Raw genomic sequence first — 72,089 nt, forward strand, 5'->3', positions numbered from 1 at the left:
CCTTCTCATGTCTTTGTTGGGCTACCTCATCTGTCTGAGGGTGAATGGTAGCTGGGATCTTGATTTTCTTTCTCATGGCAGCCATGTCAGCATCCCTTAGCTTCAAGATTTCTTGTATCCCTGAAATATCTTTGGGATCATGCCCAATTTCAATGATTATGTCTTCAAGGGATCTTATTCTATTGTCCTTTGCCTGGGATGATGCCCTCTCCAATTCCAGTTGAGAGGCTGTGGCATTGAGGCTGCTCTTTAGCTTATAATTTTCCAATGTTTCATCTGCTAAAGAGGCATACACCATTTCACCAGTTTGTTTATGCAGTTCAATTTTGTCCATTGGGTGTATGTCTTTGGCCATGACCTCCAGGTTGGTCCTGAGGTAATCTGAGGCAGATTGGGGCTGCAGTGCTGTAGGCATGAAATGACTCATGATCATCTTGCCTTCACCTACATCAAAGGCAGACATAAGTCTTTGATGATTAGAAGGAGCCATGTTCAGCAGATGATTGTATAGTTGTACTTTGATAGGGTCATTCCTCCTTTTGATGTCTATAAATTGCTGTTTGATGCTCACTTGTCCTTCTTTTTGTTGTCTGGAGGAGCTGACCTCCCCTCCCATGGTCCTGTCCTGTTCCTGCTGGAAGGAACTTGCTGAAGCTTCTCTGCTGGGTGGGCCCATGCCCAATGCTTGTCTTATTGCTGCATCATCCTCAGAACAGTCATTTAATCTCTGTCTCTTTTCTCCTTGGTTGATAGATGAAGTGAGAGGAGTTTCTCTATCCCTTTTCCTAAAAACAAATGTATCCTCCTTTTGAGGAGTTTGGAGGACCGAGGCATCAGTGGTGACTTCTGGCCTAGGAGGTACTATGTTCTGAGCCTGTTGCTCAGTGGAATTTGGAGTATTAATTACTCTCTCCTGCTGTAAGGGCTGCTGACTGTCATGTTTCCCTTCTTCTCTCTGCAGATCTTGTTGCTGTTGTTGCTCTGCCTGCTGCTGCCCTCCTTTATCTGTTTGCTCTTGGGTCACTGGAGGTGACTGCTCCTTCTCCTGATGTGTCTGCTCTGTTTCCATTTGCTTTTCTTTGCCTCTGCTCGATATATTCTCAGTAGCCTTGGTAGTTTGCTGCTTGGCGGTTGTGGAGGATTCAGCTGCTCCCGTTTGTGTGCTTGGAAGTGTGAATACCTGTGAACAAAGCTCAAGGTCAGCCATCTTCTTTAGATTCCTTAATGCCCTGTTGTTCAGCTCTTCTTGTGACAAGGGCTCTTCTAAGGTCCCTCTTCTCCATTTGTCTTGATTTGCATACTTTTCAATGTGAGGGAGGCTATGGTGATCATAGGCAGAGAACTTATATTTGAGCCTCCTTGTAGTTATGAAATGGTTAGGGTCATAGGGTACCCATATAAAACTGGTTTGCAGGCCAAGAGCCTCAAGCATTCTCTCCGCTTCTCTCCATCCTTGCTCCCTCTCATTATAGATAAAATGGCCAAGTTGGCTTTTGACCTTCAACTGTGCTTTTTTACCTTTTCCTGAAAAGTGAAGCACATCAACTCTGCCAAATTGCCTAAAGTATTCTAGGGCAAATAGCCTCATAGGCACATACTTGGGTAGTTTGAAAGGAGGTAGATCACACCCATATATCCTGATGACAGTGTGGTTTTGGTAGAAGTACCAATCCCCAATGCTATAAGCTTTTGACATATGAAGAATCCTTTGCATATCATCAGTGAGTCTTGGAGGAGGTGAGCTCATCAGCATTGCCATAGCTGGATGGATGAACAGATCCATGAATTCATAGTAGGTGTATGGAGACTCAGGTCTAATGTGGAAGACAGAAGACCAATAGACCACTGATCTAGGATTGCCTTGGGCATCCATTCTTTTGATTGAAAAGTGAAACTTCTCATGTTGATGGTACAAGATCAAATGGTAAATGTAGGAGGTGTATCTGAACATCCTATCTCTCCTTAAATTCATCAATTGCTCATGGATCTTGTCTGATATGTAGGTGGCATAGTCATAGCAGATTGGTGACTTGCCAGGAGCAAACATAAGCATCATTACCAGCACAGTTGCATCAATATGCTCAATTGAACTATATCCCAGGATGGGAGAAATCATATCTGCCAGGTCTCTGCCCAGTTCATTGAGATATACATGAAGAATTGGAGGGCCCATCACAATCTTAGTTTTGATGTATAATTGATTGAATTTGACAATTTGAGCATCTGTGAGTTTATCCCCTTGTTTTATCAGATTTACCAGTGATAAAGGAACCAACTTCTTCTGAGGGTTGAAGCAAAGCATGTCTCTGATAGCTTGAGGGGTGACATAGAAAAGTACTGCACCAGATGGGTCAATAACGGCTCGCTGAGAAACATCATATTGTTCAGCACAAAGGTGGATTAGTTCAGGGAACTGGTTGACCTGAGGGAGCTTAAAAATAGGGAGGAAAGAGTCCCATAAACCCAGTATATCTATCCCATTTTCATGCTTGGCTTTTAATTCATTCAACAGATGAAGGTGGAATTTGCTTCTCATAAGCTTCTCTTCTGCAATTTGGTAATCCATATCTGCCAAGGCTTGCCATTTCAAATTCTTTTGAGGGGCATTCAAGGGTTGAACATTTAGTACTACAGGAGGTACCGATGGGTCCATGGTTTTTCTAGGATTGTGGGTAGAGTTGCTATGCAGAGCAACACAATCAGGTTTTCTTTAATGAAAGATTTGAATTGTAGAGGACAGAGAGTGAATGGGAAGGTTGCAGCAGTTGCAATACTGCTTTTGAACAAAATAGAGCAGTAGCAGAACTGAGCAGAGTTTGCTTTGTGGTGAATTTGTCTCTTGCAGGTAGCTGGTTCACGATTGCGCGGACCAACGAGGAATTTCCACTAAATTTGCCTAATGTGGCCTCCTAAACGTGTAATGGTAGCACTGGTTTGGTATGAATGCTGGTACAGTGGAGTTTTAATGGTGAAATTGGCATTTTAAGGTCTTCTCACGGGCTATACCCGGAATTCACGGAAAAATGGACTTGCAGAGTGAAAATGGAGAATACCTGGTGATTTTCGTCGGCTCAATCTTGCTAATGCGCGAGTGATGGACGCTCTGGCGGTCTCGAAATTTCCTCAGCAGGCTGGTGCAAGTTTTATACGTAAATTGCATGCAGAACAAACAGGTGAAGCTTTTGCCAAAAATAGCAAAAAACGCGAAATTTTCGGTCTAAATATGGATTTTGGCGATTTTGGCGCGTTTTTGTGCTGACGTCAGCATCACGTCATAGGTGGGGTCAGGGTCGGATGACGTCAGCATGACGTCATCAGGCCAGGTGGCGGGCTCTGATTGGTCCACGGGGATGGTGAGGTGGCAGGATAGGTCAGCCAATGGTTGAGCGGGAGGGTGACGTGGCGGCATAAGTGGTAGTGACGTGGGGTGACTGGGAAATGACGTGGTGATGACGTAATGCAAATGGAATGGGGGAAAACCGGAAACCGGAGGCGGTTTCATATCGCACCGCTTACGGTACGGTGGCGGTAAGTGTCAGTTGTACCTCCGATGAGCCGTGGAGGGGACGCGTGGCTGCCGCATGACGTAGGCAATAATACGGCCGTCGGAAGATATCGCCCGGACAGAGGATCTGCTCCGATGCAACGATGGCCGTCAGATCTGGGGGGCATGATCGGACGGCTATCGGAGGGTTGATGTGATAGGGGGATAAGGCGGGTAACCAACGGTCGTCGGAAAGGGTCCGATGCCTTGAGAGCCATTGGATCTTCAATTTTTTTAATCGGACGGTCGTCGGGGGAACGAAGGGATCGACAGGTAAGGGGAGGGGCGGGGATTATTTTAATAATTATTCTGGGGATCTGTGCATGGGCGGAAAACTTTGGTATAGTGGGTTTCCGTGAATTTTCTGTGGAAATGCGCCCACCCTTTGGACTTTAGGTAAAAGGGAAAAAGTGGGTCTTCCATGTTTTTTAGCCATTTGAAGCGGGTAAGGGTATAAACAAGGCTTTTTAGGAGGTTTTATGTGTAAATGGGGTTAAAAGTGAGAAAATGGATTTGCAAAGGGGAAAGGGGGTTTGGCTTAGGCTTATCACAATGACCAGATGTCATTTGATCCCTTTAGAGAACATATGTCTATAATGCCAAGGGGAGGGATATTTATACAGAATTTGGGGTTTATACACCATGGTGTTTAATATTAGTAGGGGAAAGGTGATATAGGGATTTACATAGTAAAGTTAGAGTTAATATGGATGGGGGGTGATCAAAGGGGGAAAACATTGAATTTGTTTGCAAAACACTTGGTTTAAAGAGTAGATCAAAATGAAAAGATTTTTACACAAGAAATGTGGCTTTTGAATGAACAAGAACCACCATGAAACCATGATCTTCCTCCATGAATCTCAGCTGATAAGGGGATGTTAGCAATAAACAGAAAGGGGGGAGGAGGGAGGTTAGTCATGCTCCTTGCTGTAACTTGATGAAGATGAACACCTTGTCACTTGATAGACTTTGCCTTGGTTGGCACAGTTAACACATCTGCACTGGTAAAGATAACCTTTCTGCAACCCCAACTACTTACCCAACTACTTGCCTAGCATTTTTTATTTCTTCTTAGAGGGTGCACTTGGACTTGTAGACCCTTACTTGCCTTTTCTTTTCTTTGGCTTTTTCTTTGTAATTGCTATCTACTTCTACCCTTATCTCTTCCAAGGTCCCAGATTGAGTTGTTGGGAGCCTTTTCTTCTCTACCTGAACTACTTGTCTGCCAAGTTTAAACAGTTTGGACAGACTCCTTTCTCTATTCTACAACTGCAAATTTAAACCATGGAATGATCCAGTTTAAGCTGTTGAATCATCCATCAAAATTAGAAGCTCATACCAAGTTATAAGCATAAATTGAGTTCTCTTGGAAATATGTGATCTTTGAGTCATCAAAGCAGAACAAATTTGGACCTTCCATAGCCAATCATGAAATATGAAACCTATTGGTATAGGTATCTAACAGTGGCTCCACATGGGGATGGTTTTTCTTTTGAAAGACCAAGAACAGCAGGTCAGATTTCCTTGGTCCATGGCTGCTTTTATGAATCTTGAAGTCTTGCTGCTCTGAATTGCCCAAATCGTGTGCTTTTCTTCCTGGTAGACCTCTGATTCTATTTACCTTTTGTTGGTCAGTTAATAACTTGGAAAACTACATTTTTACAATCTAAACAGAAAATAATATGTACATCTGCATATATACAAGGGAACCTCAGGTTGCACTTATGGGAGATAGTCAAAATAGCGCTTCAGCATCCTGCCATTGACAGCACCTTCATCCAGGTCAGCTTCAGTTAGACTTTTGAGAAAATATGTATTATTACCTTGTACTGCTTAGACAACAAATGGTCCTCTCCAAAGGGAGTCAAATTTTCCATGTTTTCCTTTCTCTTCTCTTCTTGCATCCCACTTGAGGACTTTATCACCAATATTAAAATCTTCTGCTTTGGTTCTTCTGTCAAAGGCTTTCTTTAGTTTTTCCTGTAATACCTGAACTCTGCTGAACACTTGATCTCTGGTTTGATGCAGACAAATTATCTGATTGATCCTTCTTTGCATATTATTTGGTTCAGCTTGGCTTTCTTGAAGAAGCTTCATAACAGGCACTCCTAGTGAAGAGGGGAATTTGGCCTCTAGTCCATAAACCAACTCATATGGGCTGGTCCCAATTGATCTCTTGGTTGTTAGTCTATCCGCCCATAAGGCATTGACTAGTTTCTTGTGCCAGTTCTTTTTGTTCTCTTCAAGTACCTTCTTTATAATGTTCACAAGGCTTTTGTTTGATGATTCAGCAAGGCCATTTCCTTGGGGATAGTATGCAGTAGAATGGCCCAAAGTAATATGAAATTTGTGACAGAAATTCACCATTTTCTTGGATCTGAAGGCAGCAACATTGTCTGTAATAATTTTATCAGGGCAGCCAAATCTAGCCAGTATGTTGCTCTCCAAGAACTGAATGATTACTGAATCATTTGCTTGTCTGCATGGGGCAGCTTCAATCCATTTAGTGAAGTAGTCTGTGGCTGTTAAGATCCATCTATGTTGGCCTGAGGATGAGGGATGAATTTCCCCAATGAAATCCAATCCCCATTGTTGAAAAGGTCTCTCTGTTGCAATAGGCCTTAAAGGAAGGGGCAACAGTTGTCTCTTTCCCTCAAACACTTGGCATTTATGACATGACGTGATAAATTTCTTGACATCAGAGAACATGGTGGGCCAGTAGTATCCAGCCCTTAGTATCTTATCCACAGTGGATTTCCAGTACAAGTGTCCACCACAGTCTCCTGCATGAAACTCTTGCATGATATTGTTAGTTTCATTTTCAATTAAACAGTGCAGCAATATACCTTCATGGTTCTTCCAAAGCAGATTGCCATCCATCACACAAAATCTTGATGTTTTCATTTTCAAAAACCTACACTTAGTTTTGGACAGTCCTAGGGGAGCACACAGGTTTTGTAATACATAACAGATATCAGAGTACCAGGGGGATTGTTCAAAGGCTACATTGATCTTTGGAGTCGCCAGCTCGGTTTCACTGTCCAGCTGATTGATGTCTAAGGCTTGAAAATTTGTTTCTGTCATTAATTTGGCCAAGCCTTGCCCTTTTATTAGTTTTGTAGGTTTTATCTCAATGTCAAATTCTAAGATGCTGGCAATCCATTTTCCTCTTCTGCCTTCTAAATTCTCTTGGGTGAGAATGTCTTTGACAATAGGACTTGGTACATATGCTTTGACATGGGAATAAAGGATATAAATCCTAAAGTCTTTAATTGCTTTGACTAAAGCGTAAGCTTGTTTTTCCATGATTTGATACTTCAAAGGTGCATCCCTAAGAGCTTTGCTAAAGAAAGCAATTGGCTTCTCATTTCCTTGGTCATCTTTTTGTAATAAAACAACAGCAATAGTATGCTGGGAAGCAAAAGAGAAAATAATAAATTCTCTGTCAAACTGAGGGTTGGTTAAGACTGGGGTTTGGGTGAGGGCCAATTTTATACCTTCAAATGCTTGATTGGCTTCCACAGTCCACTTCACTTTTGAATCCTTTTTCAGCATGTTGTTTAATAATCTGGTTAGCTCTGCTAGGTTTGGGATAAATCTTCTCAAGAAATTGATTTTTCCCAAAAATCCTTGTAATTCTTTGACATTCCTTGGGTGAGGCATTTGCAGGATAGCTTGTATCCTATCTGGGTCAATTCTGATGCCATCCTTTGAGATGATGTGTCCTAAGAGCTTGCCTTCTTCTAAACCAAAGAGGGATTTCTTTGGGTTCAAATAGATTCCATATTTTCTGCATTTTAGGAAGATCTGTCTTAGATGTTTTATATGTTCTTGGTATGATTTTGAAAAAGGTGTTAGGTCATCTAAATAAATGACTAAAAAGTCATGAATTTCCTTTGCAAAGGCAATATCCATTGCTCTTTGAAATTTTGCCCCTGCATTCTTCAATCCAAAAGGCATTTTTACATATTTGAAAGTTCCCCATGGGGTTGTAAATGCTGTTTTGTCCTGATCATCAGGGTGAACTAAGATCTGGTTGAAACCTGAAAATCCATCCAGTAATGAGATCCTTGAGGCCCCTACCACCCTTTGAAGAATGTGATCCATTTTGGGTAAGGGGTAGTTATCTTTTAAGGATACTTGGTTTAGATTCCTTAAGTCCACACACAGCCTGATCTCACCTATCTTTTTTCTTGTAGGGACTAAGTTGGAAATCCATTCAGAGAATCTGATTGGTGCTATGATGCCGGCTTTGAACATCTTATGCACCTCTTGTTCCATCGCTGGTAAAAGCATAGGATTGATTCTCCTCAGTTTTTGTTTAAAGGGCTTTTGATCAGGTTTGAGAGGAATGGTGTGTTGGATTACAGAGGTGTCATAGGAATTTAGGTCCTCATAGCTCCATGCAAAAACATCCTGGAACTCTTTGAAGAGGTCAATGTATTTTGGCTTTTGGTCAGGAGGCAAGGAAGCAGATAATTTAATTATCTTGGGTCTGTCAATTGTACCTATGTTGCACTCTTCGATGGCTGCATTCAGGGGCTGCATTTTTGGTTTTATGGGAATCTCATTTGAATCAAAAATGTCTTCTAGTGGGGTTAGGCCTGTTGGTAAAAAATTGTCTTTTAGCTCAATGATTTCAGTTTCAGCATTGGATACTCCCTCTTCCCAGTCAACTTGTTGAATTTGCTGGATGTTTTCTATATTGAAAATAGTTGGATTCAGCATTTTCTTTGCAGTCCTAGGTGATATTGGCTGAGCAGACTGTTTAAACTGTATTTGTGATGGACTTGCTCCATTAAGTATTTTTGATTGACTTGCTGTCTCAAGTATTTGTGATTGACTTGCTGTCTCATTGTCAATATTTAATCCTGCAAATTCTTGCTGTAGAGTTAAAAACTGGTTTATTTGCTTGTCATCCTCAAATACTTGCCAATCATTGATGTTGTTTGGTATGGAGGGTCTGTGTTTTACTTCAGCTGTGAAGCAATGGTGGGACTCAAAGGGCATCTTACAGGTACTTGCAAAGGTGGCTAAACTATGAGCATGTAGATTTTGGGTTCTGGGAATTTTAGTAATTTGGAATTCAGAGAAGAAGTTTAGTACCTCGGCAACAACAGACCTATAAGTCCTTAGTCTTTTGTCATTGGTGACAAAGTTTCCTTTCACTTGTTGGATAACTAAATCTGAATCTCCCATGATTGAAACCCTGGCAGCTTGTAAGAATTTTGCCAACTTGAGTCCTAGTAAAAGGGCTTCATATTCTGCCATGTTATTGGTACATCTGAAATTCAATCTATAGGCTCTGCCTTCTGCATGACTATTTTCTTTATTGTGTACCCAAACTCCAGCTCCTGCTCCTAACTTGTTGACTGAGCCATCAAACTCAAGGAACCATAAAATATTTTGTTGTGAAGGATTTTTTATGATCTATTCATGGGCTGGCAATGTAAGCAGAAGTTTTGGTGCTTGTTCTGGCTTGTCTTGTAGGGCAGTTACATCATTTACTTTGGTATGCTTGAAGTCTAGATCATCAGCAGTGTCTAGTATTTGATCAACTTTCGTTTTGTGAATGATGATTTTTTCATCCGAGTCTTCTTCTTGTATGAGTATATCAGTTTCAACATTGTTTTTTGTGAGAGCAGTACTGCTGTTAAAGAGAATGTATGAGTCTATGTCCGAATGGACAACATATATGGGAAAGTTTTGAGGCTTTTCTTCACTGCTAACCATGTATTTCATGAGTGTTTCTCTGTACAGTCTTTTTGGTTGCCCAAAAACAGAGATGGTAGCATATGACATGTCTAATTGTAAGGAGCCTTGGAGTTTAGCTCCCCATGATCTTGATAACAGCATTCCATACTTAGGTGGGATATCAGCAACTACCACATCCATTAGGATTGTCTTGTTTGGGTATTGAACTAGAGAGACACATAAGTCTTTTATGAGACCTAGGCACTTGACTTGGCTGGAGTCAAAGGAAAACAGGTCCTTGTATGGTCTTGTTATGTCTAAGTTCAATCTCTCCATGACTGCTTTTGGCATGAGGTTGTGAGAGGCACCAGAATCAAACATTGCATTGTGCAATATTTTATCATGAATATGTAAGCTGACATAAAAAGGTAATACCCCTGTGACTACGGTTTTTCCATCCACTTCTGGCCCAAACAGGAGTTCTGGGGTATCATCCAGCACATTGACATCATCCTTGTTGCTGGTGAGTTGAAGGGATTTCTTGATTTGTAGTTTATAGATATCATGTTTAGCCAGTTCTAAGAGGGGAATTGCTACCTTAAGTTTGCCAATTTCAGTGCCTAAGTCAAAAGGTTTTTCAGATTGGGCTTTAACGTTATGGGTAGCAGTCCTTTCTTTTTTCATTAAGTCTTCTTCTTCATTTTTATCTCGATTTGGTGTCTTATCTGTGTTACTGATCTCTTGGGGAGTAATACTAGAATCAGGTTGAGCAGTTGAAGTTGCCATAGGTTGATCTTTCGAAAAACATGGTTCAGTGACCTCTTCAATGATCATTTCTTTTGTAGGTAAATTTGTTTTGTCATTAGGCTCTATGACAGTTTTAGACTGCTGATTACCCTTTATCTTTTCAGGCTGGCTTACATTTACTGTCCTGCTCCTTAGTTTGTATTGTTTATCGACTTCATAAACAGCAGTGTCATAGCCTTGTTTAAAATCAAAGGATTCACCTGATTTGGTCTGGAATAGTTTGATTTCATCCTCCTCATGATCTTCTCGGGTTAAAAAGACTTGGCTTTCACCATCTAGACCTATCAAATTAATCTCAGGATCTTCATTTGGCTCAGTCAATGTGGAAGTTTCAACATAGTTTTCCTGAAATGGAGGTCTGATTTCCGGATCAGCATTGGCCCTGCCATTGTTTGTGTTTGGGTTCCTCCTAAAATTTGGATTTCTAGGAGGGTTATTTTGTGGAGCTTCCCATGATGCTTTTCTTTCAACTGATTCCACTCTATCACCTAGTCTCTTCATGCTATTGAGTATGGCATCAAGTTTTTGATCAAAGGCTGTGGGTTCTTCTTTGTATATGATTCTCTTTTCTAACCTTGCCCTGTTTCTCTTGGCAATCAAGTTTGCTTCTACTGTGACAACAGCCTTTTGAGCGTCTTCAAGGGTTTCAGGTTCTCTTTCCCTCAACTGAAATGCTATGTCAGAATCAAATCCATCAGGGAATTTGTACAAGGCCAAATCAGGGGGGGGTCTCAAGTTTTGTGGTATTGCATTGTACACATTATTGAATCTAGCACAATACTCTAGAACAGTCTCTTGAGGGCCTCTCTTGATTGTTTCATATTCACCAAGTATGTGCAGGGGATCTTTCTTCTTCTCCCATCTGGTAGTAAAGGCCTGATAAAGCTCATCAGGGGTCGTGATAGTATTTGCAGCAATTGACCTGAACCAGGTTCTAACATCACCTGTTAGGCTTTGGAAAAAAATTCTCATCCTCACACTGTCATCATCTATCTCATAGTTTTCAAAATGGTCTTGCATCCTCTTAGCATGTTGGATGGCAGAGTAAGGGCCAGTGGAGTCAAAATATGAGATTTTGGTTTGGTAATCCTGGGGTAGGGCTGGTGGATTAGCAGGTAGCCGCAAGGGTGCATATCTATTTGCCATATTTGGTGGGTTGGGTGTATTTATAGGGACTGCTGGGATAATAGGAACAGTGGGTACCACAGGGGTAACAGGTGAAGCTGAACCTGAATGATGGTTGAAGGGGATATGTGCAGTGAATGAGGATGAGGGAGGAGGACTTTGAGATGTGGATGGTGAACTAGGAGAACTTGGAACAGACCTAAAGAGGACTTTAAGTGGAGTAGAAAGGTTGGGAAAATCTGCAACTGAGGTCAAAATAGCAGGCTGGTCCTGCTTTTGTTGCTTCCTGATGTTTCTTGGAATAGTGTTTGGATTATCAACAATGATGGGTGGATTAGGGTCAGGATTAGCCCTAGTATGTCGAGGATTTTTCTTAGGAGCCAGTTTCTACCTGTTTTTCAGGACTTTTATAGGAAGTTTTTATATATGCAAGGACTGGATGAAGATTTTGGAATGGCTATGTATGTTTCAAAGCTAAGATGAAGATTCCCTAACTAGCTCTTCCCTAAAGCTGTCGCTGTGGTACAGAAACAGTTCTAAGGCCTCTTGGCTGGTTTCAGGCTTGATGGTAGCTTTGGAAGATAGATAGTAATTGAAAAATCCTAAGAAGTCCCCAGTGGAGTCGCCATTTATGTTAACACCCAGGTTGTTCCCTATGACTCCCAAGGGAATACGGCCGGGGTAACCACTAACCAATCTTTGGATCACAGTTTCTAGCCGGACTGTAATCAGAGAGGGCTCTCTCTTTATGATTTGTCTCTGTAATGATGGAGTTTTAGGCTAGCTATTATGCTCAGGTTTTGGTTTATGTTTTGGTTGAAGGATTTCTTTCAGGTATTATGATGTAGTGTTTAGATAGTGAAATACCATTGGGCAATGGAGTCTGGAGTTGTGAAATGACTTGATGTACAGGACTGGTGTTGTTCAAACTACAGGGCCTATTGTGTATTTTAGACAAACAAAATTAGATTAGATGGTGAGGTATGTCAACTAATAGAAAGCAATTAAGAATTTTCTATTAAATTGGTGAGGTGAAAATGAACACACTGCACAGGAGCATGACTTGAATTCCTGTGACAAAGGCCACTGTGAAAGGTGTATTCTGAAAGTGCAGCAATTAAGAATTACACTTATCTAGATTACAGCTGAAGAAAAACATTCATAAACAACACAGATTGAACTCAGGGTACTCAGTGAATAAATCCTGAAAGTTATTCTTTTTCCTTGCTGCTTAGTATTGAAAATTAGATAACATATATGGATTTTGACAAAAACAACTAATTAACAGGGAGAGTTACAGAGACTTATTGTATGGTGAAATACACAGGAATCCAGCAGTCATCAACAGGCACCAGAACGCATTCAACATTTCAGACATCCGAGAAATTCCATCGCTTTCTTTATTTAGACTTCAGAAAGGATTACAGCATAAGAGTTTCTTTAGGAGAAATCAACAACAACCCTTTCAAGCTCATGCGAAGGGGACTTTATAGTAATGCTTATACAAAATATCTCAGGTATTGAGTCATCTGAGAGAGAAAATATCTTTATAAATGCGTACAGAAAGTAGGAAGAGAAGTTATTTCACTTTGAATGCAGCATAAATGCTCTTTATGTCTGTCAGAGGGTAATTTGACCTTTGGAGGTTATTGAGTCGGTTGAGCCGGCTTGCTTTAACGCTGAATGATGCATCTTCATTTCTTGCTGTGCTGTATTTTCTCGGCCCTGCCACCTGTAGTCTTCTATTTCTGCTTTGTTGGCCGATGCATCTGCTGAGTTGGCTCAACTTTAATCCATCATGCATGCTGATCTCGTTGAACTGTGTTCTGCGTGACAACTGATACTCTTTAAGAAACAAAATTGTTAAGTGGATCCCTGTTTACAAAATCTTCTGTATGGCATTTGTCCACCATTCTTAAGTAGGGAGTTGATGCCTGAGAATAGCATCCATTGTCTCCTCTGCCTCTGTGTATTTGAAGAAATTAGGAGCTACCCAAAACAGGTGATTAATCTCATTCATTAGAAAAAACAGATTCTCAACTCTGTTGTAAAGAGACTGTCCTGTGGCTGGCCCTGTTTCCTCTGAGGTGCTGGGCTTATCATTGATCTGGCTGGTGGCAAATGTATTGACCCTTTTAGCATATTGGTCATGTGTGAATAATCTCCCTGCGCTGTTCAGTAAGCCAGGGAGTCCTCTGCTTTCCAACATTTGAAACTTTTCCAGAAACTTGTTCACCTCAGTCTGCATATCCTGGGTTCTTCTTTCCATTGTCTGCACATAGTTTCTCAGTGTGAGAACCCTTTTAACCATTTGGATAGTGTCAGTTCTGTTTGTAATTCCCATGGCAGTTAACTGGGAACTTGTTCTGTGGTTAAGTACATTGATCATTCTGGTGGCCACTTCAGGCATACTGCCCAATTGAGCTCTTGATCTGTGAATCTCCCTCTGTGCCTTTGGGATGAGCTCTAGTTGCTCATGGATAGTTTCAATGTATGGCCATTGCTCATTGATAGATTTTCCAATGTTAGCCCATAGCACTATTTTCAATTCAGCCACCACTTTGTCCAACTTGAGATCATTCTCTAGTTCTTTTATTTTGTTCTTGAGGGTTTTCACCTCCCTGTCTTTCTCAGCCACAGTTTGTTTGGATTTATCATATCTATCATTGACTTTAGCCAAAGATTCTTTGGCTGAAGTAGATGTTGCTGTTTGCTCGGTCTGTTGAGGAGGAGGGGCAGTGATAGGAGCAGTTTCCTCCAGATTGATGATCTGTGGAGGGGGCTGAGAAGTCTGCCCTTCTTCTCTTTGTTTCAGAGATGCCTGTAATGCTGCCCTTGCAGCCTCTGATTCTCCCAACTTCTCTTGTGCTTGGACCAGCTGTTTATAAATGGATATTAATAAATCTGTGGTGTCCTTCTCATGTCTTTGTTGGGCTACCTCATCTTTCTGAGGGTGAATGGTAGCTGAGATCTTGATTTTCTTTCTCATGGCAGCCATGTCAGCATCCCTTAGCTTCAAGATTTCTTGTATCCCTGAAATATCTTTTGGATCATGCCCAATTTCAATGATTATGTCTTCAAGGGATCTTATTCTGTTGTCCTTTGCCTGGGATGATGCCCTCTCCAATTCCAGTTGAGAGGCTGTGGCATTGAGGCTGCTCTTTAGCTTATAATTTTCCAATGTTTCATCTGCTAAAGAGGCATACACCATTTCACCAGTTTGTTTATGCAGTTCAATTTTGTCCATTGGGTGTATGTCTTTGGCCATGACCTCCAGGTTGGTCCTGAGGTAATCTGAGGCAGATTGGGGCTGCAGTGCTGTAGGCATGAAATGACTCATGATCATCTTGCCTTCACCTACATCAAAGGCAGACATAAGTCTCTGCTGATTAGAAGGAACCATGTTCAACAGATGATTGTATAGTTGTACTTTGATAGGGTCATTCCTCCTTTTGATGTCTATAAATTGCTGTTTGATGCTCACTTGTCCTTCTTTTTGCTGTCTGGAGGAGCTGACCTCCCCTCCCATGGTCCTGTCCTGTTCCTGCTGGAAGGAACTTGCTAAAGCTTCTCTGCTAGGTGGGCCCATGCCCAATGCTTGTCTTATTGCTGCATCATCCTCAGAACAGTCATTTAATCTCTGTCTCTTTTCTCCTTGGTTGATAGATGAAGTGAGAGGAGTTTCTCTATCCCTTTTCCTAAAAACAAATGTATCCTCCTTTTGAGGAGTTTGGAGGACCGAGGCATCAGTGGTGACTTCTGGCCTAGGAGGTACTATGTTCTGAGCCTGTTGCTCAGTGGAAGTTGGAGTATTAATTACTCTCTCCTGCTGTAAGGGCTGCTGACTGTCATGTTGCCCTTCTTCTCTCTGCAGATGTTGTTGCTGTTGTTGCTCTGCCTGCTACTGCCCTCCTTTATCTGTTTGCTCTTGGGTCACTGGAGGTGACTGCTCCTTCTCCTGATGTGTCTGCTCTGTTTCCATTTGCTTTTCTTTGCCTCTGCTCGATATATTCTCAGTAGCCTTGGTAGTTTGCTGCTTGGCGGTTGTGAAGGATTCAGCTGCTCCCGTTTGTGTGCTTGGAAGTGTGAATACCTGTGAACAAAGCTCAAGGTCAGCCATCTTCTTTAGATTCCTTAATGCCCTGTTGTTCAGCTCTTCTTGTGACAAGGGCTCTTCTAAGGTCCCTCTTCTCCATTTGTCTTGATTTGCATACTTTTCAATGTGAGGGAGGCTATGGTGATCATAGGCAGATAACTTATATTTGAGCCTCCTTGTAGTTATGAAATGGTTAGGGTCATAGGGTACCCATATAAAACTGGTTTGCAGGCCAAGGGCCTCAAGCATTCTCTCTGCTTCTCTCCATCCTTGCTCCCTCTCATTATAGATAAAATGGCCAAGTTGGCTTTTGACCTTCAACTGTGCTTTTTTACCTTTTCCTGAAAAGTGAAGCACATCAACTCTGCCAAATTGCCTAAAGTATTCTAGGGCAAATAGCCTCATAGGCACATACTTGGGTAGTTTGAAAGGAGGTAGATCACACCCATATATCCTGATGACAGTGTGGTTTTGGTAGAAGTACCAATCCCCAATGCTATAAGCTTTTGACATATGAATAATCCTTTGCATATCATCAGTGAGTCTTGGAGGAGGTGAGCTCATCAGCATTGCCATAGCTGGATGGATGAACAGATCCATGAATTCACAGTAGGTGTATGGAGACTCAGGTCTAATGTGGAAGACAGAAGACCAATAGACCACTGATCTAGGATTGCCTTGGGCATCCATTCTTTTGATTGAAAAGTGAAACTTCTCATGTTGATGGTACAAGATCAAATGGTAAATGTAGGAGGTGTATCTGAACATCCTATCTCTCCTTAAATTCATCAATTGCTCATGGATCTTGTCTGATATGTAGGTGGCATAGTCATAGCAGATTGGTGACTTGCCAGGAGCAAACATAAGCATCATTACCAGCACAGTTGCATCAATATGCTCAATTGAACTATATCCCAGGATGGGAGAAATCATATCTGCCAGGTCTCTGCCCAGTTCATTGAGATATACATGAAGAATTGGAGGGCCCATCACAATCTTAGTTTTGATGTATAATTGATTGAATTTGACAATTTGAGCATCTGTGAGTTTATCCCCTTGTTTTATCAGATTTACCAGTGATAAAGGAACCAACTTCTTCTGAGGGTTGAAGCAAAGAATGTCTCTGATAGCTTGAGGGGTGACATAGAAAAGTACTGCACCAGATGGGTCAACAACGGCTCGCTGAGAAACATCATATTGTTCAGCACAGAGGTGGATTAGTTCAGGGAACTGGTTGACCTGAGGGAGCTCAAAAATAGGGAGGAAAGAGTCCCATAAGGCCAGTATATCTGTCCCATTTTCATGCTTGGCTTTTAATTCATTCAACAGATGAAGGTGGAATTTGCTGCTCATAAGCTTCTCTTCTGCAATTTGGTAATCCATATCTGCCAAGGCTTGCCATTTCAAATTCTTTTGAGGGGCATTCAAGGGTTGAACATTTAGTACTACAGGAGGTACCGATGGGTCCATGGTTTTTCTAGGATTGTGGGTAGAGTTGCTATGCAGAGCAACACAATCAGGTTTTCTTTAATGAAAGATTTGAATTGTAGAGGACAGAGAGTGAATGGGAAGGTTGCAGCAGTTGCAATACTGCTTTTGAACAAAATAGAGCAGTAGCAGAACTGAGCAGAGTTTGCTTTGTGGTGAATTTGTCTCTTGCAGGTAGCTGGTTCACGATTGCGCGGACCAACGAGGAATTTCCACTAAATTTTCCCAATGTGGCCTCCTAAACGTGTAATGGTAGCACTGGTTTGGTATGAATGCTGGTACAGTGGAGTTTTAATGGTGAAATTGGCATTTTAAGGTCTGCTCACGGGCTATACCCGGAATTCACAGAAAAATGGACTTGCAGAGTGAAAATGGAGAATACCTGGTGATTTTCGTCGACTCAATCTTGCTAATGCGCGAGTGATGGACGCTCTGGTGGTCTCGAAATTTCCTCAGCAGGCTGGTGCAAGTTTTATACGTAAATTGGATGCAGAACAAACAGGTGAAGCTTTTGCCAAAAATAGCAAAAAACGCGAAATTTTCGGTCTAAATATGGATTTTGGCGATTTTGGCGCGTTTTTGTGCTGACGTCAGCATGACGTCATAGGTGGGGTCAGGGTCGGATGACGTCAGCATGACGTCATCAGGCCAGGTGGCGGGCTCTGATTGGTCCACGAGGATGGTGAGGTGGCAGGATAGGTCAGCCAATGGTTGAGCGGGAGGGTGACGTGGCGGCATAAGTGGCAGTGACGTGGGGTGACTGGGAAATGACGTGGTGATGACGTAATGCAAATGGAATGGGGGAAAACCGGAAACCGGAGGCGGTTTCATATCACACCGCTTACGGTACGGTGGCGGTAAGTGTCAGTTGTACCTCCGATGAGCCGTGGAGGGGACGGGTGGCTGCCGCATGACGTAGGCAATAATACGGTCGTCGGAAGATATCGCCCGGACAGAGGATCTGCTCCGATGCAGCAATGGCCATCAGATCTAGGGGGCATCATCGGACGGCTATCAGAGGGTTGATGTGATAGGGGGATAAGGCGGGTAACCAATGGTCGTCGGAAAGGGTCCGATGCCTTGAGAGCCGTTGGATCTTCAATTTTTTTAATCGGACGGTCGTCGGGGGAACGAAGGGATCGACAGGTAAGGGGACGGGCGGGGATTATTTTAATAATTATTCTGGGGATCTGTGCATGGGCGGAAAAATTTGGTATAGTGGGTTTCCGCGAATTTTCTGTGGAAATGCGCCCGCCCTTTGGACTTTAGGTAAAAGGGAAAAAGTGGGTCTTCCATGTTTTTTAGCCATTTGAAGTGGGTAAGGGTATAAACAAGGCTTTTTAGGAGGTTTTATGTGTAAATGGGGTTAAAAGTGAGAAAATGGATTTGCAAAGGGGAAAGGGGGTTTGGCTTAGGCTTATCACAATGACCAGATGTCATTTGATCCCTTTAGAGAACATATGGCTATAATGCCAAGGGGAGGGATAATTATACAGAATTTGGGGTTTATACACCATGGTGTTTAATATTAGTAGGGGAAAGGTGATATAGGGATTTACATAGTAAAGTTAGAGTTAATATGGATGGGGGGTGATCAAAGGGGGAAAGCATTGAATTTGTTTGCAAAACACTTGGTTTAAAGAGTAGATCAAAATGAAAAGATTTTTACACAAGAAATGTGGCTTTTGAATGAACAAGAACCACCATGAAACCATGATCTTCCTCCATGAATCTCAGCTGATAAGGGGATGTTAGCAATAAACAGAAAGGGGGGAGGAGGGAGGTTAGTCATGCTCCTTGCTGTAACTTGATGAAGATGAACACCTTGTCACTTGATAGACTTTGCCTTGGTTGGCACAGTTAACACATCTGCACTGGTAAAGATAACCTTTCTGCAACCCCAACTACTTACCCAACTACTTGCCTAGCATTTTTTATTTCTTCTTAGAGGTTGCACTTGGACTTGCAGACCCTTACTTGCCTTTTCTTTTCTTTGGCTTTTTCTTTGTAATTGCTATCTACTTCTACCCTTATCTCTTCCAAGGTCCCAGATTGAGCTGTTGGGAGCCTTTTCTTCTCTACCTGAACTACTTGTCTGCCAAGTTTAAACAGTTTGGACAGACTCCTTTCTCTATTCTACAACTGCAAATTTAAACCATGGAATGATCCAGTTTAAGATGTTGAATCATCCATCAAAATTAGAAGCTCATACCAAGTTATAAGCATAAATTGAGTTCTCTTGGAAATATGTGATCTTTGAGTCATCAAAGCAGAACAAATTTGGACCTTCCATAGCCAATCATGAAATATGAAACCTATTGGTATAGGTATCTAACAGCACTGTCATAGATGAAGGGGCTTTAGTGAGTATCCTTTCGTCAATTGCTTAGAAAGCTCTTGGTTCACCATCACTTATGCCTGTGACAAAAAATTTGTCAGGCTTTAACAAAGGAACCAGTCAACTGTTAGGGATCCTTTCGAAGTTGCCGATAATTTTGAAAAGGAAAACTGTTCACTTGAACATGATGGTAGTCCAAGGATCATTAGACTACAATCTACTCCTTGGGCATGACTATGTTTATAGCATGGAAGCTATTGTTTCCACACTCTTTTGAGTGATGTGTTTCCCGCATGAAGGCAAAATGGTATAGCTTATCGACCAACTTTCATTTCCCGGTTCAAACACAGCTCCAAGTCAAACATCATCCCTAAATTGTCTCTTTGCATCAAGAGTGTCTCTTCAACCTTCATTCCATCCACCTAATTACGGCGAGTAGTCCGGTGAATGTAACGAAGCTTAGGGGGCATGCACCCTGGTCTACTTCAGCAGGCAAACCAAGCTAAAAAGATAGGTTTCCCAATAGGTTATGTGATTGGAAGTGTAATCTCACACCATTCACCTTTGTCTATTTTGATGGACAAAGCCAAGGAAGTGTTTTTTGTTTGACTACAGATGAAACAATCCTACTTAAACCACAAGGACTTCCATATGGTGACTTGGAGACTCTCCTTTTCTCCATACTTGGGGGCATGCAAACCTTTTTATGCAAGCGAAAATCGACCAATTTCATTTTTTAGCTTTTTAGCATTTTTAGCGTTTTAGCTTTTTAGTTTCAACTTCTTAGGTTAGGTGATTGGTCTGATCCACCATTCACATTTGTCTACAGTGTGCGGACAAAGAAAACGAAGTGTTTTTTCTAGACGGAAGACAAAACTATCCTACCTAACCTTAGTAGTTCCTTAGCTTTTAGTGTAGTTAGCTTTGTAGTGTGGTTGTTTCTAGCCTACATAAAAAGGCATTGAGAAAATTTTCACATGGTGCAAGCTCGATAAAAAATGAACCTACCATTGAGAGACATCTTTGACTACTGGTATGAGCAATGTTTCTGCAAGGTTCAAGCTCATTAAAAAATAAACCCGCCACTGAGCATATGTTAACGCAAGGTTCAAGCTCATTAAAAAATAAACCCACCTTAAGTAAATGATCTCTGTGATTATCTTGCTATCAGCCTTTTTGAGCCTTGGTTGTGTTCCTACCATCACCTCCATTCTTTTGGCCGATCATAAGCTTCCACTTGATTGTTTACACTTTTGAGGAATAGCTATGACGAGTGGTTTTGTTAGCCACCCTCTTCACATCGCCATGTTTTGAGAAGTTCCAAAATTACCTGGAACCAGTTGCTACGCGAAAACACCACTCGTTCCTCAAAAACGAGTCTCTTTAAACTCTTTTTAGACTCGTTAAATATGAAAAGATTTTCGAGCTACTGGCCTTTCCAGCTCGTTAAAGTAAAGGCAAGCGCCATCCCTCCTGTACAGTTTAATCTTTTTTTACCTAAGGGATTATCCCATAAAAAGATCGAGCGCTTGTCTTTTTCGGCGCACTAAAGTAATAAAAACATCATCTCTTTCGTATTATTTTATACTTTTTCGGACTTAAGGTATTATGCTACGAAAAAGTTCTGATGGAATTTCCTTTTCGTCCCTTTTCAAACTCTCTAAACATGAAAAGGACTGAGTTATCCTTGTCTTTAAACTCGTTAAAACAATAGCGACAAACTTGTCCACCCAGACAAGAACGAGTTTCACTGTCGCTAGGCTTGCTAAAACATAGCAACAGGTTTGCTCGAAGGGAAAATTATAGAACAAGCATATGTTATCCTCCTCAAGCTTGACAAAAATAAAGAGGTGCTGCTCAACAATGACTGGGGAAAAAGGGAAGAAAACTTGAAGAACTTCATTGGTAGCAGGTCGCTCTTGAACATGACACTTTCACTCCATCACCATGATTGAGTCAGGTTGGGTTATTCCGTTCACCCGTCATATCACCATTGGTCCTCCGTACCATCCATATTTTTGGGTTAATTCTACCAATCCATCTCAGTGTTGCCGGTATTTTCAAGAGAAGTCATTCAAAGAATTCACCACCCAGCTAACGCCTCATCCACTGCAATACCTTCACCCTCCATTTTTCATGACCACCATTCCTAAACCTTGTATCATCAGATTGTTTTCACCTCTAGAAAATCATTTGCTTCATTTCGTGTCGTAGATGTGGGATACATTAAGGCCCTCCTACAACGGGTTACTTCTTGTCGACATCAGCTCATTATCCAAGAAGTTGACTTAGAAACAACCCTTTTAGTACTTTCAAGCTTGCATGCCTTAATGGCAAGTTTCTTACTTCCAACAACAGGTTTACATCAATGACCTTCGACCAAACGATTTTACGTGGTGCTCGACATCAGATCATATATTCATACCACGTGAATTGTATTGTAGTACCTTGAGGGTCATTATCATTATCGGTGATCCCTCTCGCACCTATTAACAGCTCACATCATTGGCTGGTAATCAGGTGATGTCTTTCCATGTTTTACTTCAAGAAATATTTTCACATGGATCAACTTGTACATCGGACGAAGATTCAACGAGTTTGAAGACCCCGGATCTAGTTTCATCCATCTAGGCTATGATATATTCAGGAGTATAAAGACATCAAATGTACACAGAAGTTGCACAGATGATCATCCAAGTTAAGGGATGATGACTCTACATACAAAGAATCACCAGTCTGCAATAGCAGATGGCTATCTGTCCTATGTACATGAAAATGAATTTATAAAGTTGAGCATGGGAATGCCTGCCTCAACTAGATCATGAAAATAATATAATGATGTATTGTATTGTATTTTATACAGGTCACCTTCTAGTTCGAATACCTTGGATCCTCATTGTTATAGACATTTTTGTGCCTAACAGCATGAAGCATGAAATGTCCATAATCTAAGGGATCCAAAGTCCCTAAACATGTTGTTCCTACCCCTAGAGGAACAAGGTCAGCAAACCACAACACTAAATATCAGTTCTCCACCAGAAAACACTAAAAAACAAGCTAATTCTGGATCATGTCAACTGCTCCACTGAGCATCTGCGCTGAATGTCAACTGCTCCACTGTGTACCTGCGCTGAATGTCAACTGCAAAGAAGGCTACCTGCGCTGGGCGAGTTTGGCCAAGTGGCACAATCATTCCTCAAGGTGTCAATGCCCAGGAAGATTCCAAAATGACACTTGGATCAGGGAATTCGACTGGTGATGAGTAAGAGGGTCTAGATCTCCAAGTGGAAGCAAGAACCTCCAAGTGGACTCAAGAACTGAAGAATAACTGAAGTGGGAGAGGACACTAGTCAGCTTCATGCCAGCCTCAAGCTGACTCATCCTTTCTCCAAAAATCCTATATATAGAGCTCTCTCATGAGGTCTCAGGAGGCTGGAATCTTGTGAATGTAAGGAAGTGCTGTTGGTTTGAGTATAGAACTATTGGGTGATTTTCTTTGAAGGAGGTGAAGAGGAGATTTCTTTCTGCTGGGAGGTGATGCTGGATTGGGCCTTTTATGGTTGTATCACTTCCTGAACTTTACTTCTTCCATTAATAAATCATTTGAGGTTCTTCTATATGCATGTGTCTCAATGGTGTATTGTTATACTTGTGTATTTGATTTATTCTAATCCTTGAATCAATTATGAATGTATGCTTCTTGTAGTTTCCTTTTCTTGTGATTTTGCAGGATCTTGGTGTAGCTGGGCCAGTAAAAGAGCAAGGAGTTGGGAGCAAGCAGCAAAGAGAGAAGATTGGATCAATCATTAGCGGAAGACATCGGTTAGTGGATCTCTTCCTCCTCTCTCTTACATCTCATAAAGAAGTAATCTCAAATAGCTTTGCTTTGATTGTTGCTGAGGTACTATCACCCTTAGAGTGGGATAGGGTCATTCCGTATTGGATACTTTTCCCAACAACAAATTGGCGACTCCGCTGGGGATCGTATCTTGTTGGTTGTTTGTGTTTTTTCTATTCATTTCATAAACACAGGGAGTACCGAATCGAACTGCATTCGGATCTTTCAAATGCAAAGTAGAGGGCAACTACTCTAGCTCAGTTTTTGGGCATGTTTATGATTTGAAGAGCTGATCCACAAGGACTCTGAACAGCTCTTAGTGATAGTTTCTCATCCTCCTTTTCATCCCTTAGTGTGTACTTGACTGATAGCTTCTGATTTGGCCAAAAACTGTGAATTTTTGAGCAATCTGTGACCTAGAAACTGAGAAAAAACGAAAGTTTATCTCTTCAGTGCAGGCACTGTGAAGGCAGTCTGCATTTCAGCGCAGATCCCGAAGGGGATACCTGCGCTGAATGTCAAACTGACAGTGTACCACCTGTGCTGAACCAGTTTTGCCTAGTGCTACTGGGGTTCCCTGCTGTTTATTGCCCTGTTTTCATCCTTGTTTTTGCAGCCTGTTGTCAGTCAATGTACCTATCTGAAACCAACTTTCCTTGCCACTATTCCGCCTCGGTTGTATAAAGAAACTGTATTTGTTCTTTATGTATTTCTTATATCATTTACAGTTTCCCGTAATGAAAGTGAACTAGTCTTGTTGTGGCCTCTTAGATCTAGACCTGTGATAAGTGTCGTTTTGATCTTAAGAGTTAGTTTGTTTGCTGTTCATAGCTGATTGAGCTTTTGCTTTCGTCATATGGTTTGAATTTACATATTTCTAGTGTCGAAACAAGTAAACCTTAAGGTGTCTTTTGATTTTGGACAAGCTTGTTTGCTTTCACTTGAAATTGAATTCAAAGTTATACAACAGCTTTATCAGCTATGAACAGCAAACAAACTAACTCTTAAGATCAAAACGACACTTATCACAGGTCTAGATCTAAGAGGCCACAGCAAGACTAGTTCACTTTCGTTACGGGAAACTGTAAATGATATAAGAAATACATAAAGAACAAATGCAGTTTCTTTATACAACCGAGGCGGAATAGTGGCAAGGAAAGTTGGTTTCAGATAGGTACATTGACTGACAACAGGCTGCAAAAACAAGGATGAAAACAGGGCAATAAACAGCAGGGAACCCCAGTAGCACTAGGAAACACTGGTTCAGCGCAGGTGGTACACTATCAGTTTGACATTAAGTGCAAGCAGTCCCTTCGGGATCTGCGCTGAAATGCAGACTGCCTTCACAGTGCCTGCACTGAAGAGATAAAATTTCATTTTTTCTCAGTTTCCGGGTCACATATTGCTCAAAAATTCACAGTTTTTGGCCAAATCAGAAGCTATCAGTCAAGTACACACTAAGGGATGAAAAGGCTGGAATCTTGTGAATGTAAGGAAGTGTTTTTGGTTTGAGTATAGAACTATTGGGTGATTTGCTTTGAAGGAGGTGAAGAGGAGATTTCTTTCTGCTGGGAGGTGATACTGGATTGGGCCTTTTATGGTTGTATCACTTCCTGAACTTTACTTCTTCCATTAATAAAGAATTTGAGGTTCTTCTATATGCATGTGTCTCAATGGTGTATTGTTATATTTGTATATTTGATTTACTCTAATCCTTGAATCAATTATGAATGTATGCTTCTTGTAGTTTCCCTCTCTTGCCATTTTGCAGGATCTTGGTGTAGCTGGGCCAGTAAAAGAGCAAGGAGCTGGGAACAAGCAACAAAGAGAGAAGATTGGATCAATCATTAGTGGAAGACATCGGTTAGTGGAACTCTTTATCCACTCTCTTACATCTCATAAAGAAGTAATCTCAAATAGCTTTGCTTTGATTGTTGCTGAGGTACTATCATTTGTTGTTGGGAAAAGTATCCAATACGGAATGACCCTATCCCACTCTAAGGGTGATAGTACCTCAGCAACAATCAAAGCAAAGCTATTTGAGATTACTTCTTTATGAGATGTAAGAGAGAGGAGGAAGAGATCCACTAACCGATGTCTTCCGCTAATGATTGATCCAATCTTCTCTCTTTGCTGCTTGCTCCCAGCTCCTTGCTCTTTCACTGGCCCAGCTACACCAAGATCCTGCAAAATAACAAGAGAGGGAAACTACAAGAAGCATACATTCATAATTGATTCAAGGATTAGAATAAATCAAATACATAAGTATAAAAACACATCATTGAGTCACATGCTTATAGAAGAACCTCAAATGCTTTATTAATGGAAGAAGTAAAGTTCAGGAAGCGATACAACCATAAAAGGCCCAATCTAGCATCACCTCCCAGCAGAAAGAAATCTCCTCTTCACCTCCTTCAAGCAAATCACCCAATAGTTCTATACTCAAACCAACAACACTTCCTTACATTCACAAGATTCCAGCCTCGGTTGTATAAAGAAACTGTATTTGTTCTTTATGTATTTCTTATATCATTTACAGTTTCCCGTAACGAAAGTGAACTAGTCTTGTTGTGGCCTCTTAGATCTAGACCTGTGATAAGTGTCGTTTTGATCTTAAGAGTTAGTTTGTTTGTTGTTCATAGCTGATTGAGCTTTTGCTTTCGTCATATGGTTTGAATTTACATATTTCTAGTGTCGAAACAAGTAAATATTAAGGTGTCTTTTGATTTTGGACAAGCTTGTTTGCTTTCACTTGAAATTGAATTCAAAGTTATACAACAGCTTTCTTTTTGTATTACATCAACATTAAGAAAGAGAAAAGAAATACCTGCATTGTGCATGTGCATTTTGAAAGCTTGCATGTTGATTTAGGAAAAAGTGCATTAGTGTGTGCTCTATGATCTGTGTGAAAAGACAATGTCTTTCTTTTCCCTCAGTAGTTAAGATTTTCAAAGTTGAAAGATTGAAAAGCTTGCTTATCATCTTAGACTGCATTTAGGAGTGTTACTATACATCTCGTGGTGATCCATAAAGGCAAACTGCTAAACAAGATCAACCTTAAAATAAATTGAATTTACATAACAACGCATTGAAACATAACGCAAACACATAGAGGTCTAAGCTAGATACGTGTTCCGGCATCGTTAAACGTGATATCTTAGCGTTGAGTGGTTGGGTGATTCCTCCACGGTGAAGCGATAAGTATCAATATGGACTTGTGCTCCCACGTACCGTCGCGTATATATTGGGATACCCCTATAGGAACAAAGCCTTTATCCATAGGAAGCCGTGTTGGCCACCCTACTGATCGCAATGCAGTGAACACAGCATTCACGAAGATCGACCACTCGTACCGTAAAACGTATTCTGTGGTTTTGCGAAAAGTTTGGCACACCCTCTGCCTAGAACTCCAGAGCAATTTATTTTGGCCTTTTTCAAACTCTATAATTGAAAAAGTCCATCCGAGCATTTGTCACTTCGGGCTCGTTAAAACATCGAAGGAGACTAGAGTCATCTTTAGCTTTTTCTCGACTCTTAAAAAGTGAAAAAGCAAGTTGTGTCTAAAAGCGTCGTTATAAAATTTATTTTAAATGGAACATAATCACCTCCTATTCCTGCGTTGATCTGTAGGTTGAGAGCATGGAACGCCCCAACCAAGGAATTCCGCATGATGGAAATCCTAGTCCTTTCTCCTCTTGGGGAGAAGTTGGTGCACCCCACATGGCCACATTGTCGCTTCCAGGACTGACAATTGGCCTGCCGATTTGGCTATTCTCAACCAATGTAGTTCAGAACACCATGGTTCCTGAACAGTCGAGTCAACAGTTAGATCAGTCTAGAGCTGCCCACTAGCCTTCTACTTCCTATAACTCTTCCTCCAATCCTTCATCTTTGCAAGGTAGAGCCGGCAGAAGCCAAGCTCCCATGGAGAAGAAGGAGAAGAAAAAGAGAGAGAAGAAGAAGAAGGAGCCTAAGGCGACTGGGGGCAAGCAAAAGACATCTGACAAAAATCCACACATAGCACAGACCGGGCCTAAATCGCCATGTGTCATATGTAGAGGAGACCACTTCCATAGAGATTGTCCCTGTATTCCCCGGATACTAAGGGACTGGTCCCCTCGTTTGCACAATTCGGGGGCATCAACCTCTGATAGCCATGTTGAATGCTTACCGTCAACCAGCGAAAGTGAAGGTTCAAGACAAAGAGGGGGAGCAAGATCCCCCTGCAGACTCTGTGAAGGCGATCACACCATCCACCATTGTCCCTTCTTAGACGAAGCAAAGAGAGTTTTGGAAGATCGTCTGGTTTCACCGTTGAGACTTCCTCCTGGATACAAAAAACTTGTGCCAAGTCCTTCGTTGGTTGAAAATACAGCTGGCTCGCTCAAGTGGTCAGCTGAAGCGTCAGTCATTGAAAATGAACCTACTGAATCCAGACCGGACGAAAGTCTAAAGGTCGAAACGACAGTTGACCCGATTCTTCCTTCAGAGGTTTCATCCTCAAATGACACCGTCAATGAAGATTCATCTTCAAATGACACCCTCACTGAAGAGAAAACGGATGACACCATCCAGATTCTTTTCATCAACACCGACTCTGATGAGCATCAGGGAAATGGGCCCATTCCTTTATCGCCGGAAGGAACATCGTCAGGGTCATATCCGGCCGTGTATTCGGTCCCACCACCAAGCAACCTGGTTGTGTCCTTTGATTGGAACCAACTAGGCAGACCCCGGTTGCCAGCCAATATACCATTCAGAATCATAGTCCAAATTTATAGAATGGTAATGGCTGGCACTATCATTGATGAAGGGGCATCTGTGAGTATCCTTTCCTCTATTGCTTGGAAAGCACTGGGTTCCCCGACGCTTTTGCCTGAGATAAGAAATCTCTCGGGTTTTGATAAAGGAACCAGTCGACCATTAGGGATCCTCCCCAATGTACCTGTTACATTGAAAGGGAAGACCATTCAAATGAACGTGATGGTCGTTCAAGGACCCTTGGATTATAACCTACTCCTTGGACGAGACTATATATATTGCATGGGAGCAATAGTCTCCTCACTCTTTAGAGTAATGTGTTTTCCACATGAAGGAAGGATGGTCAAGCTCGTAGACCAACTTTCATTTCCGGGATCACGCATCGCAAATAGTCACATACCAACTCTGAATGGTCTATTCAATCAAGAAATGTCTCCACCCCCAGTCCTCCTTCCCGATGAGTGCGAGTGATTCAGAAAGATGGGACTGGAACCCAGGGGGCATGCATCCTGGTCTGCTTCAGGCAAAGGAAACCTTGGGTATAAGGTAGAATTTCCACGAAAGAATATGACTAGTTCGTACCCCGTCCGTGGATGGAGGAGGGGTTGTTCTAGAATAGGATTCTTTTGTCAAGGTTACTTGTTTGACAAAGGTCATTCACCATTGTCTACTTCGGTAGACAGTGTCGAGGAAATGTTTTCGTTTGAAGAAGTTAACAAAACAATCTTTGGGTAACCAGAAAGAGGCAAGCCTCACCCTTTAAAACAAATGTTTTAACGGATAAGTAGGGGCAGCCTTGAAATTGTACTTTATACCTGGGGGCATGCAAACCTTTTGGAGTGCAAGCTAAGAGCGGTTATTTATCTGTTTTTGGGATTAGCCGTTTCCGAACTTGCATAAAGAAAGGATGAGAGGGAGCATAGCTTATGTAAGGCGCGAGCTCTGTAAAAAATGGGATCTTACAGGAGACATTCTTATCTTATGACTGGTATATCGAGCAGTTTTACCGCGGAATTTATGCTCGTTAAAAAATAGAAAAGCAAGATCCGAGCAGTTTTAGCACATAGTTCATGCTCGTTAAAAAATAAACATAAGGTTGAGCAAGAGTTTCCTCCAGAGTTCAAGCTCATTAAAAAATGAACCTATCCCGGTAAATAACCACTGTGATCGTAAATTTATTAGCCATAAAAAGCCTTGGTCGTGTTTTGCACCTGCCACCTCCATTCCATTTGGCCGATCGTTCACCTCCATATGATTGTTTACCCATTTTGAGGAACAGCTGTGAAGAGTGATTTCACCTAGCCATCCTTGTGACATTGCCGTGATTGGAAAATTCCAACCTGTACCTGGAATTTGCTGCTATCCCTGTTTATCACTCGTTCCTCAAAAGACGAGTCTTCTTTGAGCTCTTTTCATCTGACTCGTAAAATATGAAAAGTTTTCCGAGTTTTGGCCTTCCAGCTCGTTAAAAGGACCGGAAGAGCTATCCCTCCTCTAGATTTTAATCTTTTTGGACCTGAGGGATTATTGCACAAAAAGGTCGAGCGCTTGTTTTATTCGGCTCGTTAAAATTATCGAAAACTCATCCCTTTTGTATTGTTTTATACTTTTTCGGACTTAAGGGATTAGATGACGAAAAAGGAATTTTGGAGTTAACTTTATGTACCTTTTCAGACTCTCTAAAAATGAAAAGGACCAAGTTTTCCTTGTCGTTAGACTCGTTAAAATGATTAAATAGCGATAAACTTGTCTTTAGACGAGAACGAGTTTCCCTATCGCTAGGCTCGTTAAAACATAGCGATAGGCTTGCCCGAAGGGCAGGTTATAGAACAAGCATATGTTATCCTCCTCAAGCTTGACAAAAATAAAGAGGTACTGGTCAGAAATGACTGGGGAAAAATTGGGAGAACCTCAAAGCTTTAATGGTAGCAAGTCACTCTTGAACATGACACTTTTCCTCCGTATCACATCGGGTTGGATTGTTTCATTCACCGGTCTCATCACCATGGTCCTCGCCAAACCATCAACATTTGGGGTAATGCTACCGATCCATCACATCAGTGTTGTTATATGTTCAAGAGATGTTGTTCAGAAAGAGTCAACCGTGTCCCATCCACTGCCATACATTATCCTTCATCCACCCATGATCGCCACCCTGGATCATATGTCACAGATTGTTTTCACCTCCACTAAAATCATTAGCTCCGTTCCGTGTCACTGATGTGGGATTCATTAAGGCCCTTCTTTGACGGATCGCTTCTTGTCGACTTCAGCTCATTATCCAAGAAGTTGATCTAGGAACACCCCCCTCATTACTTTGAAGCTTGCATGCCTCAATGGCAAGTTTCTCACTTCCGGCGACAGGTATACATCAATGACCTTCGACCAGAAGATTTTGCGTGGTGTTCGATGCCAAGTCCTATATTCACACCACATGAATTGTACTATTGTACCTTGAGGGTCATTATCATTATCAGGTGATTCCTCTCGCGCTTGTTAACGGTTTACATCATTGACCGGTTATCAAGCGATGTCTTTCCATGTTCGACTTCAGCGCAATTCTCACATGGATCGACTTGTACTTAGAGTGAAGATCGAACGAGTTTGAAGACCCTGGATCTAGTTTCATCCATCCAGGCTGCGATATATATTCGGGAAAAATAAAGACATTTGACATGTACATCATTACAGCAGATGATCATCCTACTCAAAGGATGATAATTTCAGCAGAGAATTATCAGTCTACCATCAGACGATCGTCTGTTCTATGTACCAAAATGAATTTATAAAGCTGAGCATGGGAATGCCCGCCTCAGCTAGATCATGAAAGCAGAATGAAAAATAATGTATTGTATTGTATTTTATTACAGGTCACCTCTCAACGTTTGAATGAACTTCGGATCCTCCTGATAAAGCATTTCACCCGATAAACGACCTCATACTTTAGGGGGCAACTGTTATAGACATTTTTGTGCCTAACAACATGAAGCATGAAATGTCCATAATCTAAGGGATCCAAAGTCCCTAAACATGTTGTTCCTACCCCTAGAGGAACAAGGTCAGCAAACCACATCACTAAATATCAGTTCTCCACCGGAAAACACTCAAAAACAAGCTAATTCCGGATCATGTCAACTGCTCCACTGAGCATCTGCGCTGAATGTCAACTGCTCCACTGTGTACCTGCGCTGAATGTCAACTGCAAAGAAGGCTACCTGCGCTGGGCGAGTTTGGCCAAGTGGCACAGTCATTCCTCAAGGTGTCAATGCCCAGGAAGCTTCCAAAATGACACTTGGATCAGGGAATTCGACTGGTGATGAGTAAGAGGGTCTAGATCTCCAAGTGGAAGCAAGAACCTCCAAGTGGACTCAAGAACTAAAGAATAACTGAAGTGGGAGAGGACACTAGTCAGCTTCATGCCAGCCTCAAGCTGACTCATCCTTTCTCCAAAACTCCTATATATAGAGCTCTCTCATGAGGTCTCAGGAGGCTGGAATCTTGTGAATGTAAGGAAGTGCTGTTGGTTTGAGTATAGAACTATTGGGTGATTTGCTTTGAAGGAGGTGAAGAGGAGATTTCTTTCTGTTGGGAGGTGATGCTGGATTGGGCCTTTTATGGTTGTATCACTTCCTGAACTTTACTTCTTCCATTAATAAAGCATTTGAGGTTCTTCTATATGCATGTGTCTCAATGGTGTATTGTTATACTTGTGTATTTGATTTATTCTAATCCTTGAATCAATTATGAATGTATGCTTATTGTAGTTTCCTTTTCTTGTGATTTTGCAGGATCTTGGTGTAGCTGGGCCAGTAAAAGAGCAAGTAGCTGGGAGCAAGCAGCAAAGAGAGAAGATTGGATCAATCATTAGCGGAAGACATCGGTTAGTGGATATCTTCCTCCTCTCTCTTACATCTCATAAAGAAGTAATCTCAAATAGCTTTGCTTTGATTGTTGCTGAGGTACTATCACCCTTAGAGTGGGATAGGGTCATTCCGTATTGGATACTTTTCCCAACAACACTCATGATAAAGCATTTCACCCGACATCAAAAGATTTACGACCTCATGCTTTAGGGGGCAACTGTTATAGACATATTTGGGCACTTCAACCCCAATAATATATGTCGATAAACCAAGGGCTCTTTTACCCCTAAAAGTGTTGTTTCATACCCTAAAATATCATGGTCAACTGATTACATCAGTTCCCAGAAGTTCAACCTGAAAAACCACTCAAAATTGGCCAAAACTAGACCATACTGACTACTCCATGGTAAGGGTGTGATGCATATTAACTCCTACACTAGCCAGGTGAGATGCATACTGAAGAAGCCTTTTGTGGGGTGTGATGAGCGAGAATGGACAAATGTCTGAGACAGTTTGCTAAGTGGATGCTCATGGAATCTTCTAGAAACTTCTCCTACGACACTTGCCTCCTTGAATTCACATAGGGAGATGTAAGAGATCCCAGAAATCTCCAAGTGGAACTAAGAACTAGAAGTGGAATGACACTAATCAAAAACCTAGAGATGACTCACACCTCTACAAACATCTATAAATGGATCCCTCATCTGAGAGATCTAGAGGCTGGAACTTTGTAATTTGTAAAGAAGTGCTGTTAGTTTGTCTTTGAGAAGGAACATTGTATTGTTGGGTGATCTTGCTTTTCATGAGGTGAAGAGGGCTTTGATGCTAGGAGGCTGATGTTGGATCAGACAACTGGATTGTAATCCTCTCTTCTACTATTAATAAAGTTCTTTGAGTTTTCCTCCATACAATCGTGTATTTGTGAATCTTGTTGTTTGTGAATGCAATTGTATGGTCAATGTATTTCTGATTATGCATTGTTTATGATATTATATATCAAGATGCTTTGATGGTGTCTTGTTACTTTGTCTCTACAGGTATTCTCTAAAGTGGGACAGGTAGGAGAGGAGTTGCAAGCTCTATCAAGGGAGAGAGAAATCAAGCAAGGAGCCGAGCGGAAGATCCAAGTTGGCCCCCTTTGCTTCTCTCTTATCTATCATACATAAAGGAAATCACAAATCTTTTTGATTGTTTGTTTCTAAGATAGCTACCCATCTTAGTGGGACTAACAGATCGAAAAGACACTAGTTTTCCCGAAAACACTGCTGCACTGCTTCCTCAAAGGAAGATGGTTCAGTCTCAACACATTCACCAACAAGGGCCATGTATCCAGCGTACCTCTTAGGTGACCTCCTCTATCTGCGCTGAGAAAATGGTGCTCCCACATTCTCTCTCGTATCCTGCAACAATCTGTCAGCTTCTCTTTTGTGCTTTCGTCCATCTCTGGAAGACTTTGCTTGAGTGGATGTCTCCACTCCTGGAACCTCTGCATGTGGTTGCTCTGCATCAGTCTGAGGCTCCTCCTCCTTAGGAACCAACCGTTCCTCCACTACCTGTAGTTGGAGCTCCCTCTCAAGGGAAACTCGCATGGCCTTCTGCTCATCAAACTTGAGATCTCTATGAACCATTGTCCTCCGACTGGTAGGCAAGTACACCTGATAGTTGTGAGGTGTATTAGTGTACCCCACAAGTATCCCCAACTCTGTTGTTGGCTCAAGCTTCTTCCGTGTATACTTTGTCACATGGCAATATACCGATGAGCCAAAGATCATGGAGTGACCCACATCTAGTCTCTTACTGGAGAAATCTTCCTCTGGTGTCTTCATCCCAAGTATGTGATGCAGGCTTCTATTTTGAAAATAGACCGTTGTGTTGCATGCCTTAGCCCACAAGTGAAGTGGTAGACCTTGGTCATGTAACATTGCCCGAGCTGCCCCTACAATAGTTATGTTCTTCCTCTCAGCCACCCCATTCTTTTGTGGGTTATGAGGTGTTGTCAACTCCCATTTAATTCCTTCCATTGCATAGTAGTCATTAAACTCTTGAGAGACATATTATCAACCATTGTTGCTTCTCAAGGCCTTGATCTTCTTTCCTGATTCTTTCTCGACCAAAGCTTTGAAATCACAAAAAATTGTGAAGGTTTGGTCCTTCTTCTGCATGAAATAAATCAACATTTACAAGAATAATCTTCAATGAAAATCACATAATACCTTTGCTTCACAGTGGATGTTGTCGAGAATGGTCCACACACATCAGTATGAACTCGCTCTAAGATAGCCTTCGCTTGACTGTCTCAATCATGAAAGGAAGCCTTGGTGTACTTTCCCAAGGTACAACCTTTGCATGTGTCAACTTGCTCAAGTTTACCTTTGGGAAGTCTTGTAGATATTTTTTGCATTATCTTCAAAGCACCATGATGCAAATGGCCCAATTCTTTGTGCCACAACTCGCCAATGTCTTGGCTTTGCACCAATTTTGCTTTCGTACTCAATGTTACACAATCATCTACCTTTAGTTTATAGAGATTCTTCACCCGAATCCCTATCCTCTTGGTCTGACCCGTGGCTATGTGTCTTAGGAACACCTTTCTTTTACTAAAGACAACATCGTAGCCTTTTTCCTCCAACATTGCGACCGATACCAAGTTCCTCTTCAGTCCAAGCACATACTTCACATTTTTCAAGGTGATAGGAGCTCCATGCTCCCTCTTAAAAGTAACTGTGCCCACTCCTGAAACACTATACTTTCCGTCGTCACCCATCTCTATGTGCATCTTGAGGTCTTTCTCCTCCAAGGAACTTAATAAACTTTTATCAGTGGTCATTGGAATGAGGCTCCACTGTCAAGATACTAATGACAACCCATCATCGATGACACCATGCATGCAATGAGGTTAAATTCCATTTCAAACTGAGAGGCTAATGCCTCACCTTCCGATCCTTCTGAGGATCCCTTCTTAGACTTCTTCGATGGGAAATTAGTCGCATAATGTCCCATCTTGTGACAATTAAAGCATCTCACTTTAGATTTGTCACCCTTCTTCCTCCATTAGAAGAATTCGATTTGGAATGGGAAGCCTTCCCCTTCCCTTTCCTTGTCTTACTTCCTAAGGCCAGATTTTCTTCAGCATCATCCTTGGATGAAGAACCATCTCATGTGCTCCTTGAGATCTCCTCCTGCATCAGATCTGACCACAGTCATTCACAATCTAGCAGTTTCTCCCTTCCATTCATAAAGTCCTGGTAGAAATTCCAACTCTTTGGAAGGCCAAGGAGAGCGAGGCTCACCATATCATTATTGGAAGTAGTTATTCCCACACTGCTAAACTCATCTCTGCAGGTGTTGAGCTTGTTCAGATATGTGGAAATAGTATCGCCCTTCGCCATCTTGATTCTTAGAAGCTTATCCTTGAGCACCAATTTCCTCTGGTCGCTACTGTTCTGGTAGAGGTCCTTCAGTGTCTTCCACATTGAAAATTGAGTATCCTTCCCATTGAGACTCAAGACAATATGGTCTTGAACTCCCTCAAGGATGATCTGTCTCGCCTTCGCCACACACTTCTTCCACTCAGACAACTCTTTTGCATTAGTTCAAATTGGCTTTTGGATTTCTTCATCAATGAATTCCTTCAAGCGATTGTCTTCTAATAAAGCTTCCATTCTATCTTTCCATGCTATGGAATTCGAGCTACCTTCCAAAGCATACTTGAGTCTCAAGCCATAGAACACCATTGGCCAACCTTATAGTATGATATGAATTCGATTTTCACCTGCAACCCCGAACTTCAAACTTCGAATTCTCTCCTCATTATATTGTTCACAGCTCTGATAAACTTGGCTCTGATACCATGTAGGAATTCTACAAGTTTTTTGCAAATCTCGCTCTGAGACCTATGTAGAAAATCTGACTGTAGATTAACCCAATAATGCAATATAACCAAAGCATAATTCTATAACCTACTTCTACTATCAATTTGCTTTGCGAAAGCTTAAAGATCGAGTTGAACACATATAACCAGAAGAAGAAGAATCAATGAACCATACACATGAAAATACTTTTGGGAAAAGCCTCAACTAAAAACCCCACTATTTGTATTATTATACAAGGTGGAAATACATAGGAATTATACAAAGCCTTAGCTCTCACAGCTAGCCAGCTCTTAGTACAATCCTCACAAATGCTCATAGGTAATCATGGCTTCCCACAAGACTTCTCCTCTTCCCTCCAAGCTCCTATTTCCTTGTGTTGTTCCTCTGGGGTGATCTCCTTCAACCAAGTGGAAAGCTCATTCACCCAGTGGATGATCACCTGATCTCACACATTGTTAGAACTATGCAATCCTCATGGAATGATTCCTTTTGCATGCATGAGTTTTCTTTATAAGAAAACAAATGCAACTGATAGTACACTGTCCTTGACATTTAACTTAATTGCGTCTTTCTCATAATAGATATGCATGAGTTTCTAATGAGGGAAACTTCAGTTAATTGGAGTACACTACTTGAGTGTATGCATGCATCAACTGACTGTTAACTCTCTATTAGTTCCTCAAACATTTTGGAACTAATTTAACTGGAATTAACTCAGTAAGTTGAGTTAACTAATTACAACTCAAATATAACTCAATCTTATCTCCTTAATTTAAGGCTTATATCCTTAATTTAAGGGATAACTCTTGCATGACTTCAAAAATACCTCTAACTTGAATTTCTCCAACTAATTAAGTCAAAATAACTTAATTAATTATTTCCAATAGTTGTTAAGAATAAATTGGATTTTAATTCACAATTTTAATTCCAGGACAAATTAAAATTGGAATATTCTTTTTACCACATTTCAACACTTCCAAAACATAAGAACAAGAGCACAAGATGTTCGCTCTCTGCCAGGGAAAATACCTCTCTTCTCGTGAGAGGAAAACCCTTTAGTGAATTTCTCTTATTGAAGCTTCTATTGATGAATGCCAAACCCTATACCCATGAAAATAATATCTTCCAATAACAAGTCAAGTCCTTCCCTCTTTCTCACTTTATTTCCCGGCACTTTGTTCCCTGTCACTTCTTCCAGCACTTCATTCTTTGGCACTTCATATTCCTTCTTCCGGCACTTTGTTATTATTTTAATTGTTGGTAAGTCTTGTTATACATGCTCTAGAAGACATGTCTTTGATGAGACCCTTCCCTTATGGTGATCCCTTCACTCTCTTAGCCAACCAATGAAATTTTATGACTGTCAAGGGAGGGATGTTATGACAGTAATGCAACCCTAATTCTCGCATGTGTGAGAGGTACCCTAGAGAATTAGGGTCCTTTTCCTTCACTAGATAGATAGGCTTCTTCACTTGTCTTGGGAGGCCTTGTAGGCCTAGTTTCAAACCCAAACAACACAATATTATGGATTGCTTGTCCTTGTTATCATATCTATATATTTTTCCTCCTTCTCCTCGCATGTGTGACTATTTCTAGCCCTAGAAATAGTCCCCTACCTTCGTTGTTCTTCCTCCTTACTTCGCTACCCTTGTAGACCCTTTACTTCATCTTCCTTCATTCCTCTTTTGCCTCCTTTCCTTTGCGGATTTTAGATTTGATTGAATGTGTTATAGAGGAGTGGAAAACCTCTATATATAGAGGATTGTCCCTCCATTTAGGCTGACTAGAAGGCTGACATGAAGAGTATACTTCAGATGGTTTCTTTGGTGGTATTGTATGCTTGAAGGAGCTTCTTAATGGTGCCTTAGTATAGGAGGAGACTTGACTTTTCTTGGAGGTATTCTCTTGACTTTAATACATATTTATACAAGGTGTAACATGCCCTTAAGGTCTTCAACCTTTTTCTTTTGACTATTTGACTCACCTATAGCACTTTAACTAGTGCTAGACCTATTTTAATGAGAAAGAAACTCATTGACATATATCATAAAAATAATATTTATTTTCTTGAATAAATACAAATATAAAAATTACATTTATGAATACCTGTTGAAGCCTCGAAAATCAGGTCGACAACAAGGGGGATACCCACCCGGTCTGAACCTTGGTTGGCAGCTCCTTATCCATTTGGTATAGCGTGTCTGACTGGGGATAATGGGACCAGTTTCCCAATCTATGGGTGTGTGTGTGTAGAATTGGATGTTGCTGATCTAACAGTTCCTATCTAAGCTATTCTAATTCAAACTTTAATCTAATTCTATGCTATTTTAATCTAATAAACAACACATCTAATCTATGCTAACCCGGGATGTAATTCTTCTATTATGCGATCTAAAGAGATTTCAAATAACAACTGGTAATAAAGATCATTTAGTGATTATATGAAAGGAAATCAATTAAGATGAAACACTTCGCCTAAAAATTTAGACGAAACAATTGTGAATGGCATATCACATAATCAGTTATTCATACATTAAACATAAATAAATAGCTACCACCATACAAAAGTGCCAAATGATAACTCAAGCATTCATATAATAACATATAAACAACTAAAAACTGTATATCACTTTAACATATAAGCAGAAATGGTCAAGAGATAAAAGTACCATTTATGACTGGTCCTACTCATAAGCTTCAAGCAACAATGATTTATCTCTCCTTGCTCTAACATCTACTAAGAGTACAGAAGTGCAACATCAGTAGCAGATATCAAATGCAAACATCATCAAATCTTGATCCATTCATTCACCAAAACCTCCTCCGAGGGTGCAAAAGTGCATGTTCTGAGGACAAGTTTTTGATAAATTTCTAGACCCTTCTCTAAATGCATGAGAAGGGTTTAAATACTACTAACTAAATAACTTAATTACACAGATTCAGGATATGGTTTAAATGACCGCCCTTTTTCTAAGCAAAACTATTTCTAAAAATTAAATCTAATATCTAACTATTTCTGCATTTGCTCCTTAATGTTGCGAGCATTTAATATTTGCCTGGGTAGAGTTGGCTGACTGTCTTCCGCTTTTGGTTGAGCTAAGCAAATAGAAATGGCAAGAGCTGGCACCATATTTTCAGCAAAATAGAAGATATACTTGAGAATCATCCTCTGGCTATGTGGATTTACTGTGTATGCTCAGTAATAATCCAAATTCCACTTGGTTAATCCTCAAATTGCCTCTGCCTTTGCTTTTTTACGTTTTCAGGGCTTATGAGCGACTGAGCAGTTAGGGAATTTTCTTTTTGAGCAATTTTCTCAGTGATGCGCGATTAGCGCTAGGCGCTAATCAGAAACTACCTCCGTTCTTTGATCTGGGCCTTTTTGGTGCATTTTTTGCCTTTAGTGCCTTTTCCTTCACCGGGTATAAGCTTCAAAATATTTTGTAAACATACTGCTTTCGTGAGCTTCTGACCTTGAGCGTTAAATCGCCTGTTGATATCAACATTGTTCAACTACCCATTCAACCATGGCTCTGATTGAAAGATCTGTAATGGATAGATCAGCAACATTCTGGAATTTGTGGCTCTGTTGCATGCGATATTCATTTATGAGGGCATCTCTTCTCTGTTTTCTGAGCATTTGGAGATTTACCCTTTTTCTTCCTGCACATTGCTTCATGTTGTTTATGTTTTTCATTCCTGCAGTTCACACATGAGGAGAGAGTAATAATAAAAATTGTCAAGAAATCTCTAAGCTCTACGGATGTACAAAAACATGCCACCTGACGTGAACTAATTCTTCGAAAAACACAAAATTGTCTTTCATTAACACTTGGCGTATGATTCATTAATTTTCATTAAAGCGCGTACCCAATTTTTGGTTTATTGACAACTTTTCTTGAATGTTGAGCTGGGGAAAAATTGTGATGGACAATTTCTGCGATTCACATCGCAGCATCGCATCATCGCAGTATCACATTATCGTATTTTCATTAGGATGTGTTATCGTAGGGTTTCCCGATCGCGCTTATCACAAAATCGCAGATTGCTGTATCGCGCGATCGCAAGATAGCGCTTATCGCACTGTCGCGTGATCGCAGATTGCACTGTCATGTTATCGCAAGATCACAGATTGTTACAATCGTTAAATGGTTATGTGTTTTTTATACTATTTTGCGATATGCGATATTGCATATCGGCCATCGGCGATTTTTTAAGGTTATTCCAATATGAGTGTTTCTTCATGTATGCGATGCAAAGGAATTCGCGTCGCACTTTCACAGTTTATCATTTTACTCATAAGGAAATATCCTATCTTCTTTGCGCGATGTTTTCTTAAGGAATAGAATACATAAGCCTTAATTGAATTTTTTGAATTTTTTACTAAGGGTCCCCACTTACTTAGTGTTATTGCTAATATTAAATAAGGAGGGGGGCTGTTGGTGGCCACAACAATTGGCGATTCACTTGGAAGAACTAGTTATCTCTGTTTTTCTATTGAATTTTTCAAACTTCCAAAACAGAAAATTTTTCAGAAAATTAATCTTTTTTATGGGAAGATAGAGTATATTATGCTTTAAACTATCAATGATATTTTGTTTCAACCTCTTTCTACTCTAATTATTTTCTTCCTTAGGCTAGTCCTTGTATTTACATCAGCCATTACTTGGTCTTGTAAAGATAAAATAAAGTCTCCTCTGTAAACCAGTTTTAAATATGCTCATTTGTCGTAGGTAGAGCCTCTGCTGCCAGCAGGCGTTTATAGCCTCGACAGGGTTACTTGTTACCCAGCAATGATCCTGGATCCTACTTAAGGTGACCTACAACTTTCAAATAAAAATCAATATCCACACTTATTGCTTTGATTTCCTTTTTTATTCTTAAAGAACAATGTCTTCGTTTGGTAGCCAAATTATGACACAGTCACTTACTCGATTCATAACTTTGCTGAACAAGCTGGCTCGTGATGAGACCCCTTGTCTTTTGATTGCAACAATCTTGAGTCATTGCCTTGTTGTGGTAGATAGTATTGGCAAAGTCAGCAAGTTATAATATCTGTGATCATGATAAGCCGACTCGTGATGAGACCTCTTATTCTTCAAGATATAGTGTATCCTTGGATTATCCCTCTGAAATATGTGATTTTCCTTAGCAGGGAGGAAGTCATTGTTTCCTTAAGATAGATCTGGATGACAATAATAGAGTTTTTGGAAACAGCTGTTCTACAGAGAATCTTTATTTTGTTATTGATACCTTTCATTGTACTGAGATAAAACAATTTCTTCACTAAAGGTTGCTTTCATCAATTTTTTTGAATTTGAAACTAGTATCATATCTAGGCTAAAGTTTTTAACTATATCTGTCAATAATAAAGATCAGTTTTCAAAAAGATTTGCTATTTATACAAGCGAAAAGTTCAAAATCTGAAAGAGAATTGGTGTCTTTTTCGTAAATACCTAATGTAACCACTCACAATTGGTTTTATTATGAAAAGAAAAACTATTCTACAAAAATAGAAGAATAATCTTCTATGGAAAATATTTCTTGAGGATTTGTCCATTAACAGGCAAAGGATCCCTCTTGCCTGCTAAATCCTGTAACACAAATGTTGATGGACCTATGACTTCAACAATCTGAAAAGGACCAAGCCACATCTTTTGAAATTTTGTATGTTTGCCCTTTTCTTCATGAGCCTTATCCCACTTTAAAACTAAATCTCCCATCTGAAAATCTTTTCTGGTCATTATGTTTGAATCAAAAGAGGATTTTACTAGCGCTTGATGATGAGCATGCATTTTCTTAGCTTGTTCTCGTTGTTCTTCTAATTTAATTATTTCCATTTGTCTTAGCTGTAAGGAGGAAGTGGGTACTTCATCAATGTATTGTACTAAAGACAAGGAGGGAATGGCTAAGTGAGTCAGAAGAACCACTTCTTTCCCATAAACTAAATTAAAGGGAGAAGTGCTGATAGAAGCTTTTTGCGTTATCCTGTCTACCCATAAAGCATATATCAAAGCCTTGTGCCAATTCTTTTGATTCTAGTCAACTGTTCTTTTAATAATCCTGATTAGGTTTTTATTTGTTGAGTCAGCTAACCCATTACCTTGCGGATAGTAATTGGTTGAATATTTAAGTTTGAATCCTCTTTTAAGTGCAAATTCAGTCATTGCATTTCCAGAAAAGTATGATGCATTATCAAACATTAAAGCGGATGGAAATCCAAACCTAGTGATTATAAATTGATCTATGAATTCAATAATATTTTCAGAATTAGCCGTCTTGAGCGGAACTACTTCTACCCATTTAGTAAAATAGTCTGTTGCCGTGAGGATGTATCTATGCTACTTAGAAGAGTGAGGAACGATCTCACCTATTATGTCCAAGCCCCACTGGCTGAAAGGTTGCTTGATGTTTATCGGCTGTAGTGGCAGGGATGGCTTCTTTTGTCTTCCAGCAGTAGTTTGGTAGACTTGACATCTTCTCACATAACTGTGCGAGTCTTTCAACAGCGTGGGCCAGTAATATCCTACGCGTAAGATTTTATGTGCAGTAGCATCTCTAGCATAGTGTCCACCTGCTGGCCCATTGTGGAGTTCCTGCAAAACTTTTTCAGCTTCAGCTTTCTCAAGACACCTAAGAAGAACATAATCATAATTTTTTCTAAAAAGAATATCATTTATGAGCTGATATTGTTTAGCTTTCAATCTTAGAGCTCTTTTCTTAGTATGATCAAGGTGTGAAGGAGCATACCCATTCTTAAGATAATAAATGATATCATCATATAGTGATTCTGCATCGTTTAGGCTTACCTCACACATTTGTACCTCTTCAGATGGAATTTCAGAAATTTGTGATGCTCCAGCCAACATTTTGCAGAAGCCTTGACCTCTTACAATGTTTGCTGGTTTGATCTCAAGGTCATATTCCTGTAAGGCAGTAACCCAATTGGCCCTTTTCTCACCCACATCCTTCTGTACTAGAAGATTCCTTACTGCTGGAAACGGTACTATGATCTTAGTATGAGTTTTAAGTAAGAAAGGTCTGAAGTATTTGACCGCTTTGAAAACAGCATAAACCTGCTTCTCCACGTCTGAATAATTGAGTTCAACACCTTGTAAATTTGAGCTAAAAAATGCAATTGGAGCTTCCGCTTTTTCTTGATTTGCTTGAGTTAGAATCGTAGCATATGACTTATCTGAGGCAAATGTGTATAAAATAAAATATTTTGAAAAAATCGGGGTTGCTAAAGATGGAGCATTAATAATAGCTTGCTTGATCAGGTTGAATGCTTCATGTTCATCATGACCCCATTTAAAATTTGAATTTTTTTTAATCATGGTTTGCAAAGGAGACACGATCCATGAAAAATCTGGAACGAATCTCTTTACAAAATTGCTTTGACCAAGGAAATATTGCATGGATTTTTTGTTATGAGGTAGGGATATTTCAGAAATTTCTTTGATTCTGTTGGGATCAATGTGAATACCGGACTTTGACGCTATGAATCCTAGAAGTTTCCCTTCACTTAGTGCGAAAAAACATTTCTTTGGGTTAAGTGAAATTCCATACCTTAAACACCGTTGAAAGATTTGTTTCAGGTCTTTAAGATGGTCGCTTCGCTTCTTTGAGTACATTGTTATATCATCCAAATAAATTACTACAGATTTATTGACTAAACCTTTGAATGCGATGTCCATGGCTCTCTAAAATGTGGCACCAGCATTAATCAAACCAAATGGCACCTTCCGATATGCGTATGTGCCCCATTTAGTTCTGAATGTGGTTTTCAACTGATCATCAGGATGTACCAACACTTGATTGTATCCTGAAAATCCATCCAAGAAAGACATTAATTCTGAGTCCGCCACTGCCTGCAGTATCTGCTCCATAGGTGGAAGAGGAAAATTGTCTTTTTGACAGGCTTTGTTAAGGTTCCGAAAGTCAATGAAAATCCTAATATCTTCGTTTTCTTTCTAACAGGTACCATATTGGAGACCCATTTGGAATGTCTGATGGGAAAGATTATCCTGGCTTTCAGTAACTTATTGAGCTTAGTTTTTATCTGATTTTCTAAATTGGGGTGGATTTTTCTCAGCTTTTGTTGGATAGGTTTTTCATTATCGATCATGGGAATAGTATGCTGAATGATAGAAGTGTCATATGTTTTCAGCTCATCATAATTCCAGGCAAAAACATTTTTATATTGTCTCAAAAGACGAATATACGCTAGTTTCTCTTCAAGGGCTAGGCTGAGGCCTAGATTAATGTTTTGTGGTTTAGCATCGGTCCCTAGGTTTACTAATTCATAGTTCAAGGTTGAACTGTAGAGTTTTGAATTGGTAGACCTCTTAAACCAATCTTTCAAATCGTATAAGTCTTCTAACTTGACCACCAACTTAGGTATAGAATTATTAGTGCTATTTTGTTGCAATTATCGATCGTGCTGGTCTTCGTCAATTATTTGATTGGAGTAGGATCCTTTAGACGTAAGGAAATTTACGATATCAGGATCGTCATTGAATACTCTCCAATTTGTGATGTTGTCAGGAATGGACGGTCTAAAGATTAATTCTATTGAGAATCTATCTGGACTAAAATCTTCGGAGGGAATAAGTTTAGAAGCTATGTTAGCCAAAAGGTCCGCACTTGCGTTTTGGAGTCTAGGGATTGAAGAAATATTAAACGCTATGAAATTCTCAGTCAGATCTTGTACTAAGGATTGATAGTGTTTTAAATGACCTAATAAGCAATGTATAGTGTTACGTACCTGTTTAATCACAATCTCAGAGTCTCCAAAACCTTGAAGATACTTGACATCTAACCCGATTGCTTTGTAGAGGCCTTGAACCAAAGCCTCGTATTCTGCTGTATTGTTTGTGCAATCGAATTCGAGTCGGCGTGTGAGCATGATTTTATCTCCTTCTGGACTAATCAGAATGCATCCTGCTCCTACTCCTTTGTTAGATCTAGAGCCATCAAAAAATAATTTCCAAAACAAGGATTTATTTATAGGTTTATCTAAAAAATTGATACATTTCGAACTATCAGTTCAAGAAAAATTTTCGACTTGGGACAAAAAGGAGTGTTCTAAATAGGGTGATGCATGAGCATTGAAATTACCGAGGAAAGAATCTATTGAGTAATTGCCAATTGTTAGGATATTCCGACACATAGGAAATAGTTAAGTTCAACTTGGTCTAGTATAGAGTTAGGTATAGAGTTAGGTAAAGTGTGTTTCTTTACCGTTGTACATTTTGTAACTTACAATCTGACGGTCACGATATGTAGTGATCCGACGGTTCACTCTCTCCTCGGTATTACCGACACTTGATCCGTGGCTTGACACCCGATTGGTCCAAGAGTTCTATTTAAAGCGCATGGAGGGTCATTGTTCGGGTATTCCGTCTATGAGAGAAAGCTTATGTAAATTTTCATTCTTTGATTAATAAATTGCCTGAAGTGTCCACGTTGGCTCAGGCCGTGGACTGTTTCCCTCTTTGAGGGTTTTAACCACATCAAAAATACTGGTGTATTGATTTGAGATCTGGTTGTGAGCGGTGTCCTTTTGGTGTTCTTTCTGAGGAACTTACCTTGTAAATTCCTACATGGTATCAGAGCTATTTGAGGGCCACGTCCGTTGGTGATCCAAATCTGAAGCCGGTAGAACTGCATGCGGCTGTCGTTTCCTAGATCTACTGTTTCTGACTGCTTTCAGGCCGAGAGGACTACTCTGTTGTGTTCGGAGCATCTGTTCCAGTGAGGAACCGCTTTCGTTTCACGCAAAAAGGTTTCCGGTAGCCCTATCTGCGTCATTTTTAAGATCTGAGGTATACATTGTTTATCTGCAGTTTACTGTTATTTTCTCTCTGGTTATTTCGGTTTCTGTTTATTTAGCTTTTTTTTACCGGATCTATACCTTTCATTTCTGCGTATGCTCTTTTCCTTGCGACTCTGTGCGATCTGGGAAAATCAGAAACAGAAAGGAAGTTTTTTTTCTCATGCGTATGCTCTTGTCCCTGCACCTTAGTGTGATCTTGGAAAATCAGAAACATTGAGAAAAATATTTAGTTTCCGGCTAAAGCTAACTTCGAGCCGTAAGGTTCGTTTTTCTATGCATATTCGTGTTGGGTTTTGTGTTTTTGTTTTGTAGGAAAAAAGAGCTTTCTCAAGGCAAGCACGCAACCCAAGGCCCCCCCCCCTCTCTCTCTCTCTCAAATTTTTTGTATAGTTCAATTGGTTCAAAGCTATTTTAAGAGAGTAGAGGTCTTGGGTTCAAATCTCCATTTTGTGGGGGCGGTTTTTTTTCATTCCTGCACATTCGCGCACTTTGCCGGAAACTTCAACAATTTTTTTTCAAAAATCCATAACTTCTTCATCTTCCTATAAATTGACTGCTCATCTAAGTGATCACGGGGTGGATTATGTTGAATTGTAAAGTACCCATTAGGGAAGGATCTTTAAAGAGATGTACTTCAACACTTTGAAGTGATAGTGGGTGTCTTTGTACCAACGGAATGCTTCCTGTAGCCTATGAACTATTGGAAAACAAGGCTAGCTGATCAATGATTGTGATTCCACCCTTAAAAGGGAATGCAATAGTATGAAAGTAAGTGGAAACCACAGCAGCCATAGCATATACCCAAGGCCTTCCCAGTAAAATGTTGTAATCAAGGGGTCCGTCAAATACCTCAATTTGGACAGTAACTATTTTTCCCCCTAGTTCGATTTGCAGGTTACTCAAAATCCCACATGGAGTATATGTTCTTCCATCAAAAGCTTTCAATGTGGTTGGTGATCGTGACAATGACGGTGAACCAAGTGTTTTCCAGCAGCTCATGGACATAATGCAAGTAGATGCCCCCTCATCAATAATAGTTGGTGAACATTCTTATTGGGAGCTTTTACTTGGATTAAGCTAATTGCACCAGTAACTGTGGTGTATATCCCGCATGGTTAAAAACCACAAGATTTGAATTCATAAGATCTATTCCACCTATTGCTGATAGTAAAGCTTGCTTCTGGGAGGGACAGTTTTGCAACACCTCGAGTGTCAACATAGCAGAAGGTGATTGAGCAAAATCTTCCACTATGTTATAATTTTGAGCTGCTCAAGCCCAAGGGTTGAATTTCGATTTGTGCACAACTCCCTATGGTGGTTTTATTGTCAATTAAGGTACAATGGATGGAATAGCTTCAAATGAAGTTGAAGTCAAAGGATTAGGTTGACCAATGGCCTAATTATTCGACAATGATGATGGATTTCCATAATCTTTGTTTCTCATTGACACCAAAACTTTGTATTGTGGATTTTTTATGGATAACATGAGTACTCGAGATGTGGAATCATGGTCTGTTGCAACCAAATGTGTCTCCGGGGTTGGAAACAGATCAATCAACACTACTGATGTGTTTGAAGTCTTTAAAAGTTTAGAGACCTCAGAGAAGCATGGAAAATATCTTGTGAAATGCTCGTCATTACATATCAGACATGGATAACGAGGTTTCCTTGCCAAAGTAGAGGAATCATATGATTTCTCTGGAGGGGAATTGCTTGTTTTTCTTCCTATAAATTGACTGCTCATCTAAGTGATCCTTCCCTAATGAAAAAACCTCCTTCATCTTCCTATAAATTGACTGCTCATCTAAGTGATCACGGGGTGGATTATGTTGAATTGTAAGGAGATAATGCTGCTATGAGACTTGAATTTGGAGCAAATGATGTGATGCCACAAGCTTGTCTTGCTTTTGATGTGATGTTGATGGGATCCAAGCTGGAGGAATGAATTTGAATCAGAGGCTGATGGTTGTAATTCCTTGTTCTATCTAACAAAGTGTTTGAACCTTTTTCCATATGATGTGTTCTTTCATAATGCTTATATGTATGAATTGATTCCAATTCCTTTCATTTATATACAATGAATCATATGCTTTGATCGGTTTTCGTCTTCTGTTGTTTTGACAGGGTACTTTTCAAGTGGATTAAGTATGGGAAGGAGTGACAGAATCGATACAAGGGAGACGAGAGAAAAGTGGAACTACAGGTAGGCTTTCTATCCTCTCTTCTTATCTATTGCTTATAGGGAAAGTCTAAAACATTTTAAATTGTTGTTCTAGGCACAACTACTTGTCTAGTGAATTAATATTTATCTGTAGATGCTAAGTTATCCAAAACAAATTGGTGACTCCATTGGGGAAGAGTCCTCTTTCCTGTAGCTTATCCACCTCCTAAGACATCCTTGTAGACTCTATTTGCATTCATTGAATTGTAATTCAACTGTTTACATTGAAAAATTGGTCAAAGCTGTGTCAAATTGCCTCTTGAAATGGATTACCGTCACTAGCGCAGGCTGGTGAGGGACACAGTGCACTGCAGAGCATCCCTAGGGACAGTGCTTTGAAGTGCACTGTCTCCCACTCTGGGTTGCACTGATCCTCCTAGGATCAATTTCCCACCTTTGGAAAGAGTTTTTGCCAATTTTCTCTATTTGATTGTTTGTTGGTTGATCAATGAATGTTATGTCTCTAAAAATGAGTGTTTTCCTCCTAGTCCAGCCCAGCTTTGATTGGATTGATTAATGTTTCTTCATGTTTTCTTTGTCATTATTGATCAATAGTCAAATTTAGGATTTAATTGATTAATCTTCATTCAAAAGAAAGTGTCGTAAAGTCTTCTCTTCCTGAACTGTCGTAAAAGTCTTCGTTCATATGAAAGATTGATTGATTGTATGTGCATATTTCCTTTTTGTTCATATTCACATTAAGGGAATAAAAAAGAAATACATGCATGTTGCATTGAAAACGTTTGTGTGTGCTGATAGGAATAGTGTAGGGAAATTGCATTTAGATTGTGCTCTTTGCTCTTTGATCAAAAGAAATCTGATTGCTCTATCCCTAAGTAGCTAGGATTTTCATCGTTAAATTGAATGGAAAGAATGCTTATCATGATAGTTGCATTCCTAAGAATTTCAGAATACATCACGTGTTGAACTTGAAAGGAAAATTCGTAAGCAAGATCAACTTAAAATAAACATCAATTTACCTAATGGAGCATTATCATTAACTAGAACATTTAGTTTTTCTAGGCTAGAGATGTGTTCCGGCGTCGTAAACAAAAGCAGCTATCGCTAACTTGTCTGCAATACATCCCAAGTGTGATACCTCATTCCACATATGTGAGTATATCGTAGCTCATCCATGTACCTTCAGGTATATAGGGCGGTGTTACAGTACGTAAAGTATATGGGAATGCTCTCACTGTGTGGTTTTGCATTAGACAGCGCTTATACGAACTAGGCCTCCACGTACCTTAGGGTATATATGGGAGGACAACTCTAGGTTGCTATCCATCCATAAGTAACCAAGTCAGCCACCTTGTAAACTATGATACACCGAACACATCATTCGGGGAGATTTCCTGCCTGTACTTATTGGTTCACCAGGAGGTATTCTGTAGTTCACAGTTGCTTGGTAAACCTTTTACCTAGCATACACCTTTTTGTTTATTTATTTTTTGATAATAAAATTAATCCGAAATCGTGGAGGAACATCAACCCATACCCCATTGTTCGCAAAGAACAGCGAGTAAACTGCCTATTCCTCCCGAAGCGACACCAATTCAGGCAAAGCGGTCTCGCTTAACTGAGTCTAGTACATCAAGAACTCCTAGTTCTTCATCTGAGTTACCTGAATAATTTATTTCGGTAATTATAGAGACTCTAGTTACTCCAACTATTTCTGGCCCATCTGTTTCTGAAGAATAAGTTTGAAAATTACCTGAGGACATTAGCACTGATCCTAGTGAAAAATAACCGAGGTTGTTCAACAATAAGTTGGTCCTCAACTTGAAGTTTCTCAGTAAGAAAGTACTTCTAAACTTGAATCATTTCAACTAGAATTTAATCCAGAATCTATCTCAGTTCAAACAGAAGTTACATTTGAACCTAAAGTTCTTCAAGAACCTCTTTTTGAAACTGTTATTCATTTACTCGAACATCTGGACTTCGAATTGAACATTCAGAAGTTGTTACTTTACTGGAAGACGATCAACCAGTTACCCATCAAACATCAGTAACTATTGAAACTTCAACTTCATTAACACCATAAATCTTTTACGGACCCGACGGTGAAGTTCTTCCACCAGGTTTAATTTCTATAGAGGAGGAATTGGAAGAATATTCCACACCTGGAACCCCATTTCACTTTGGAACTTGGCTTTATCTTTACCCTAATACTCCTCATTTTTCGCTTCATTTGATCCTGCTTCTTTTCAAGTACCCGTTTATTCTTTAGGACAAATTTTGGGTCAGTTAACTATGGCTAAACAACCTTCAACATCTCAGACTGTATCATCTGATGCAGCTACAACAAAATCTTCTGTTGTAACCTCTTCGATGTTTTCCACCATACCTGAGTCGCACTTGTATGGTGAATCATCCGTCATAGTTGGTTACCAATCATTATCCAGAACCCACTCAGGGGTTGCTTCTACACCATGGTTATCACCCATGTCCTCAATCAAAATTTTACCTGGTTATTCTCTAATGGGAACTCAATAGTTTGATCCTACATATCAGTATCAAGCTGGAAAATCTGGTCAACAAAGACCTATGTATCCATTAAATACTGTATTTTCCACCATATGGAGAGCAATATGATTATTCATCGCATCCTCCCTGTTTTGGAGGATTAACATATGGTAATATCCCACAGTATTCAGGTCAATCTGGAATTAGATTTTTTCAATGGAAACCAATAATGCCAATTCAATCAAGGCTTATGCATCCAACAAAACCAATGCAAACTGTGTCAGCTATTCCTACTACACCTGTTGTTACTACTGTACCACAGTCACAGGTTCAAACTGTTGTATCTCAATCAGTACAAACTGATCCTTCTACCTTGAAACCACAAGTTTCAGGTCAAGAAGTTCAAGCTCCTCAAACTATTGTATAACAACCACTTGTTTTTGGAGTTCAGCAACAACCTCAGGTTAATATATGCTTATCTGGACTGACCTAGGCTTAAACTGGTATAATTTATTCACAACCTGACCAACCTTTCATTGCTTGAAAATAACAACCGTTAAATCAACAACAGTTGTACCAACAACAACAACAGTTCATTCAAAAACCATGGCAGCCTCAATTTCAACAACCCCAATTCGAACAATTCCAATCCTAGTTTGGAATTGTTTCACAAGCTCAACCTAGTTTTCGTCAATCTCAAGCTTACCAAGGTCCTGGTCAACAAGGCTTTGTAGGTTATGGACAGCCACACATTCAACCTCGTTATCAACAACCAAATTATACTAGTTTTGTTTAACAACCATATCAAGGTTACCAAATGCGGATGCCCTATGTCAGTATGCAAAGACCTATTTCCCAGGAAATTCCATCATATCCCTGGTACGCTCGACCTAACTTGAATCAAAAATTGCCTTTTGTAGCAACTTTAGAATTACCATATTTAAATCTGATCACTAATGATCCAATCTTATATGCACCTTTGTGGTCGGTAATTCCGCATATGTTACCATCTGACATTCCGAAATTTAATGGAAATCCTAGAGAAGACCCATCAAATCATGTCATGACCTTTCATTTGTGGTGTTCATCAAACTCCTTAAATGATGATTCAGTCAGACTTTGTCTTTTCCAAAGAAAACTTATTGGTCCCGCTGCTAAATGGTACATTGAATTACTAAGAGCTTCTTTCGATAAGTTCACCACATTAGCCACTACATTTTTGACCCACTCCCAGTTACCTATCAGATATGAGACTGGAATGGAACTCCTAAGCAACTTTAAATAGACTACTGCTACCCATATATCCAATCATATTCATGAGTCGTCAAATGGTTAAGACATATGTTCCCGATCAGATTTTAGCTAAGTGGTTCATAAAATCCTTGTTTCCATCAATCACTGAGGATGTGGAAAAAGGTGGAGTTGTCACAGAAGAGCAAGTTATTACTCGTGCCCAATACTTGGATTTGATTTACACAGAACCCGATACGATTTATGATAAAATTCCAAATGCAGCTCGATCAGTTTTCACTGTTCTCCCTCCTCCACAATCGAGTAAGGACTCTCACGCCGATGATGGTGTGATTGGTTCTTCAAGCATGCAAACAGTAGGAAGACAATTTGGTCAAACTCTTGCTATTAACAATCAAACTACCAATGCATTAGAAAATACTCTTGCCTCCGAGATTAATGCCGTGTCATCCGAAAAAGGCAAAAATCCAAAGCAACCAGGGAGCAAGAAAAAGGGGAAAAACAAAGAGAAACAAGAAAATTCCCCTCCAGAGAAATCATATGATTCCTATACTTCGGCAAGGAAACCTCGTTATCCATGTCTGATATGTAATGATGAGCATTTCACAAGATATTTTCCATGCTTCTCTGAGGTCTCTAAACTTTTAAAGACTTCAAACACATCAGTAGTGTTGATTGATCCGTTTCCAACCCCGGAGACACATTTGGTTGCAATAGACCATGATTCCACATCTCGAGTACTCATGTTATCCATAAAAAATCCACAATACAAAGTTTTGGTGTCAATGAGAAACAAAGATTATGGAAATCCATCATCATTGTCGAATAATTAGGCCATTGGTCAACCTAATCCTTTGACTTAAACTTCATTTGAAGCTATTCCACCCATTGTACCTTAATTGACAATAAAACCACCATAGGGAGTTGTGCACAAATCGACATTCAACCCTTGGGCTTGAGCAGCTCAAAATTATAACATAGTGGAAGATTTTGCTCAATCACCTTCTGCTATGTCGACACTCGAGGCGTTGAAAAACTGTCCCTCCCAGAAGCAAGCTTTACTGTCAGCAATAGGTGGAATAGATCTTATGGATTCAAATCTTGTGGTTTTTAACCATGCGGGATATACACCACAGTTACCGGTGCAATTAGATTAATCCAAGTAAAAGCTCCCAATAAGAATGTTCACCAACTATTATTGATGAGGGGGCATCTACTTGCATTATGTCCATGAGCTGCTGGAAAACACTTGGTTCACCGTCATTGTCATGATCACCAACCACATTGAAAGCTTTTGATGGAAGAACATATACTCCATGTGGGATTTTGAGTAACCTGCAAATCGAACTAGGGGGCAAAATAGTTACTGTCCAAATTGAGGTATTTGACGGACCCCTTGATTACAACATTTTACTGGGAAGGCCTTGGGTATATGCTATGGCTGCTGTGGTTTCCACTTACTTTCATACTATTGCATTCCCTTTTAAGGGTGGAATCACAATCATTGATCAGCTAGCCTTGTTTTCCAATAGTTCATAGGCTACGGGAAGCATTCCGTTGGTACAAAGACACCCACTATGACTTCAAAGTGTTGAAGTAAATCTCTTTAAAGATCCTTCCCTAATGGGTATTTTCACCCCTGTTCTTTAAATGTCACCATCCAAAAAATCAAACAAACACCTGCACTTCATAACTAGCCTAACATACAGCAAAACAAAACTAAATAATAAAGAGAGAGCCCTCTCTGGCTGAGAATTGGCTAGAATCTGCATCTAAAAGATTGGTTAGTGGTTACCTCGGCCATATTGCCTTTCTCACAACTTTTGGGGAACAATCTGAGTGATAATAGAAGCCACCATATCAAACAGATAAGGAGCTGCACTAAGGTTTGGACTGGGTGATTATCCCCCAATGTTGGTGCTATGATTTTAGAGGCATCAACATTTTTGGCACTAGAAGGAGGGCTTGATTGTGAATGGTGAGTAAATCTAAATCTACATGCCATTGTGAGAGTAAAACTCCCTCGCCATCACCTCCAACTTCTCCTTCTCATTCTAAATTTCCTATTCCTAAGCGAGAAGTTGAAAAGAAAAATACAAAACCCACTGTTGAAACCCTAAACAAGACAGATCGTTCTTCTCCTAAAACTTCTAAAGTACAATCTTTGATTCATAAACTATAGGGGATTTCAATATCCCAAGAAGAGTCTGAGTTATCCCAAGGCAGTGTTACTTCCCAATATATCCCATCACAACTGCTTACTAGGGAAAGAGTGAAAAGCTTGGCATTCCACTAGTTGAATTCCCTCTACTAAGTCAAAAAAGGGCTAGAAAGACACCATCAGAATCTAACAGTGAGACTTTGTCCTCTTCATCATCCATTCCATCCATACCATTGCAAGGCCATACATCCATCTCCCAACTTTAGATCATAGTCCAAACAGGTACAGGAGATTGAACCTCCTCTACCCAATCACTTTCAACCACTTCGTCACCCCCTTCTCCTAATAGCTCAACAATGGCACATAATTAACCTCAACCAAGGCCATGGACCAATCCATGAGCTGTCAGAATTCCTGCACCTTTGACCCAATTGCCAGCACATCCATAAAAATGGCTACCTAAATTTAATCTTGAAAATGGCCTGTTAGCGGAAGAACATATAAACAATTTCATGTTATCGATTAACTTGAATGGAGTGACAGAAGAAGATGTTGTTGTTAGACTATTTACGTACACTCTACAAGGAGCAGCAGGATCATGGTACTTTTCGTTACCACTAGGTTCTACCAATAGCTAGGATGCTTTCCAAGAGTAATTTCTAACCTAAGTTGGAGACAATAGGTCTATAACAACTTTGATTAATGACCTCTCCAACCTGAAAGCTGAATCAAAAGAGCCCATTAAGGACTTCAACTCACGCTTCAATAAGTTGTTGAATAAAATACCTGCAACATCCAAGCCTAGTGAGGAGGTCCGAAATGAATGGTACATTTCTGCTCTGCCTTCAAACATAGCCATCTTCATTGATAGGGTTGCCAAACCAACATTAGCAAAAAATATGAAGGAAGCAATAGCTGTTGAAAAACGTATCCTTTCTTTGGAAAATAAAAATGCTCTAGAAGAAAGGAAATCCAAGAAAGTTACCTTTAGAGATGATTCAAAGAAGAAAGAAACCAAGGATCCATATGACATGGAAGGCTTACAAAAAGTTCTTAAAACCATATCTAATGAAATGGTTGAAATAAAAAAGCAGGTAGCTGAAACTTCTACGAAAATACCTTTTAGGAATTTTAAAAGAAATCAACCAAATGATCCTAAACCACCCAATGCTATATCTAATGCGGAATACGACCTGGACGATGATGAAGAAGAAGATACAATTTTATCAACTGAAGAAATGGAAGAAGATGAAACAGTGGAATGTCATGGAATATGGGACTTTATCTTACCCAACTCTAATAACGAAAGTGAATAGGAATCTCTCCCAGTAAACACCAGAAGTAAAAGTATAGTAGAGCCTAATCAATCAAATCAAAAGAACAAAAACTCAAATCCTATTACTAAAGAGAAATTTCCCACAAAGAAATCTCATGTTCTCCCCACAATCAATCGTCTTCATCCAACCCTCCCTCATCATCTAAAACGCTAGTAGTTTCAAAGTCCATGGATTATAACATAGTGGAAGATATGAAGAAGAATCAAGCAAATATTTCTCTACATGAACTTAGCAAGCTCAAGCATCAACAAAAGTTGTTGCTTAAAGAATTAAATGCAGTACCTTCTTCTCCTCTTCCAACTAGTGTATTATCAAAGGCTGCTAAAGGATCAGGTAAGTCACCATCTGATAAGGTGGATGCTACTGATGTTGTTTTGATTAGGGATAGGTCAAATTATCATACTACTTCTTTTCTCTTGACTTATGAGATCTATAATAGAAATTTGCACAACTGCTTGATTGATTCAGAGGCTTCATCAAACATAATGCCAGCATCAGTTTTCTCCAAGTTAAATATTGAACCCCAGAAGTCCACAGTTCATATTGTCTAATTAGATCGAACTAAGGTTCAAGTTTTAGGAGAAATAAATTCAGTTACTATTAGATTATCTATTGATCCTAGGGTTGTCCAAAGAATTAATATATTAATTGTTGACATCCCTGAGTTTTATGGTTTGATCCTTAGTAGATATTGGTCTGAAAAACTTCATGGTTATATTTCAACTGATTGGTCTCACATGTGGCTTCCCTATAATTGGAAACCAAATCAAATCAGAATTGATCACGAAAAACGTTTGACTCACACCATAATTGAGTTTGAAGAAGAAAGTCAACCTGTGGACTTCAATAATAACATTCTTGGAAAATATTCAGCTGAATCAATTTTTGGGAATTTCAATGCTCAACAATCTTCTTTTCCTGTTAATAGTGTCATATCACAAATCAAAAATTTCTCCCGTACTGATACTTCTAAGTGTGTTAGTGTTGCAGATGAACTTGTAGATAAACCTGTAAATAAGCCTTTATTTTGGTATTTGTATTTTGATGGATATAAATCTAATGACAGTGCAGAAGCAGGATGTATTTTAGTCAGTCCTGAAGGATAAAAAAATATGTTATCATGTAGATTATAATTTGAGTGTACCAACAATACTACAAAATATGAAGCATTGATTCAAGGTCTCTATAAAGCAATAGGCTTGAATATCTGTTGTGGCCACCAACAACCCCCTTACTTCTTTTTAGTATTAGCAATAACGCTAAAGAAGTGGGGACCCTTAGTAATAAAAAATCCAAAAAGATTTTATAAAATTTTTGTATTATACTCCTAAAAAATGCATCGCACGAAGAAGAGTCAAACATTCCTTTATGAGCACATTAAAACAACTGCGAAGAAGCGGCACGAAATTCATCACATCGCATACATTGAGAAGCGCCCATAAATGAATAATCTTAAGAAAATCTCCGATGGCCGATATGTGATATCGCATATCGCAACATCGCATAAGCAGCACACGAATAACTTGACGAATTGTTGCGATATCTGCGATCTGCGATGCCGCAATACTGCGATCTATGCGATAACTGCGATGCCGCAAAACTGCGATATGCGATCTGCGATCTATGTGATCTGCGAGTCACAGAAATCACCCATTGCAAATTTTCCTCGGCCCCGCATCCAAGAAAAGCTGTCCCTAAACCAAAAATTGAGCGCACGGCTTAAAGAAAATTAATGAATGTACGTCAAGGTATTCATGAAGGACAGTTTTGTGTTTTTCAAAGAGTCAGTTCACTGTGGGTGTCATGATTTTACACATTCGTAGAACTTGAAGCTTTCATGTCGAAATTTATTATCATTACTTTTTCCTTTGCGTGAACTGCAGGAAACATCTAAAGAAAAAGGGGAAAGCGCCAATGCTCGGAGAACAGGGAAGAGATGCTCTCATACACGGATGCCGCATACAACAGAAACGCAGATTTCAGAGTGTTACTAAACAGACACTGATATCAATAGGTGATTTGACACTTAAGGTCAAGAAAATCACAAAATCAGTATGTTTACAAAATTCTGAAGCTCATGCCCGGTAAAGGAAAAAGCGCTAAAGGTGGAAAACGCACCAGAAAGGCCCGGATCAAAGAATGGAGGCAGTTTTTGATGCGCGATTAGCGCCTATTGCTAATCGCGCATCGCTAAGAAAATTGTTCAGAAAGCATAGTCCCTAACTTGCTTAGTCATCCACGAGTCCGAAAGCCTAGATAGCAAAAACAGAGGCAACTAGGATGAATCTAGGTTGTTACCAAGCAGACACGCAGTAAATTCGCTCAACCAGGAGATAATTCTCAAAAGTATCTTCCAGTTTACTAAAACGAGGTGCCAGCACTTGTCATTTCTATTTTTGTAGCTCAAACAAAAGCAGACGACGACCAGCCGACTCTTCCCACGCAAATGTTGCATACTCACAGCACTAAGGAGCACATGCAGAAATAGTTAGAAATTAGATTCAATTTTTAGAAATAAGTTTACTTAGATAAAGGGCGGTCATTTTGAACCGTATCTGAAATTTATGTAATTAAGTTACTTAGTTAGCAGTATTTAAGCGCTTCTCATGCATTTGGAGAAGGGTCCGGAAATTTGTCAAAAACTTGTCCTCAGAACATGCACTTCTGCACCCTCAGAGGAGGTTTTGATGAATGAATGGATCAAGGTTTATTAATTTTTTGCATTTGATGTCTGCTACTGATGTTGCACTTTTGTACTCTTAGTAGATATCAGAACAAGGAGAGATAAATCATTATTACTTGAAGCTTATGAGTAGGACCAGTCATAAATGGTACTTTTATCTCTCGGCCATTTCTGCTTATATTCTTGAAGTGATATACAGTTTTCAATTGTTTATATGTTATTGCATGAATGTGTGAGTTACCATTTGGCACTTTTGTACGATGGAGTCATTTATTTATGTTTGATATATGAATAACTTATTATGCGATATGTTGTTCACAACTGTTTTGCCTAACTTTTTATGCAAAGTGGTTCATCTTAATTGATTTCTATTCTTATGATAGCTGAATGATCTTTATTACCAGTTATTGTTTGAAATCTCTTTAGATCACATAATAGAAGAAATACACCCCGGGTTAGCATAGATTAGATGTTTTGTTTTCATTAGATTACAATAGCATAGAATTAGATTAAAATAGCTTAGATCAGAGCTCTTAGATCAAGATAATCCAACTCTGCACACACACACCCTTAGATTGGGAAACTAGTCCCATTATCCCCAGTCAGACCCGCTATACCAAACGGATAAGGAGCTGCCAACCAAGGTCCGGACTGGGTGGGTATCCCCCTTGTTGTCGACCCGATTTTCGGGGCTTCAACATATTTGGTGCTAGAAGGAGGGCCCGAACTATGAATGGCACTTAAATCAAAATCTAAATACCATTCTGAGAGTAAATCGCCCTTATCATCTCCCCTGACTTCTCCAGTATATTTAAATCCAGAGTCGGAAGTCACTCGAGCATCAATCGCTGCTGCACACCTTGATATTTCAGATCAATTTGCCGTTAAACCTCCTGAAGTCGAATCTCTGATTCACAAACTTCAGGGATTTTCCATTTCTCCTCAGAGGTCTGATAAATCTCAAAGCAGTGTGACTTCGCAGTACAATCCTGCTCATCCCCTAACCAGATTGAAAAGTGAAAAATTTGGCATCCAGCCGACTGAGTTGCCTCTTCCCACCAGGAAAAGAGCGAGGAAATCACCACAAGAGTCTGACAATGAGATTCTTTCGTCTACATCACCCATTTCAACTACCTCACTGCGAATTCAACCACCCACACCTCCATTCCAAACCATCATTCATCCATCTACCACAATCCCTCTTCAATCATCCACGATCATAGTATCCTCATCTTCCCAACCGCAGAGATCATCTCCTGCACTTTTCTCTACTAGCAGCTCAACAATGGTCCAATCTCCATGGAACAACCCTGGGGCAGTCTTGATGCCTGCACCCTTGAGCCCAATACTGGCCCATCCTGAGAAATGGCTGCCTAAATTCAATCCAGAAGCAGGCATGCTAGCATAAGAACACATAAACAATTTCATGCTTTCTATCAATCTCAACGGAGTTACTAATGAAGATGTTGTTGTTTGGCTTTTCCCATACACTCTGCAAGGAATAGTCGGGTCATGGTATTTTTCATTACCTTCCGGGTCTATCACAAGTTGGGATATCTTTCACAATCAATTCCTTATCAAGTTTGGTGATGACAGATCAATAACAACATTAATCAATGACCTATCCAATCTCAAGGCCCAAGCTAAAGAACCTATCAAAGATTTCGATTTACGGTTCAATAAAATTCTTAACAAAATTCCTACTGCTTCCCAACCTAGCGAAGAAGTACGATGTGAATGGTATATTACTGCTTTACCATCAAACATAGCAATCTTCGTGGATAGAGAAAATAAAACAACTTTAGTTGAAAACATGACAGAGGCGATAACAGTAGAGAAATGCGTAATAGCCCTGGAAAAGAGATCTGCGATAGAGGAACGGAAGTCCAAAAAAGTCACCTTCAAGGAAGACCCCAAGAAGAAACAAACAAAAGACCCTTTCGATTTGGAAGGATTGTAGAAAGTATTAAAGACCATGTCTAATGAGATGATTGACATAAAAAAACAAGTAGCAGAAACTTCTTTAAAAAAGCACTACAGAACTTTTAAAAGAGGTCCTTCAACGGATACAAAACCACCCAATGGCATCTCCAATGCTGAAACTGAGGAAGAGGAAGAAGAAGAAAGTGCCACTAAAGGGAAAACTGATGACGAAGAAGTTGTGGAATTACAAGGAATGTGGGATTTCATCCTCCCACAAGAAGAGGATCAAGAAATATTTCCGGTTAGCACACGAAGCAAAAATCAACTTGATCCTCCCCAAACTACCCCTAAGCAGAAGGGCGCAAGCCCTACAACAAAAGATAAAGTCGCAACAAAGAAAGCAACAACTAAAGTGACTCAGTCTAGCCTAGTCCGAGCAGATCAAACAACTCCATCAAAAACACTGATAGTGTCAGATGAAATGGAGTACAATATTGTTGATGACATGAAAAAGACTAGGGCTAATATTACCCTTTATGAATTGAGCAAATTGAAGCATCAACAGAAGATAATGATGAAAGAATTACATGCTGTGCCTATTTTACCTTTGCCTGCCGCTGTACTCTCTCAAGCTTCCCATAACATCGGAAGACCTCCAACTAACACGATCAATAAGATTGATCCAAATGATATCGCCTTAATTGGAGGAAGATCAAGATCTCACACTCCCCCGTTTCTTCTCACTTACGAGATTTTCAACAAAAATGTGCACAATTGTTTGGTAGATTCTGGTGCTTCTTCGAATATTTTACCCAGATCAATATGTGCTAAGCTAAATGTTCAACCACAAAAATCCGCAGTGCGTATAGTTCAGCTTGATCGATCTCAAGTCGAAGTGATTGGTGAAATTAATCAAGTAACCATAAGATTGTCATCTAACCAGAAGGTATGTCAGGTTATTGACATTCTAGTGGTCGATATCCCAGAATTCTATGGATTAATTCTTAGCAGGGATTGGTCCAAGAAACTCCATGGATAATTTGCAACCGACTGGTCGCACATGTGGTTACCATATAACGGTAAACCGAATCAGATAAAGGTTGAACGAGAATTACACCAGAAGTACATAGTAACAGAATTAGAGGGAGAAAATGAAGCAGTATTGTATAACAACAGTATCATAGGCAATTACTCGGTAGATTCTTTTCTCGGTCATTTCAATGCTCACCCATCACCTTACTTAGAAAATTCAGTTTTGTCTCAAGTCAAAAATTTTTCCCAAACTGATAATTCAAAGTGTGTTAATTTTGTAGATGAACCTGTAAATACATCTTTGTTTTGGAAATTATATTTCGATGGCTCTAAATCTAACGAAGGAGCAGGAGCACGATGCGTTCTGATTAGTCCAAAACGAAACAAGACCATGCTTACATGCAGACTCGAATTCAATTGCACAAACAACACAGCAGAATATGAGGCCTTGGTGCAAGGCCTATACAAAGCAATCGAGTTAAACGTCAAGTATCTTCAGGTCTTTGGAGACTCTGAGATTATCGTCAAACAGGTACGTAACACTATAAATTGTCTATCAGGTCATTTAAAACATTATCAATCTTTAGTACAAGATCTGACTGAGCATTTCATAGCATTTAATATCTCTTCAATCCCAAGACTCCAAACGCAAGTGCAGACCTTTTGGCTAACGTAGCCTCTAGGCTTATTCCCTCCGAAGATTTTAGTCCAGATAGATTCTCAATAGAATTGATCTTCAGACCATCCATCCCTGACAACATTACAAATTGGAGAGTATTCAATGACGATCCTGATATTATAAATTTCCTCACTTCTGAAGGATCCTACTCCAATCAGATAATTGACGAAGACCATCACTATCGACAAACACAACAAAATAGCACTGATAATGTTATACCTAAATCGGTGGTTAAGTTAGAAGACTTGTACAATTTGAAAAATCGGTTTAAAAGGTCTACAATTCAAAGCTCTACAGTTCAACTCTGAACTACGAATTAGTAAACCTAGGAACCGATGATAAACCACAAAACATTAACCTAGGCATAGGCCTGGCCTCTCAAGAAAAACTAGCGTATATTCGTCTTTTGAGACAATATAAAAATGTTTTTTTCCTGGAATTACGATGAGCTGAAGACATACGACACTTCTATCATTCAAAACACTATTCCTATGATTGAAGCCGAAAAACCTGTCCAACAGAAATTGAGAAAGATCCACCCCAATTTAGAAAATCAGATAAAGACTGAGCTAAATAAGTTATTAAAAGCCAGAATAATTTTCCCCGTCAGACATTCCAAATGGGTCTCCAATATGGTACTCGTTAGAAAGAAAAACAGAGATATTAGAATCTGTATGGATTTTCGGAATCTTAACAAAGCCTGTCAAAAAGACAATTTTCCTCTTCCACCTATGGAACAGATATTACAGGCAGTAGCAGGCTCAGAACTAATGTCTTTCTTGGACGAATTTTCAGGATATAATCAAGTGTTGGTGCATCCCAATGATTAGTTGAAAACCACATTCAGAACTAAATGGGGCAGATACGCATATCGGAAGATGCCATTTGGTTTGATTAATGCCGACGCTACATTTCAAAGAGCCATGGACATCGCATTTAAGGGTTTAGTCAACAAATCTGTAGTGATTTATTTGGATGATATAACAGTGTATTCCAAGAAGCGAAGCGACCATCTCAAAGATTTAAAGAAAATTTTTCAACGATGTTTAAGGTATGGAATTTCACTTAACCCGAAGAAATTTTTTTTCACATTAAGTGAAGGAAAACTTCTAGGATTCATAGTGTCAAAGTCTGGTATTCACATTGATCCTGACAGAATAAAAGAAATCTCAGAAATATCCCTACCTCATAATAAAAAAGCCATGCAATCTTTCCTTGGTCAAATCAATTTTGTAAAAAGATTTGTCCCAGATTTTTCATGAATTTTGTCTCCTTTGCAAACCATGATTAAAAAGAATTCAACTTTCAAATGGGGTCAAGATGAACATGAAGCATTCAACCTGATCAAACAAGCTATTATTAATGCTCCATCTTTAGTAACCCCGAATTTTTCAGAATCTTTTGTTTTATACACATTTGCCTCAGAAAAATCATATGCTGTGATTCTAACCCAAGCCAATCAAGAAAAAACAGAAGCTCCAATTGCATTTTTTAGCTCAAATCTACAAGGTGCTGAACTCAATTATTCAGACGTAGAGAAACAGGCCTATGCTGTTTTCAAAGCGGTTAAATATTTTAGACCTTTCTTACTCAAAACCCATATTAAGATCATAGTACCGTTTCCAGCGGTAAGAAATCTTCTAGTACAAAAGGATATGGGCGAGAAAAGAGCGAATTGGATCACTGCTTTACAAGAATATGATCTTGAGATCAAACCAGCAAACATTGTAAGAGGTCAAGGCTTCTACAAGATGTTAGCTGGAGCATCGAAAATCCCTGAAATTCCATCCGAAGAGGTACAAATGTATGAGGTAAGCCTGAACGATGCAGAATCATTGTATGCTGATATCATTTATTATCTTAAGAATGGGTATGCTCCATCACACCTGGATCACACTAAGAAAAGAGCTATGAGATTGAAAGCTAAACAATATCAGCTCATAAATGATATTCTCTTTAGAAAGAATTATGATTCTGTTCTTCTTAGATGTCTTGAAAAAACTGAAGCCAGAAAAGTTTTGCAGGAACTCCACGATGGACCAGCAGGTGGACACTATGCTGGAGATGCTACTGCACATAAAATTTTACGTGTAGGATATTACTGGCCTACGCTGTTCAAAGATTCACACAGCTACGTGAGGAAATGTCAAGTTTGCCAAACTACTGCTGGAAAACAAAAGAAGTCGTCCCTGCCACTACAACCAGTAAACATTGAGCAACCATTCAGCCAGTCGGGCTTGGACATAATAGGTGAGATCGTTCCTCACTCTTCTAAGCAACATAGGTACATCCTCATGGCAACAGATTATTTTACTAAATGGGTAGAGGAAATTCCTCTCAAGACAGCTAATTCTGAAAATATTATCGAATTCATAGATCAATTTATAATCACTAGGTTTGGATTGCCAATGGCTTTAATATTTGATAATGCATCATACTTTTTTGGAAATGCAATGACTGAGTTCGCACTTAAAAGGGGATTCAAACTAAAATATTCAGCCAATTACTATCCGCAAGGTAATGGGATAGCTGAGTCAACAAATAAAAACCTAATCAGGATTATGAAAAGAACAGTTGACTAGAACCAAAAGAATTGGCATAAAGCTTTGATAAACGCTTTATGGGCAGATAGAATAACAAAAAAAGCTTCGATCGGCACTTCCCCCTTTAATTTAGTTTATGGGAAAGAAGCGGTTCTTCCAACTCACTTAGTCATTCCCTCTTTGTCTTTAATATAGTACATTGATGAAGTACCTACTTCCCCCATACAACTAAGACAAATGGAAATAATCAAATTAGAAGAACAGCGAGAATAAGCTAAAAGAACCCATGCTCATCATCAAGCGCTAATAAAATCCTCTTTTGATTCAAACAAAATGACCAGAAATTTTTTTCAGATGGGAGATTTAGTTTTAAACTGGGATAAAGCTCATGAAGAAAAGGGCAAACATACAAAATTTCAAAAGATGTGGCTTGGTCCTTTTCAGATTGTTGAAGTCATAGGTCCATCAACGTTTGTCTTATAGGATCTAGCAGGTAGAAGGGATTCTTTGCCTGTGAATGGTCAAGTCCTTAAAATATATTTTCCATAGAAGATTATTATTCTATATTGTAGAATAGTTTCTTTTTCTTTTTCTTTTTCTTTTTCTTTCTCTCATAATAAAACTGGTTGTTAATGGTTACTATAGGTATTCGCGAAAAAGGCACCAATTCTCTTTCATATTTTGAGCTTTTTGCTTGTATAAACATAATTTTTTTTGAAAATCTGATCTTTATTATTGACAGACACAGTTAAAAACTTTAGCTTAGATATGATATTAGTTTCAACTTCAAATATATATATATATATATATATATATATATCTATATATATATATATATATATATATATATATATATATATATATATATATATATATATATATATATATATATAGATAGATAGATATATATTTGATGAAAGCAACCTTTAGCGAAGGAATTGTTTTATATCAGCACAATGAAAGGTATCAATAACAAAATAACGATTCTCTGTAAAACTGCTATTTGCAAACTCTATTGTTTTCGTGTAGAGCTTTCTTAAGGAAAACAATGATATCCTCCCTGTTAAAGAAAATCGCAGCATTCAGAGGGACAATCCAAGAAACACTATATCTCAAAGAATAAGAGGTCTCATCACGAGCCGACTTATCATGATCACAGATATTATAACTTTGATGACTTTGTCAAACACTGTCCATCAAAATAGGGCAATGACTCAAGATTATTAAAATCAAAAGACAAGGGGTATCATCACAAGCCAGCTTGTTCAACAAAAGTGTAAATCAAGTGAATGAATGTGTCATAATTTGGCTACCAAACCAAGACATTGTCCTTTAAGAATAAAAAAGGAAAAAGTGTCAAAATGGATTTCTCTTTGAGGGTTGTAGGTAACCTTAAACGGGATAAAGGATCATTGCTGGGTAACAGGTAACCCTGTCGAGGCTATGGATGCCTGCTGGCAGTAGAGGCTCTACCTACGGAAAACGAGCATATTTTAAGGTTAGCACACAGAGAAAACTTTATTTTTTTCTTTACATGACCAAGTAATGGCTGATGTAGATACAAGGACAAGACTGAGGAAGCAAAAAATTAGAAAATAAAGAAGTTGAAACAAAATATCATTGATAGAATAAGGCATAATGTACTCTGTCTATCCATAACAAAGTTTAGATTTATGAAAATTTTTCTGTTTTGGAAGTTTAAAGAATTCAATAGAAAAGCAGAGATAATTGGTTCTTCCAAGTGAATCGCCATTGTTGTGGCCACCAACAACCCCCCTACTTCTTTTTAGTATTAGCAATAACGCTAAACAAGTGGGGACCCTTAGTAATAAAAAATCCAAAAAGATTTTATAAAATTTTTGTATTAGACTCCTAAAAAATGCATCGCACAAAGAAGAGTCAAACATTCCTTTATGAGCACATTAAAACAACTGGGAAGAAGCGGCGTGAAATTCATCACATCACATACATTGAGAAGCACCCATAAATGACTAATCTTAAGAAAATCTCCGATGGCCGATATGCGATATCGCATATCGCAACATCGCATAAGCAGCAGACGAATAACTTGACGAATTGCTGTGATATCTGCGATCTGCGATAAGTGTTAGAAATTTCATTATTTTATTCAGAGATAATTGGTTCTTCCAGTGAATCGCCAATTGTTGTGTTATACAACAACCCCCAACCCCCCAACCCCCCCTCCCCCCCCCCCACATTTCATATTTTTAATCTTAGTCTAAAGATGCTAAATAAGAAATAGGTCCCCTTTAGGATATAAAAAGCAATAAATCATTTTGAGTAAAAATAGATTTTCCATACTTTTCATATAAAAGTTTCTTTATGAGTGTTTGGAACTGCTCATCACAAATTGCAATTGCTTAAGACCAATGAACATCCATTCGAAAATTTGTGATGCAATCAAAGTCATCGCAAAGCTTTAAATTGAAATGATCCATTTATAAACATGTGATGTGATATAACTATCGCATTTCACAAATCGGTAATCCTAAGAAGTTAGGGCACTCTGTTGAAACCATGCGATGTGATAAGGTTATCGCATATCGCATATGACCAATCCATAGGAAAACATTTAAATCACTCCGTTGAAACTTTGCGATGCGATATAACTATCGCGATCACATATCGCATACCGTGCTCCCAATAGAAGCAAGTAACATATAATATGAAGACTCACGATATAATGTTAAATCAATTATAAAGGAAAACATGATTTGCTAAGTTTGAAAGGAACCCGCCAACTCTATGTGCCAGCTAATCACTCATCGCAATCGCAACAATACAAAGAATTCTTTTGGACATAGCACTTGTAACTCTCGGTTTGTGATGTGTGATGGCTCTACATGTATTGAAATAATACAACGCTAATTGCAAAATCACAAAGTTGTGACACCTATTCTAAAAGGACCGTTGGAAAACTTGCAAAGTGATATATATTAATTCGACATTAAAGTTTCATGTTATGAGGATACGGTAATACATTAAGAGGCAGTTATGGTTACAATCCTTTAAGGATTTCATCCTTTGTGACTATGTACTATATGAGATCTTTTGCATCTAATGTGCATACACTGATTTTAGTCTGTAATTAGTTACATTGGTTTCTCTCAAAGTTTTTCGCCTATCACACTCCTCTTTCTTGTTTTGTAGTGTAAATCCAGAATCACGCAGTCAGGCAAGATGTCTAACAAAGTTTGAAAGATAAAATCTCCCCTTACAGTAGAAGAAGGACAAGAAAAATTGGTGTTAATCTCAAATACTACCTATCAAGGCTTTGGTAAAATCTCGTGGGAAGGCATATATGCTTTGCTTGAAAAGGAAAATCCGAAGGAGATAGAAGATGAAGCAACAGTTGATGGAACTGATGAATTAGAAAACACGCTCAATGATTTGGCTAGCTATTTCCTCCATCGAATAGCGGTCCGTGAAAAGATTTTACCATATAATGATATGGTAGGATTGGTAATTGAGAGCATTAACATAGTGGACAAAGGTTTCTTCACAGCTGATGGAAGGATGTTTGGATCCTTCAAATCTGAAGACATCGAGAGAATGTATCACTTGCCTGATCCCCAGCGACACTAAAACAAATCATTCCTGAAAGCTTTTGGGAAGGAGAATCAGATTGAATCAGACCCTATCAAGCAATGGAGACACTTTCCTAACAAGCACAAACATGAATCAACTGGTATGTATTCATGTTCCGAGGTCCGTCCGGGCGTAAGGAACCCCAACTCCCTCAATCGATGTTGTAACAATAGCATAGTGGAAATTTTCGATTGGAATTAGCTTCTGCATACGGGTGACTTTAGAACCGAAAAAGAGGATGAGTGCCGCTTGCAAAGGATATCAATCACTATCAATAAAACTCATCCAGAATATTATTATGGACTCCTTAGCATCTACATATTGTTATGTTGTTGCTATGATGTGTAGACTCTTTGGAATCCCCGATTCTGCTAGATTTTCTATTAAGATGGTTCCATTGATAGAAGCAGCGATAAACTCCTTTGTGATGGATTGGGAAACTATCCTATTAGATAAAATGGCTAGTCAAATACTGGATTATAGAAAGAACAGATTTGTCACTACCTGAGTTGTGCCCCCATTCTATATGAGTTCTTACATAGTTGACACAATTTGTTTTAATTCCAACTTTCCCATCCTAGGTTGGAAATGGATTGTTCAGGATCCAACCCCCATTCATATTTACCATAAATACTTATGGAAGTCTGAATACAAGAATCATTTATACAGGATTTTCCATGGTTTCATCTTACCCATCCATCAAGCTATCTTTAATAAACCTGCTCCTCGGCTGTCTGACGAGGCTAGCATTGATTTAACCTCAATATCCAGTTGTTTCGGGGAAGAGAGGTTCACCTATGTCAGGGTTTTTGACAACATTATAGATCCTCATATCGTTCCACTTTACATTCCAAATAAGCTATTAGCGAGGGAAGTAACCTACCAAATAGTAGAAAAAGGGATGTCTAGAAATATTAAAGACTCTAAGAAACAATTGTGGCCTCCCTTTCCTCTTCGCTGCAGCACCTACTCATTGCATGATTTTAAACATACTGAGAAAGAAGCAGACAAGAGAAAGGATTTGAGCCTAGTTGTTATCCCTAAAAGACAATATGATCCAAATAAGGGTGCTTTCAATTTCACTAATTAGATGAAAGTTAATAAATTCTTGCATGAGAAAGATGAGTTTGATGACTTATTTGCTTCATCATAGTCATTCTCAACAGTAATTCATCTGGAAAAATTCATATTGGGTGCTGAGAAAATAAACAAATTCATTGAATACAGAACACAGAGGTTACCGACAATACCTATGGATTTATTAAGTACTACACCAATCATTCAGCAAGCAGAACACAACGAAGAGCAGGTTATAGAAGAGATTTCTCAGGAAGTTGAAACAAGTGATAAGGTCAGTGAACAACTAAACACTGATGTTCACATTGATCCCATATTGATTAAAGAATGGGAGAAATTTGAGCAACATATACAAAGTTAGAATGATCCTCAAAACATTATCACATCAGTGCCTCCCGGAACACAACAACCCATTATTCCTAATATTGTGATTGAAGAGACACCCAGCAAAGACACATCTAGAAAAGAGATAGAAATAATCCCTGAAAATCCTTCAGGAGAGATTACATTAAACATTGACAAAATTCCACCCTTGGATGTGTTTTACAACCCAAAACATAGAGTTGTAGTCAAGAGGCAGAAGAAAAAGAGGAAAATAGACCAAACATCATCCATAGCTCCTCAATTCGAATTTATGAATTTCATATGAAAAAAATTCAGAGGTCAATCTTTCTAAGGATTTGACCAAGTTATGTCAATTTGTAGGGGCATACACAGATGCTACAATTGATAAAGCAACTAAAGTTAATCAATTGATCAAAGAAAAGGATCAAAAGATTAATCAGCTTGAAGAACAGTCAGAAGTAGAGCATCAAAAGATTAATCAGCTAGAGGAACAGTTAATAGTAGAGAAACAGAAGAATGAGCACCTTGAAGAAGAATTAAACCTGGAAAATTAGAAAGTTGACCAGCAAGCCATTTAGAGACAATAATATATGTCTCAAGAGGTCGAGCAGCTTAAATTGACACATCAGCAAGAGATTAAATCTACATAAGAGCAAATCACATAGTTACAACTCTCTATAGAACAATTCAAAGATTATCCCAAGGTTGAAGAGTTTAAGAAGGAAGCCTTAGAGGCAAATAAGGCTTTATCTCAACAGTTGAATCTACTCTGCCAAAAAATATCTCTTATTGATCCATTATGCATCATCACAACATCATTGATTGACCAAGAAGTTAATACCAGGTTAGAATTTGAATATGCAGATGATAAAGTCACAAATTATATCTCCTGGCAAAGAAAAGAAGATGGAAGAGCTACTAGATTACCTAAAATTGAAGAGTCTCGTAAAGAGATATTGTTTTCAGAATGGGAAACACAGTTGATAAAAGCAGAAAGAGCTACCTCCAATGCCAGGGCTATAATGAATAATGTTATTGAGCTGGTGAATGATAACTTATATGGTGCCAATTTAATTTCTGATTGTTCCCTAAGAAAACTTCCAAAGGCGAAAGTTTTAGAGAAGCAATGGAAGCAATACTTGGACACAAAGGAGGAGCAGCTCAACAGAGTACAATGTCTTAACTGGGATGCGCATTGGTCCTTTTAGGTCAAGCCACACAGCCAACAGATGACTATCAAGTGCCTTGTTGATGTCGTTGATCACATGATGCCCAAGCTTTCAGATGCCACATACGCAGGACAGTTACACGCCAGACTAAGTCATCCTCCATAAATGAAAACCATGCTCTCGATTTGTCGGTTGAAGATAAAAGAGAAAAAACAGATGCGATGAATCTCTTCAAAGGTTATCACAATTCTATTTTTGCAATTCAAAACCCATATTTTCATGAAGGAAATTCCAACAACTCTCAGCAATTTTTATGGACAGTTTGTTTTTAATTTTACTATAAACACCCTTTCATGTCATTTTAGAAAGGATCCTCAATTTGTATAAAACTAGACTTGAGAAGTTTGCACTTCTTCACTTCTTAATTTATCTTTTATAAGTGGTGGATCGAGGTTCAGACTTGCTGTGAAAGAGCTTCATAAAGACTTGCATTTTTGTATCTTCTTGGAGTTTTCAGAATAAGAAGATTGAACCATATTGTTACTTGCATAATGAGACTCAAATGCATATGGTACTTCTATCATTGTTCTTTTTGTCTTGTTTTATGTAATTAGCATTCCATTGATTTGTTATCATTGATATATTCTCATGTTTCAAACAACTCTGTATTATTTCACTTTTGCATGATCTAGATTTGTTATATTGTATACATATGTCAATGATAAATATTAGTATGTTATGCGATATGATTTCACATTACTTTGTTTAATTTCTTATTTGAATTAATCATCATTTAAATGCATCTTTCTGTAGATAAGTGAATAATCTATAGCATCATTTGTTTGCTATTAATCATCAATAATCACATCATTATGAAATCACCCGGGTTATATAGATATATATGTGTATTTTAGAGCTTATAGATTAAACCACCTATCATATTTTTTATACATTTAACACACCCATTCATCAAATCATACTTTATTGGGAAACTGGTCCCATAATATCGAGTCGGAGCCACCATACCAAATAGATAAGGAGTTGTACTAAGGTTCGGACCTGGTGGTTATCCCCCAATGTTGGTGCTACGATTTTAGAGGCAACAAAATGTCTACATTTCGATTCGTGGCCTTCATCTAGACTTATGGTTGTTAGTCCTGGTCTAGTTCATGACCCATGAAAATGGAAAAACAAAATTATCACTCCTTTGTAATCAGGGGTGATCCAAAACTCCCTCTTGATCAGGGACTTGTTAGATATCCCTCTTAATTAGGGACTCTTTCATTCATTAGAAAATTCTTCTTTGTGGGTCCTTTAGTTGTTTGATCTCCTTCCTTTCTTTGATGTCATGAAGTCTTTGTTAGAACCTCTTCTAGGTAGGGCACCATCCATCGATCACTTTCCTTCATGGTTTTTCATGTCGTTGTTTCGTTCCTGGAAAGTGGATTTCTTGTCATTCATCAAGTTTTCTTGTCATCTTGGCTACACCTTTGTCATCTTTTCCATGCTTCGGAATACTCTTCTCATGGATGCTTCGTAGTACTTTCTTGTTTACATGCTTCGACCTTGTAGCCCATCATGACTTCATCTTGATATTACTTAAATATTTCTTTTTCTTTTGTTGGATGGCTTCTTCATCACGACATCTTCGTAAAGTAGAATCCATTATTTTCATCTTTCATTCCTCCAAGGCCTTCATAGGTGTCAAGGGTCCTTCATTTTTCATAATTGTCCTACCTTGTTTCGGGAGATATCTTCAAAGTATTTTATTAGATAGTGATTCTCAGTGATCATGGTGTCCTCACATGCTTCATCTCTTTCTTCATTTGCTCCTTCTTAAGTATATAGGTCAACCATATTATGCTTCTTTTGAGAGCATTTCTTCCTTGATTGTTTCCTGGACTAGTCAACATTTCTTCTTGCTTCGTAGTCAACAATCTTATACTCCTTATGTGACCATATTCTTTTGTTGACCGTCATTGCATTGTAGTACATGACTTCAAGCATGTTCTTGGTGAAAGAGATTCTTTCATACTTGATCATGTTATACAACTATTACCATGACTCAATAATATACAAATGATAACATGACTAAAATTTAATGCATACATACCTCATCTTGATTCTCCTTTGATCATCTTAGCTTCATTTGGTTGTCCTTGGTGTAGCCCTTCTTGCTTCATTTTAACTTTCCTGCATATATTCCTTTTCTTGAATCTAAGATTCCCAGTGAGACATCTTCTTTGGTTCATGAACCTTCTTTTGAAGATTCCATCATAGGATCTTAAAGAGCCTTGCCTTGCAAAATTTTCCTTTCTTTCGATGATGG

This window comes from Pinus tabuliformis, chromosome 7 (genome assembly GCF_031772625.1).
Source record: "Pinus tabuliformis cultivar Carrire ecotype Pingquan chromosome 7, CPIR1, whole genome shotgun sequence".
NCBI lineage: Eukaryota > Viridiplantae > Streptophyta > Pinopsida > Pinales > Pinaceae > Pinus > Pinus tabuliformis.